Source organism: Nelumbo lutea, chromosome 2, assembly GCF_056320005.1.
Source record: "Nelumbo lutea isolate HS-2025 chromosome 2, American lotus-T2T, whole genome shotgun sequence".
Lineage (NCBI taxonomy): Eukaryota > Viridiplantae > Streptophyta > Magnoliopsida > Proteales > Nelumbonaceae > Nelumbo > Nelumbo lutea.
Genome location: NC_142685.1, coordinates 69,413,957 through 69,474,904, shown reverse-complemented (window position 1 = coordinate 69,474,904; position 60,948 = coordinate 69,413,957). Strand labels below are relative to the sequence as shown.

Genomic DNA, 60,948 nt, shown 5'->3' with positions numbered 1-60,948 from the left:
CCTGAATTTCCTTTCCTTTCTCTACCCTTTCCTTCAAACCAAACATAGCCTTAAAGTACACATGGCGCTGTCCATGAGAGTAACCTCACCAAAAATCCTAAAGTATAGAGTTTATTAACAAGTTGAAAATGGAAATTTTTGAATGGCAAAACAATACGAGGGAATGGTAGTAGTGTGGATTTCATAATAATCTTACTAGATTCATTACTTGACCCGAACATTTACCATATTAACATCAAATGATTTAACTCAGGACAATTCTAACCAAATTGAATAGGCCATTCCTGTATCTAGATTAACATTCCAAAAATATAATAACATTTTATTTTTTCTATTATATTAAAATAATCTAAATTAAACCAGAGTATTCTACAATTTCGCCAAAACAAATTTGGGTCTAAAAGCATGCTTAAAAGTTAAAACTTCATCGGTCTGACTCGCGAGTCATAAGAACATGACTCAGAGAACTCATTAACTCTTGAGACCAAAAAAAAATAAAAAACGACGAACTACCCTCTCGTTGCGAACAAACAAAAATAAAATTCCCCATCGCCCGCTCGCCGCGTGCACGGTGCACCCTTCTGTCCACGAAATTTTCCGTGGGTACTATGCGCACTCGGCGTACGTCAAGATTCCGCCCATAAAACCAAAACCCAAAATCCCTTTTCTACGAACCCGCTAACATTTAAAATGTCTTTCATTACGCGCTCGTTTCTAATGTCCACGTGGTCGATTCGCATTAGTCCACATCATACACTTAAAAAGCTACCGTACAATCAACTGTGTCGTAACTTTTCAGTTCTCAATCTGATCCGTCCATTCTGTAGACATTGACGTTCAGATCAGATACACTGTCGGCGTATAAATCTGGTATTCCTATACGTCACCGATTACCGGAATCCTCTCTCTCTCTCTCTCTCTCCTTCTCTTCTTCTGTGGGAAATGAAAAAGTAAAAACCCTATTATAGGTGGGCGTTGCTTCCATTTCTGTGTCTCGAGTTGAGCTTGGAATTGAGCTTTCATGGCGACGGCGGCAGGAGGGTACGAAGGAGGAGCAGGTGGGAAATTCCGGAAGAAGCCGTTTCGGAGAGTCGCGTCGACGCCTTACGATAGGCCGGCGAGCGCTGTCCGGAACCCCATAGACGCGGGGAGAAGAGGGTGGCTGTCGAAGCTTGTCGATCCAGCTTCGAGGATTATCACGAAAAGTGCGCAGTTGTTCTTCTCGTCTGTGTTCCGCAAGGGTCTTCCTGCTCCGCCGCCCGTTTCTGGTTCGATTCGTCCTGCATTTCTTTGATCACTTGCTTGTTCTTGTTTTTTTCGGATGTTTCTGCACGGCTCAGTGGTTTGGTGCTTGTCGTGTGGGAGTGTTGGGGGTTTTCTAGTTCTAGGGTTTTGGAGTTTTCTCTAGGGTTTGGGCGATTGGGAATGGGAAATTGGGCAAAATTCGTCATTTTGATGTTTTGTTAGTGGCTTAGTGGATATGATAATTAGCCAGTTAGAGAAAGACGCCATTTTTCTATTGTCCCTGAGATTGATTGGAGACTAATGAAATAAAGTTGGAGTCTGAAATTGAACTAGGTGTTTTTTTTCTTCTGTTTTTGTAGTCTGAAACTCTGAACCCGGAGAAATTTTCGAGTAAAAAGCAATGCGGGATTTGATTTGAAAGGGATAAAAGGCTTTAAAGTTCAACCCGATTTAAATTTACTGTCGTATACTTGTATCATTTGTATTTCACAGGGAGAGCTTTAATTTTTGAATTTTTTTTTCTTCCCTAGTTATTTGGTTTTGTTGTTGAGCTTTTGTTCTTTAAATTGAAATAAGACACATTTATATTTGAAGTAATTATTTTGACAATTCAAGCTTGTTTTTAATATACTATAAATTGGATTTCTTCTGGTTTGAATTATTATTGGTTACTATCTTAATTGCATTATGTCTTTCATATGGTTGAGTTAGTTTTCTTCTCAGGGTTAACTTCATTGCTCTTCAATTTTAGTTGGAAGTATGGTTTTACATTGTTCTAATGTTGTTTTATACAAATTATCATGTGAACAGAGGCAAACCAGGAATTGAGGCATGAGACTCCTGAAATTGTAAGCAGAATGTTTCTTCTAATTATGGTTATTTAGCAATCACTATAATTTGGGCCGTTATGAGATCTTTGCTAAATTGGCTATAGTTCTGTCGAGGTTTAACATGTGCTTAATTTCTTTTGTCAAAAGAATTTGTTTTGTATTAGATGTGCTTCTGCTTGTCATAGTACATTCAACATCTTATCTTGTTGTACATTTAGCTATCACTATAATTTGAGCCGTTATGAGATCTTTGCTAAATTGGCTATAGTTCCGTCGAGGTTTAACATGTGCTTAATTTCTTTTGTCAAAAGAATTTGTTTTGTATTAGATGTGCTTCTGCTTGTCATGGTACATTCAACATCTTATCTTGTTGTACCTTTCTCTGTACTGAATCCTAATTTGATTAGTATTGCATGCAGAGTCAGGCTTTATTTTTTATTTGTGATTATTTTAAATAACATCATTTTATATTAACTTTGAGACATTTTAAATGTGGATATTGCAAACTATGTCATCTGGACATGGTCAGCTTTTCTGGCATATGGGTTTGATTCACTGTTTGCGTGACACTTGAGACCATAGTCATGTACTCATGTGATTCTGTCTTACAAGGATTAATTTGATCAAGTACCTTTCTCTCTTATGATTCTTTCTTTTGAGTGGTGAAAATTTTTTAGGTCAGACCCATTTAACATTAAGTCTCTGTACATGGGTGTGTGCAGGGATATAATGTGTTAAGCTATTTTTGGTTAAAATTTTGCTCCAAAGATCACTATTTGAAGACTTAGTTTTGAGCTAAAAATGATTCTGTTTTGAAGCTAAATTTTTATCTCCAAAGAGTCAATTCTTAGAATGAATTTTGAGCCCAAAAGGGAATTCTTTTCAGCAATTTTCCTACATCTAGACTTAAAAGATGATTCTTTGAATCACAAAATTCATCATAATTAATTCTCTGAAGGCATGCCAAATGCAGTCTACTAGCCACTTCTGTTTTGTTTTCCTTTTCTGATTTCCCCCTTAAAGATGAGTGTTGTCCTTGAGGATTTGTACAACAGGGTGAAATGGATCATTAACACAGAATGATAAAAAAAATGGATTGTTGACACAATCCTTTTATCCTCCTAGTGGTATTCAGTAAGGAAATCCGCCTTCTTCATTGTTGTGTGTACTAACAAGTAAGGACTTGAGTTGCAAGATTTCCAAGGAAGTTGAGCTTGGCATGCTAGATGGTTTCAAAGTGGGAGTCGAGGGCCTGATGATTTGTCATCTTTAATATGTAGATGATAGTGACAATTTGGTGCTTCTCAATGCTTTGTGGGCTAGGCTATTAATCTTACAGCAATTCTAAAAAATTTTGAGGTGGTGCGTGTTTTTGAATTTAGTCTCTCTCTAGTTGTAAGGGTTGAAAATGTAATTTGAACTATTACTTTCATGTCATTTAATTCTCTCTCATTTAGTCCTTGTATTCAAGGTATTAACTCTCATTCTCTCTCATTAAACCCTATAATTAAGGTGTTTTTCTCACTAATAAATTTTACAAATCATATATATCCAATAATTTTAACAACATAAAACCCATGTTTTTTAAATCCCACCTAAAAACAAAATCGTTCTTTTGTCTAGGTGGTGGGTAAGCAATTCAACCATTTGAGTCAAATGAGTTAACCCATGATGTCATAGTTAAATAACAAAATTTTTAAAATACAATAAATACAAAAAATAAAAAAAAGAAAAAGTGATATTTTATGATCATATTAAAGAAGAATATAGTGTGATATTTTATATTAATCATATTAAAGAGGAGTAAAAACAAGTGTTGTTTATTTATGATGGAAATGGATATAAAATTTAACTGACTAAAAAATCGTTTTCCCATTTGGTGGCTGGTCAGCATTTCAACTTTTGGGTCAAATACGTCAACCTTTGATGTGATAATTAAATAATATAAATTAAAAAAGATAACATGATAGAAAAATATAAGACACAAATTTTGCAAAAGCATTTGGGCAATCTTTAATATTGTATATTCATCATATTAAACAAAAATAAGAATAAATTATATACACAGAAATAAAATGTTATAGAAAAAATTCAACACTGCAAAGTATGAATGGGTTTAGGAAACTTGTTTTGGACTAAAATACCACTATGTTTCAATTTAGTCCCTCTTTAAACTGTTCTTTTGTCTAGGTGGTGGATAAACAATTTTACCATTTGAGTCAAATGGGACAGCCCATAATGTTATAATTAAATAAAAAAGTTAAAAAATAGACAAAAACAAAAAAAAAAAAACTAAAAAATCCAAAAGTTTTGTAGAAAACATTTGAACATACCTCTAATATTATATATTCATCATATTAAATAACAACAAGTGTAATAAGTAAGAATTATTTTTATACACATAGAAATATGAAAGAAGTTGTAGAAAAAAATTAGACACATATTATTACTACCATCATCTAATGTGCTCTCTTCTTTTGAAGATGGCAGACATGTGGAGATAAACACCAATCTGGTCTCTTCTTTTGAAGTTTCACTTGTGTTAATATTTAAATGGTAAACCTCCTAATAGAAGGCCTTGGTCCACTCTAAATTTCTTTCGTTGGAAAGCTAGGGGATGAGCCATGAACAGTAAGAGATTCAAAGAAAGAGGTACTAGAAAGTTTTCTAGAGGGGGGAGGAGACCAAGCTCTAGCATCACTGCATTAGTTTTTGGAAGGATCCACGATCGCCCCTTCTACTAGTTTCACTAACTTAGTACTTAATGGAATTTCCACCTTCCTCAAGCCCCTTTTGAACCCAAGTTGCAAGATAACCCTTCTGAAGAAAAAGAAATAAAGTGGGAGACAGATTTACTTTTGAAATCTAAAAGAGTCTAAGGCCGGAAATTGTAGTCAAGAGTGAGGCCCCCTCCACTGCAAATCTTCTGAAGACTTTATCTCATTCCTAGAGAAGAGCTCATATATGATGAAATTTAAGCTACAAGGAAGCAAAAGCAAACCTGAGATGGTTTTCCAATGAGAAGCCAGAGTAGCCCTTGCATTTAGCCTAACATAGCCCCACATGCTCCTAATCACCTGCTGCTATAGTCTATTTTCTTCCAAAGGAAATCTCCACAACCATCATAGTTGTCAAGGAGACTCCTTGGCGACAAGGTGCCCTTGGAAGCTCGCCTCGCCTAATTGCCAAGCAATTTTGTATATTGTTTTATAAAATACTTTCATATTCTTATTTTTTGAGATTATGATTACAAAGTAGACATTATTAAACTAAAATATTCATTTTGTGTTTATATACTAATTTATTTTTATTATTTTCTTATTTGTTATTGTTTAATCAACACAAACATTGCTAACTGCTGTATTGAACCCTCAAAGACTTGAAAACATGAACTAATAAGCAAGGAAGAACTTAAAAATTAAAATTTTGTCTATTCAACACATTTTCTTCTTCCACATTTTCTTCTTCTTCTTCTTCTTCCACATTTTCTTCTTCTTCTTCTTCTTCTTCTTCCTCTTCTTCCTCTTCCACCTTTTCTTTTCTTCTTTTCCTAGGGGTGTTCAGCCCCTATATTTTTTTTTGAATTTTGATTTTCTTTTCTTTCTTCTTTTTCTTTTCATGAATATGTTGATTTTCTATACTTTAACATGAAGTTTATACTTTTCTTATGAAAATTATGGATAATTATTAAGGAAATATGGTTATGGAAACTAGGGAACTACCCTAGGATATATGCTTGTTACATAAAAAATCCATTGCCTAGGTGACTAGGCAAGAAGGCGCCCCCCTGTTGCCTAGCCTTGCCTTGGCGCCATGAAAACTATGACAACCATCTAGGCAAAACCTTATTCTTCTTCATCAATTTGCCCATATGCAAATCCCATTACTTCTTTCTTTCTTTCATACGCCTTGGTCCAATTCACCAAGTGATCCTTCTAGTAGTCTCCATGTTCCCATAAAAAGTTCATCTTGATGTTTCTCTAATTCATTTTTCAATTGGCATTGGGATTATGAACACTGAAAGGAAGTAAATTGAAAGGTTGGCTAAGGTAGACCTAATCAAAGTTATTCTCCCTCCAAAGGAAATATAATTTACCTTTCAACAGACTAGTTTTTTCATTGAATCCTTTCACAATCGGATTCTAGAATGCCGTAGATTTGTGGTTTTCTCTGAAAGACAATCCTAAATATTTCATAGACCATTCTACATTCTGACATCCTAATATGCAAGCATAAGCTTCAAACTCATCCCTCCCCATATTGACACTAGCTATGCAGCTTTTATCAAAGTTGAGCCTCAAATTAGAAGTCTTCTCAAAAAGCATTATCAAGTGCTGCATATTTCTTGCCCCTTCCTCTCCAATATCCTCACAAAATTACGTGATGTCGTGATGTCATTGGTAAATTGTAAATGGTTCACTATAATCTCACTTTTCCAACCTTCCATCCCCTAATCAAACTCCTGTTTTTGCCCTAGTAGGGGAAAGAGGATCTCCTTCTTTCTAACCTCTTTTTGTTGTAAAGAAGTCTTCAACCACACCATTGAGTAAAATTGGATAATGCACTGATTTTAAAGACATTTCTATCCAGATTCTCCAACTATTCCTGAAGCCACATCTTCATAAACCTCCTCAAGGAAAGACTGATCTGCAGGATAGTATATATGCCTTCTCTAGTCCAATTTGCATACCATCCTTTTTAGTTCTTTCACACATTGATTTCTTATATCATAGGTTGTACTTACTACTTATAATGCTTATAATTTGAACAATGCCTCTATGGAATTTTTTTAATAAGCAACATTACCCTGAGAATTTATTAATGGGGAAACAGGTTGTGCCATAGCAACAACAATAGCTGCAAAATATACAATCCAGCAGTGCTGACCTGACTCCAAATTCATTAAAAACATTTTGCAATTTGATCTTGCCTAGGGTGACTCTCAACATAGTTGATCTTTTGAAATTCCTTCCTTGGAAGTGAGTCTGTCAGACTTTTAGCAGCTGTGGGTGTCTACCTGAATAAGCAGTTCATAATAGCAGTCAAAACTGTAGTCTCTCTAACCAAGTCTGAAGGTCCAGCATACTTTATATCCAAATTGGGCTGTAAATGGTACCCAATTATCTCGGTCCAAGTTTGCAATTTGATCTGGTTAAACTGGATTTGGATCTCAAAAATCAGATAATTGGATCAAATCTGGATTCAACCCATTCATATCTGATCAAGACCCACATATGATAAAATTAGTATCTATGTGCATATGTTCTTTACAAAAATAACATATGTTTATTAATAAAGTTGATTTAAATATCATATTTTCACTAAATACTAATAAATTCAAGTTTTATGGAATTTATTTTTAATTCGTTTTGTTAATGAATGTAATCTTTTGGCCATTTTTTATTTTTAACTTACTGATAATATATAATACCTGATTATTTGAGTCCAAGCTTAAAATTTTATCCAATTAAACTAGATTTGGATCTCCAAAACCATATCCATTTATAATTGTATTAAATTGGGGTCCACCCAATGAAATCTGATTAAGATCTGAGTCCAATAATATTAATATGTATGTGCATATGTTTATATAGAACTTACATGTATTTATTAAAAAATGGTTTAACTATCATATTTTCACTAAAGTCTCATAAGTTCAAGCTTATGGAAGTTATTTTTAATTTGTTTTATTAATAATATGTTGGTCATTTTCGCTAGCATACTAATAATATATAATATCTGTTTCCAATCTGATTTCTATCAAAATATGATGGAAAATATTCGATTTGAAGTTGAATATTAGTAGGATCAAATTCAAATATATGTAGATCTAGAGGCTTACAACATTTATACTTTCATTTGTGTTGTGGAAGGCTAGAAGCCCTTAGTAGGTTTATAGATCAGGCTGTGCAGGGAGGCTTCATAAGGGGCTTTAGTTTACAGGCGATGCTTTATTCTTCCATGAACCATCCATCAACTAACTCATTTGAAGTACTTGCTCATGAAGTTTGAAACTGCCTTGGGCCTGGAAGTTATATTGCAGAAGATTAAAACTCTAGCTGTTGGAGAGATCAGAAAATATAGAGTTCAAATTCTAGCTGACTCATTGGTATGTAGCATTTGGCAAGTTGTCCTCCAAATACCTACATCTTCCCCTTGGAGCTAGATGAACCTCAAGGGGAACCTGCTACTAGAATGCTTTAAAGACTGGCTTCTTGGAAAACAATGTACTTGTCTTAAGGAAGTAAGTTGATTTTCATTAAGAATGTGCATGTGTCCCTGCCCAAATGCTATCTTTCCATATTTCCCATTCCTGATGCAAGTAGATGTTGGAGAAGAAAATGTAGTATTTCCTTTGGAACTAATTGGAGGAAGGTATGGAGTCCCAAACAGGCTGGTGGAGTGGTGGGCTGTGGGTGAACAATTTTGGAACCTTTAATAAAGCTCTATTAAGAAAATGGTTTTGGAAATATAATGAGCAGAAGAACAGTTTATGGAGGTGGTGGGTGGTTGTGTCTGAATTTGGGACAAGAAACTGCGAATGGGATTTGGGAAGGTAGGGGTGCAAATGGATTGGATTATGATCTGATTTTAATCCGACTTCGATCCTAGTTTTGTCGGATTCGGATAATCTTTGGTCGAATTTTCATATCGGATCTGATTGGATTCGGGTCACACCCTTATCCGATTTGAAAGGATCCCATCCAATTCAACCTATATATGTATATATTTATAAACATATTTAGTTATAAAAAAGACATGTATGTATTAATATATTTATTTACATAAATGTTTATATTGCATTTTTGTAAATTTTTATAAAAAGACATGTATTTATTAATATATATGATGAAAATAGTTGAAAAAATACTTATATTTTTTGTTTTTCTTTATATAAACTTACATGTTTTTTTTCTTTTAATAATTTATTAAATTTTCCATATTTCAAATCGGATCTGATTATATTTGGATATCTGACATCCTTAACTGATTTGGATTCAAATTACTATTTGTAAGATCTGATCGGATCGAATCTCGGATTCTGCTATCAGTTCGAATTCGGATATACCCTGATTTGAATCCGACCCGTTCTGTTTGCATCCCTATGGGAAGGTCAGTATCCACATTTCTGTTTGCATGGAAAATTTTTTCGAGAAGGATTACAAGGATTTCACTAGGGGTATGAAACTATTAAAAACAGGTGGTGCCATGACCTGCCTCTTATGGAGGCCTTTCCTTTAATATATTTGGCAGTGAGTAACAGAGAAGCTTTGGTGTTGAACTTTGAATTAATGAATGGTGCTGTTGTGTGAAACTCTGTAATTAGGGGGAATCTAAATGATTAGGAAGACAAATCAGTCTTGTTAGGAGAGTTATAGTACTAGACAAGGTTTTAAAAACCAACCTGGAAATCGAACCACTTTGCCCACCTGTTTCTGAGTCAGCAGTTTAACTGTCTGGGTCGATGAACGGATTGACCCGTAACTGTCAAATGTTTGGCCATTTGGGAAATAGACCCCTATTAGATGCTTATTCTGTTATGAAATTATAATATTGGGTCCCATGGGATTAGAATTGATGTTTAAAATAGTTAGTCCTAAGGCTTGGCAGATTAAAGTATATTATTAGGTTTGAGGTAGGGGGAGAGAGATGAGAGATGACACGAGACAGAGGGACATTGATAGTTAGGACTAGGGGGAGAGAGAGAGAGGTGGCATGAGACAGAGAGAGATATCAATTGACAATCACAACAAAAGTATCAGCTTTTATAGCTTTTGTATATTTGAAAAAACTCTTGATTTTTCAAAATTTGAATTTTACAAATAGTTAATCTCAACCGCAAATTGCTGCTTGGGTTGAATGGTTTAGCGGTTTGATTGCCTGGGTCAGTGGTTCTTTGACAAATTCAATGTTTTTTTTTCAAAAAATGGCCCAATTTAAAACCGTGCCCTGAGCCATGACCTATTCTGGGTCAAATGGTCCAACTGTCTGGTTCGGTTTTCAAAACAGTGGTGCTAAATTATCCAAAAGTGTCCCTTGCAATTTTGAAGATGAATCAGTCAACCACATCTTCATGCATTGTTCCTTTAGTAGGCTAATTTGGTTATTGGTCCTGGACCCATTGTACTTGAAGAGGTTCTTCCCAGAATTAGTGGTGTAGCTGGTGGCATGGAAGCTAACAGGCCTCAATGACAAAGGTAGAGTGGGTAGAGTGGTGTGGAGAATCTTCTCTCTAATGATCTTTTGGAATATTTAAGCTGAAAGAAATGAAGGTAAATTCAAGAATAGGCACAAATTGGTAGAGGTGCTGTTGAACAATGTAAAAGACACTTTGTGCTCTTGGTTGGGGACCTGGGATATACTATATAATTATTTTCATTGTTTTGAAAACCGGAACTGGACGTTTGGACCATTTAACCAAGAATCGATCATGGCTTAAGGTTCATTTTGAATTGGATTGCTTTTTGAAAAAAATCTTGAATTTGTCAAAGAACCATTGACCTGGGTGGTCAAACCACTAAACTGTTCGACTTAGGCAGCGGTTTGTGGTTGAGATCAATTATTTGTAAAATTCAAAATTTGAAAAATCATGACTTTTTCACATATTAATCAATCTCTCTCTCTCCTCCTAGTCCTAGCCTAGAACCTAATAATATACTTCAGTATGCCAGCCCATAGTCTAGTTAGGACTAATTATTTTAAACATAAATTCTAGTGGGACCACCCAATATTACAAGTTTTTAACAGAACATGCATCTAATATGGGGTCTATTTTCCAAACATTTGATAGTCATGGGGTTGATCCATTTGATCTGGTTGGTTGACCCAGAAACCGGTGGCCAAAGTGGTTTCGTTTTTGGATCGGTTTTTAAACCCTTGGTTCTTTTTCTTTTTCTTTTTCTTTTTGACTCCGATATTTTGTTTTCTTCATAAACACTATACAGATGACATTCAATTCAGACTAAGGGAGAAGTTTGATACATTCTCATTTTAAAGTCTTTTTTGTGTACATAGGAACTTTTGTGATCTTTTACTTCATTTCAAAATAAAAAAAAGAAAAAAACTTCATAGATCTGATCTGAATCCAACCTATTTACAACTCTATATCCAAGCATCATCCAACTGATGACCATTTTACATTTATCTTCAACCTTTAGATCTGTCTGGACTCTGGACTTGGAAACAACTTCTCTCTGTGTAGGTAGGGGTGAGCAAAAAAAAACTGAAAAACTAAACCAACCGAAATCGAACTGAAAAACCGAAAAACCGAACTGGTCAACCGGTTAACCGACTGGCTTCAGTTTGGTTCCGGTTACTGGTTTTCCAAAAAACTGGTAGTACCGGTTCAGTTCCAAAAAATGCCCACAGTTTGGTTAACTGAACCGTGAACACCCCTATGTGCAGGGGTATGGCTGTGCACATCTATCTCTCCTCAGGCCCCACAATAGTGGGAGCCTCATGCACTGGGCTGCCCTTTAGATCTGTCCAGCTTGGGTAACAACAAGCTTTAAATGTTGCAACCAGGCTACAACTCTGGTCCAATAGAATTCCATGACCGGCAGGACCCGAAAAGATGGGAGGGTTATTCTCTTATCATCTCTTACCATCTGTCCAATACCTGTGTTCCCTGAATTACCAAAATAGCTCCCATAGGATTTAAGTTGACATACAAGACTAAACCTTTGTGTTAATAAGACAATTCTTTAGCCAATTGAACTAATAGGTTTTCTGGAACAATTTTTTTTCCTTTTAGAATTTAAATTCCCATGTTGCTTTATGTTAAGATTCTTTAGGTTTTTCCCCTTTCAAAAATGATATGTCACTTCATTCAGGTGTGTTTCTAGTCTTGTCTGTTGCACCTTGGTCTCTTAGGAATCCCTTCTGCTAAGTTTCACTCTTTATTTTCAAAGAACTGCATTGGTATTGTACTCATATAGTTTTCTTTCATATCTGAGGTGAGAAGGCTGCTTTTTCTGGGGTGCAGTATTATAGGATTCTGTTTTAATGATTTTTGTTATATTTTAGTTCCCCTTATACCACCTCCTTTTGTATATTTTGATGTTCATTACACATGCTAATCACTGCCAATAAAAGAAAACTTAATACTGTCTTCTTTTTATGGCTGTGAATTTTTGGGATGCAGCATCCTCCTGGTGCACAAGAAGTTAGCAATGAAGGTGACATCCCAAGTAATGGTTCTGACAATAATGGGATTAATAAACTTGAGAAAATTCTGAAGCAGAAGACATTTACCAGGCAAGTTTTTTGTTTATCATTTGTTACTGATGGCTGTGTAACCAAATATGTAAATTGTATTCCTCGTAGTTGCTGCTCAAGTGCTCATTGTGTTGTATAATCTGCACAATTTCATTGGTGGATGCATTTTATTTTCTTGCTGAGTCCTTGATTGTATAACCTATGTTGCCTAGATATGGAAAGGACAGGGCTGGAAGATATGTTAGATATGGAATTTAGACCGAAATTTGATGCATCCAATATGATAAAATATTGTTTTTTGATAACAAAAGATTTTTTTAGAAGGTCAAAGAGAATGAATACAGAAGTGCAATGGCTTCCGAATGCTTGAGGTGCAAGGCGCAACGTGAGGGATGCACTCAAATGAAATGAGGTGCAACTATTTTTAATTTAAAATTTGATATACAGGAGAATTATTATATATCACATGAAATACACAAGGGAGCTGGGTGCACAAGTTTCTTGGTCTAGGAGGTCAACAAATGCTTTAGCTGGCAACCTAGTAAAGCAAGGGGTGAATCGGGAGGTTTTGTTTTGGGCAGTGTTGTAAGGTGTTTTTGTTCAGGGGTTACCTTTCACTTTAGTAGGTGACAGTTGTACTTCTGGTTTTTTAGCTAATGAAAGTTACTGTTCCCTATCAAAAAAATGAAATACATAGAAACCTATATAAAGGCATAATGTGGTCATCCTAACCATATTTCATAAAAAATGTTGATAGCTTCATGTCAAACACCATAATCCAAATATAATTCTATGAAGGCGTTATGAAGGTCAAAATTAGGGTGATCTTTTCAGCCTGGCCTACACATGGCCGACTTGGAAATTCCGGGCTTGGGCCTGGGTTTTGTGTTCAGGCCTGGCCCAGGCTCGGGCCCACATCCGGCCCACAAATTTTAGGGCCGGGCTTGGGCTTAATACTTCAAGCCCGGCCCGGCCTGCATATATTTAAACTCACATTTTTTGTACAATGTATACATATGTATACATGTTATTTTACATTATATTATATATTATATATATAAATATTATAACATATGTATAATTTATATCATATGTAATATTTTATATTATATAATGTATAAAATAAGTTTATATGCATGTTATGTCATTTAATATATAGATATGTAATGTTTTATATGAGTGACATTGGCCTGGAATCAGGCCCAGCCCGAGCCTGTATAGACATGGGCTAGGGCTTATGTTTCAGGCCCGGAACCCTGGGCCAGGCTGGGCCTGGGCCTAAGCTATAGCCCTTATCATAAGTGCAGTAGAAATCAATGTTTGTAAATCAGGATGGATTCTTTGTGAAGAGAAAGAAGAAGATGAAGAGTTTCAGCAGTAGAGAAGAAAGAGAGGAAAGAGAGGAAAGAAAGAGTGGGATGTTAACCAGAATTGAATTAGTTCTGGCTGCCAACCCCTCATTATATTTTATACTCAACTTAAAAGAATGAAAGATTACAAGAATGCCCTTAGTAGGGCGGCTACTAAAGTAGCTGAACAGTCACAACTTAAAAAACATAAGCTAATGGGCCCAAAGCCCAACAACTTCCTAACTTAATAGCATAAAATAAGAACAAAACAATTGGGCCCAATAACTAGAACTTGGCCCAACTCAACAAGTGCAAAGCCCGACCCAACCCAAGATCATCCCTAGTCAAAATCAAGGGTTCGAGTTTACTAATAATTAAAGAATAAATTATATTGGAGGGATAAGAGGCGGAGCCTTTGTCTTGGGCTTGTAAAGGAGAAAGGAGAGAGAGCGTGTGTGTGTGTGTGTGTCTAGTATTCATAACTCTCAATGTATGTATGTGTTTGCATGTTTAAAAGTGTTGTTTTGTGATTTTGGTCAAAGCTTGTTTTGTTTAGGGTTTTGAGATCTTATCTGTAATAACTAGGGCTTAAGATATTCAAATGAATCAAAAGGTCTTTGTTTTTGTTTCAATTAAAAGTTAATAGATCATTATTGGTGCACAAGCAAGAATAAAATGTTCTTTGAAAGTTAATAGACTAGTGCAAGTGAAGAACACACAAGATTATATGAAGAGACTGAAAAAAGAAAATTTATAATAGGCATTCACCTGGGTTGTCTTGTACCTAAACCTAGGCGTAACCCTTTTGAAAGTTGAGTTGCCTGGGTGAGAGACCCATGCCTTAGAATGAGCCTTGCCTTTGTACCTAGGCATGACTCGGTTATTCCTTTAAAACACTTTATTATCATGAGGACTTTGAAGCTAGATAAAGAAGTGATGCCTTCCTATGCTTGCATATATTCATACAGTTGGATCATTACTCACCATTCCTTGAAGATTCTTCTAGCTTGTTTTCATCATATTGTATAATTGTTTCTACACTGTTTTGACTTCGGCATATGTTGGTCTGTTAGAGGAGAATTTTTAGGTGAGTCCATTTGATGGTTAAACAGTGTGTATTCACTAATTTGCTTGCAAGGGAAATCTTCCTATTTAGTATTTATTGTCCTTGTTTGACTACATGAGTACTCATTGACATTATTCTTAATCAGTTATTTGCATGGCATTCCAAACAATCTATTTTGAAGTATGACATGCTTTAAAGTTCTATATGTAATCTAATTCAATTGCTATGCAGAGATGAGATAAAGCGCCTGATGGAATTGCTGAACTCAAGAATTGTTGATGTAACTGTAAGGGATGAGGAGAAGAGGCCTGTGTCAAAAATCACAAAGCCGGTTCCAGTGCATGACAATCTAGAACCTGTTCCAGGGCAAGCAAACAAAGTAGAGAGCCAGAGATTACTCGGAGGCATTTCAACTCCTGTCATCAACTCAAGTGTAGTGAAACAGGTTAATTTTTCCCCTTCATTTTCCAGTTACTAGCAAGGTTCAAAATTTTGCTATAATATGCCTGTATTTTTTTTTATTGATCAATAACACTTTCATTAAATCATCAGTAGAAAATTTATAGGAGGAAGACAAACACACTTATCTTCCAAGAGCCATAAAGAGCCTCACGAAAGGAAAAAAGAAGAAAAAGAGAAGAAGACACTAAAGTTACAACTTAGCCCAAAACAGTGAATCCCTTTCAGCCCCTTGTTTAGCTAAACCGTTAGCTAGGGAATTAGCCGATCTTTTAACCCAGCATGTCTTAACTTCCATCTCCCGCACCAGCCACAGGAATTTCCTCCTCTCATTGTTGTACTTCCATAAACCATTTTGATATTTAGTCAGGCACCCTAACACCACCTATGAATCCCCTTCAATTATGAGTTTCTTGATGTTCAACTCCTTAGCTTTCCGAACTCCTTCCATAACTGCAAAGATCTTAGCTCTAAGGGAGTCACCCACTCCAATTGGGCCTGAGAACATGGCAGAGATGATCCCATTTTTGTCCCTAAAAACACCTCCAATCCTCGATTGTCTCGGATTTCCCCTACTACATCCATCAAAGTTTAATTTCAAGAATCCACTAGGTGGGGGAGTCCAAGCCACATTCATTATTGACTTGGTCTGTGTGCAATTTGCAATTTCACCCCACTTCCTCAATATGTCATCCACAGTGTAATCTGTGAATAGTTCCAAAGATTTCAGCCACTGTGCCGCCCTAATATGTATGATAGCCCTTAGATCTGCTGCTTCTCTCTAGGTTTCTGAGAATATCTTGGAGTTTCTTTCTTCCCACAGTGTCCAACATACTGCAGCCCTTAAGTCCTCTCCACATTATCCTTCCCCTTTTTATTCGCCACCTAAAAAAGGTAGGGGAGAAAAGGCCCTGCAAGTTTGATTGGGGATTCCAACTGCATCCAAATAAGGAGGAAGCCCAGTCCCAAATTGACCTCGCAAAGTGGCAAGACACCAGTAGGTGAAAACCAGTCTTCCCATTCGCTTTACATAAAACACACCACTGAGGTGACAAGCAAATATTGGGTCTCTTCTTTTGGTGTAGATCACCAGTGTTGATTCTTTCCAGATAGGCTTCCCAACAAAAACTACCAACCCTAGGAGGTATTGCTCTGCACCCAACCTCACCAACAGGGAAAGGGGGAATGTAGGACTGGTGGATTGACTTAAGACTTTGAAGAACGAAGCACAAGAGAAGGTGCCATTGGGGGTAGGTGTCCAAATTATAGAATCCGTCCTAATGGGGTCTAAGACAACGTTATCAAGAAGTGCAATAAGGCTTGAAATACTGTCGAGGTCTGAGTCCCTCAAATCCCTTCTTAGACCCAAGTTCCACCCAATCTCAGAAGTGGACGAGGACATGGTGAAGGACGAGATCAGCTCATTTTTCAAATCAGAAAGAGCATACAAAGAAGGAAACTGATCCTTTAAAGGGGGGCTCTCCCCACCCAGGTTTGTTCCCAAAATTTTATGGAGGTACCAGAATTCAAGTCATACCTGATATTAGGGGAGAAAACTGGTAGCAGGACATGAATGGCTTTCCAAGGAGAATTAATTGCTTGTGGTTTTAGCTCTGATTCTAGCGTCCCATCCTTTGTGCTCTAGTCCATGTATACTTGCCACTATTCTAGCCTATAGCTTCTCCTTCTCCATAGGGAACCTCCATAACCATTTTCCCAACAGTCATATTCCTTCTCCTGATACTCCCAAGCCCCATGCCACCACAAGACTTACTCCTACATACTATCTCCCGGCTAACTCTGTGATCCTTCTCCTCTCTTGGCTCCCACAGGAAATCTCTCATTAGCTTCTCTAATCTGTTAGCAACCTTCACTGGGATTTTAAACACCGATAGGGAAAAGATGGGTAAGTTAGCAAGCGTGGCCTTAATTAGTGTAATTCTCCCTCCGAGAGAGAGGTAGTTCTTTTTCCGGGATACCAGTCATTTTTCAAACCTTTCCACCACCGGGTTCCAAAAGCTCTCTCTCATGGGATTATCACCTAATGGCAACCCGAAGTAGTTCAAAGGCCACCCCGAAACTTCACACCCCAACACTTCAGCACTCTCCTTGATCTCTCCTTCTTCCATGTTTACCCCCACTACACAGCTTTTCCCAAGGTTAACCTTCAAGTTAGACATTTGCTCAAACAGTTGTTTCACCAACTTCAAGTTCCTGATAAAACTCACATTACCGCCTTCACAAAATAGAATCGTGTCATCAACAAGCTGTAAATGAGTGAGGGGGGTTTCCACCCTCCCAACTCTTCAGCCTCTAATGAGCCCCCTAGAATCTGCTTTGTGAATTAGTTTCCCCAAAACCTCTGCAATTAGAATGAACAAGAAAGGAGACAAGGGGCCTTCTTGTCTTATACCCTTATTGGCTGGAAAGAAATCTACCACTGTCCCATTCACTAGCACTGAATAATGACAACTCCTGACACAACCCATGATCCACTTGCACCATCTAGCCTCAAACCCAAATTTATTCAAAACTTTTCTCAAGAAATCCCAGTCTACCAAGTCATAAGCTTTTTCCAAGTCCAACTTATAGACCACTCCCTTCTTCTTATCCCTCTTAAAGTTCTCCACACTCTCATTAGTAATTGAAATCAGATAAGTAATTTGTCTTCCACTCACAAAGGCTCCTTGATAGTGTGCAATGATATCGGGCAGCACCTTCTTCAGTCTCAGAGACAACACTTTTGCAATGATCTTATACAAGCTATTAACCAAGCTAATTGGCTTAAAATTCTTCGGGTGGGATGCATATTTCCTTTTTGGAATTAAGGTTATAAATGTAGAGTTCACACCCGAATCGACAATTCCTCTCCTGAAAAACTCCTCAAACACCCACAAGAGATCATCTTTCAAGATATCCCAACAGTCCTGATAAAAAGCCATTGTGAACCCATTCGGCCTTGGAGCTTTTGTTCTATCCATAGAAAATACAACCTCCTTGATCTCTTCTAGAGTAAAGCTACTTTCCAACCTTCTCCTGTTCTCCACCCCTACATCTGGCTAGTCCAAACCTTCTACCCACACCCTTCTACTCACAGGCCTTCTTAGAATAGATTTGAAGTGCTCCACATTAGGCCCTGTCAATCTCCTCTTGTTGTACTAACTCGACTCCATCTACAATATGCCTGTATTTGCTGTATTATATTGTATCTTTTTGTTTATGATACAGCTTGGTTTAACATATTTTAAGAAAATTGCTTTTTTTTTTTTCTAAGAGTTAAATAACATAAAGATGGCCTACTTTTGAAATTTTGAAAAAAAACTAAAATAAATGAAAAGTGGAAGGTTCAAAGTACCGATATACCCCTTCCGCCATATGGGGGTCTATTGATATTTTGAACCTTGGTTATGAGTAGACCTCTTCATGGGCCGGGCTTTGCCTCTACATTAACAGAATATGTTTAGGCCCGAGCCCGAGCCTGGCCCGACCATCGGGCCTAGGTCTTGAGCCCAAGCCCGGCCCTCATATAAAGCCTGGGCCCAAACCCAAGCCCGGTTAGAAATTTGGAAAAAAGTTTTTTTCCTTTTTAATTAAATTAAAAGCTGTTTTGTGTACTGAGTTCTGTGCACGGTTCTCATCAGGAAACCCACATGATAATTGATTCTTGCTTTTGCATTTGTTGCATGATATTCTTCTGCAGATCCTCGAAGAGGATGTTGCTTCACCAGCAGAACTAGCAAAAGCCTACATGGGCAATACGGCTTCAAAGGTATCAACTTTGGGCTTGTATAGTCAGGCACTTCAGGAGGATGCTGCTTTAATAAGTAATATGCCATTTCCTCAAAGATCACCGGGAATGTCGATTAGACCTAGGTTTGATGTCCGCCTTGCTGGCAGTTCTGGAGTCTCCCAAAATGGCTATCTGACTCCAAGACATCGAGGCAGATCTGCAATATACAGTATGGCTTGTAGTCCATATTCAAGAGTTCATCCTTCTGCATCACTCAAGGTATATGTTATTCATTTCAATTTTCAATGTATGTTTTCTTCAGTTATTTTCTATTTTCCATTTTTCTTTTGTGTTGTTGATGTTGTCTCAGGATATGCAAAATCTGATTCCCTTCATCTTCTAGGGTGTGGAGTCCACAGTTGATGGGTATATTGATCCCTCAACTTCATCTCAACGGATATGGGATAATGGCACCCTTTATAGTGGTAAACAGGTAGAGATGATATTTCTGAGACAATGTGGAAACCTAGTTATCTACTTAGTTCACTTTCCTAATCTTTTGTCTAATTGCAGGTATCTAAGCAAAGAAGTTCAGTTTTAGACAATGATATTGGATCTGTTGGCCCTATTCGTCGGATACGCCAGAAAACTCATCTGATGACACCTTCAAAAAGCATGGGCTTATCAGTTCCTGAAATAGCACTTCCATTGGAAAAGCCTAAACATGGCATCCTAAGCATGGAGCATGCAGAAAATGGGGATAGTATTTCCGGCACAAGTTTGGCCCTTGTCCCATCCCAGTCCAGTGAGATGGCCCAAAAAATTTTTGAGAAGATCGATAAGTTAGTACCTTCTCGTAAAGAGAGATCATCTGAGCTCAAGCTAGCTATTTCCAAGGATAAAGCCCCCACTAAGTTGACACTTGACATGTTACATGGACAAGCTCTGAGAAGCATGGATCATGTAGGTTCATCAAAGTTGCTACCTAGCATAGAAGGAACTGTTACTTCAGATTGTTGGGTTGGTTCCCAACAAACTTTTTGTCAAGATTCTACTTCTCAAAAGCTTAACAAGGTTGAAGAAAATGGACCAAGGGAGACTGCAGACAAATTGGCTCCTAAAGCTAATGGTGCAGTAACATCAGCATTTATTAAAGGTGTACCTAGTTTTAAAGCTATGGATTCAATAAAGCCCAACTTTGTTGTAAATCCTCCACAAATGAGGCAAGCTTTCAAAATGAGTGCTCATGAGGTTAGCAGTGTTTCTTACATTGTTCAGCTAGATAATCATTGAATATGGAATGGTTTTGCTCTAGAAGTTTGTCTTTTATCCACTGTTTCTATTGGTTCCTAATCATTTTTTGTCTCTTCTTACCATTGATTCTCTTCCTGCTTTATATTTGTAATGAATGCATGTTGCATATGAGAATATGGTATGAGAATAGTTCTTGACAAGCATTTATTGTAATCTCCTGTTTTTCCTAGATTAAAGCTTGGCCTAATCAGGATAGAAATATTTTTTTTTTGTTTGGGCTTGTCTGGTGAATCATCTGGTGTTCCAGAGATGGTTTCGATGGGCCTGATCATTAAATAAGCTATTAACAATAGGAAATATCCTGCATCCAAAGTACTTTTTAAACAGTCAGTTCTAAACACCTTGTTTTTTGACTTGTACTCGGTAGTGATTGGAGAGAGTGGATCAAATAGGAGTTGCATAATCTTTCGAAAAGCCTATTTTTCTTTATCTTTGTCTTTTCCATTTTTTTTATCCACAGATGTCCTTTTAGTATTTTTTTCATTATTTCGTTTTTTTAATTCATTAATGTTTTGATTTTCATGATGAAGGATTTCGTGGAGTTGGATGATGATGGCGATGATATGAGGGATTCATCTATATTATTGGCTTCTGAAAAAGAAAAATCAGACACACCCATTAAGGAGATGAAAGCAACATCTGTTGAAACAGAAACTGTAGAGAAGCCTGTAGTTCCTTCTTCTGAAGCCAAGCTCCTTGAGGATTCTGACACCAGAGGTACTGATACTGCGGCTTCTGATGGGCGCACACTTCCTGACAAGACTAACTTTACTGCATCTGTCACATCACCACCCATCACAATTGCTCAGGCAGCAACAATCACTCCTCCGTTGCCACCATTGTTTAATAACACAGCTCCACCAAAGGAACCACCCTCTGCTCCTATCTTCAGCTTTGGCTCTAAAGATGTTGATAAACCATTTTCTTTTACACCTTCTTCAGTTCCCTCTAGCTCTAGTGAATTATCAGGCCTCAAATTTGGAGCCCAGCAAGGTTTGAGGCTGGAGACCTTTAGCAGGTCAGTTTCCAACCTTAATATTTCTTTGTCAATTAAAGGACTGAGCTGTAAATTTCTCTCCCATAAACATTTTACACAATTTCACCTATCATGTAACCTAGTTTGATTGATACCACAAAGTTGAAAGTCTTAACTTCGGGCATTTTTTTGTTATGTAGAAGAAGAATACATGCTTGAGGGTTTTCTGTAACAGTTTTTATGAACTAAAAATCAATTGATAAAAAAAAAGAAAAAACTTAAAAACCAAAAAAATTGTTACTTATTGTTAATGATTAGAATGCATAAGGCTGCATTTGGTAGCAATGTAAATACATATTTGCATGCTGGAAGTGATGACTCTTCCGGTTCATTTGAATGCAATATGGGACTGGGATTTGAAATTGTTTCACTCCTTCGTTTGGCATGGAACGACACAAACACTGGCTCTACATGGTAGTGGCTATGATGAAGATGATTACTAGGAATATGGTGATCCCAAAGCAAGCTCATTTCCAAGTGTTTTTCTGAAGCGTCTTGGCTTCTTGAAGCTGCTCTTTCCCACCCTAACTCCTTCAAATTGTTCTCTATCTCCTTAACTGCATTGTGCCTCTCCTGTATCTTTGATACTATGTCCATCACAGTTGTCCTCCCTTGCTCTTGTATCACCTTCTGAAACAGATTCTCGCTATGTAGGGTTGGGTTGGGTTGGGTCGGTTTACTGGTGTTTTTCCAACTGACCCAATCTGGTTGGGTTACCTAAAGATGAAACCGAAACCGACCCTATACTAAGCAAAACCGACCCCAAGCTTGACTTGCGACCTGCGAGGTTTGATTGTTCCATCCAAAATCATGCATTAAAATTTAAGAATATTAATAGAAAAGTACTAACATGTGAATGACTGAATGTGATGCTTGAGTCTTGAGAAGTTGAGAGTTGAGAGAATGAGAGTTGAGATTTGAGAAGATGGTAGAGCCAAGTTGAGATTCAAGTGATGTTGAACACTGAACTTGAAATTTGAAAATCTTGGATTCTTGAGAGTTGAGAGAATGAGAGTGCTTGCGTTGAGCCTTAGGGAGGTGGACCAAGAAAAGAAGAGTCAAGTCAAAGAGAAAGAAGAATGAAATTTGGAAATTGGAAGAAGACTTCTAATCTAGGAAAGAATTGACACTTATTTGTCATTGCCTATTTGGTTTAAAGGTCCTTAGAGAGCAGTGATCCTTTCTTTAAATCTTTCCAAAAAATGCAAGAAGCTAATATTTCTAAAGGAGTAAAGGTGTAGGGACTATGGATTCTTTGCTTTGCAATGCTTGCCATTAATGCCAATCCTAAAGAGGAAACTAGAAAGAATAGATAAGTATCTAGAAGGAATCAAAGAAGTAAAAAACTAAGTAACTAGGATAGAGACAACTTAGTTAAGTAATATGTAGTTAGATAACTTGGTTTGGTTTAAGTTAGTAAGTAACTAGGATAGAAACAACTTAATTAAGTAATAAGTAGTTAGATAAGTTGGTTTGGTTCGGTTTGGTTTTGATTTTCACACATGAAAAATGAAGTCGAACCGAACTGAACTGTCAGTTTACCCATCTTTGCAACCCAAAACTAACCGGTGGTGAAGAAAAACCGGCCGACTTGGGTTGGGTCGGACCGGGTTGGCGGGTTTGGATTTTTTTATGAACAGCCCTATCGCCATGCCCATTGATATCATGACATCCATTGTTCGCTTGTTGAGTTTCTCCCCTATAACCGTGAATTATCTATGCTCCACGGTCTCCTTGTATTCCTTGGCAATCTTTTCCTTGAGTGTATTGAAGCTCTCCATTTGGTCTTTCAATTTCTTCCTTAGGCCACTAATGACGGACATTCGTGTTTGGTCGGAGGAGCTACTCAAGAGATGCCGATGGGGTGCTTTTACTTCTTTGAGCTTGTCTTTGATCTTGAACACCGTGCCCCAGTAGAGGAGTTGATGGTGGTGATGTACATATGGGAACCGAGGGAGTCAACTTGGATAAGTTCTTCGAAGACGTGGAAAGGGAGTGCCATCGATTTTTGATGGAAAAGAGAGGAGAACTTTACAATGATTTTATCGATGTTAACTTTCCATTGATTTCATCATATTGTACATTTGTACCAAATGTCTAAAACTAGAGTGCAATATAGCATTGAGCTGGGATTTACATCACAATCGAACATAACCTAAATATTTTTTCTTGGCATGGCATAAATAGCTGAAAAGTATAAGCATGCCCCCCCTTCTTGTTATCTTGTTTTTTTTTCAGAAGCCAAAAGATTGATCATTACTTAAGTTCTTGGTGGCTTGTCTTAAGATTTTTGAAACAGAACAATAGAAGATGGTTAGCCAGTTTTACAAGAGAAGGCCACATCAACCTCCTGGTATAACAACCCAACTAATTGACCATCCATTTGCGGTGGTTTGAACATAAAAAGAAATTAAAGAATGTAAGTGAGGGGAGCTTTGTAAAGCAATATAAATAATCAAAGACATCAATATTTCAACATCATTTTCTGTCTCTCCTTTCTCTCTCTCTCTCTCTCTCTTTCTCTCTCCCTCTCTGTCTCTCTGTCTCTCTCTTCATATATATATATATATAATTCAGGAGGTTGGCTCCCTTGAAGAGCCCTGTGTTAGGCAGGTTCCTAACAAGTTGGTATTAGAGCCAACATGACCAACACTAGAGCAATTCAAGTAGATGCACACGCGGATCACATGGAGGTGGAGATCCATTGTATGTCAACAGATCTCAAAGAAATGAAAGAAGGCTTCATTGTTCTCTTCAATTGATTGGATTAGATGCCAACAATGATAGGGAAAGTCAAGGAGCGTAGCAATGGAAATAGCTACAGAGTGGGATTTGGTGCAATGTGAACAGCAAGGATAGATTTCCCTGTTTTCTTGAGCACCAATCCTACTCCCTAGATTCTCAAAGCAGAGTGCTATTTTGGTTGCCACAAGACATCCGAGCAAGGTAGGGTGGCTCTAGCTTTTGCACATTTGGAAGGAGAAGCTATCTTGTGATATTAATGGTACCGATGAGGACACCCTCGCCAATCTTAGGCAGATTTCACTGATGCCTTGACCATTCACTTTGGGTCATATGGGTTCGAGGACCACAATGAAAACATGGCAAAACTGCGATAGATGGGATCGATTAAAGACTACCAAATGGAGTTCGAAAAGCTGGCTGTGAGAGTATAGGGGTGGAAGGAAAAATCTCTAGTGGGAAGCTTTGTTGGTGGCTTGAAGGAAGAACTATGATTGGAAGTAAAGGCGATGTAGCCTACGCCTGTCATAAATGCAACAACATTGGAAAGATTGTATGAAGACAAGTTTGCACGAGCAAATAGAATACATCGATCATGGGGACTAGTACCTAGAGCAGGAGTGCCGAATAAAGAAGGAATATTGGGGTTATGCCCATGCCCAACCATTCCATTTGAACGACTGTCCTGGGCTGAAATGCAAGCCTGCATAGACAAAGGCCTCTGCTACAACTGCAAAGAAAAGTTTGGACCGAGCCATTGGTACAAGACACAACAAGCTTTTCTCTTCTAGATAGAGACCGGGCCATTGGTACAAGACACAACAACCAACAAGGACACCTGAAATATCCCTACAAGCCCTCACTGGACTTGCATCTCCATAGACAATGAGTATCAAGGTTAATCCAAGGACACCATGTGTCAATCCTCATAAATAGTGGTAGTTCACTTCATTTCATAACCCAGATTCTGGTGGATAAACTGGGGCTCATGTTTCAACCCACAACGACCTTTATGATACATGTAGCCAATGGTAATAGCTTATCTTGCAACAACATATGCTTGGGCCTACCACTAAAGATTCAGGGGCACCAGTTCTTCGTGGACCTATATCCCTTAATCTCAGTGGAGCGGATGTGGTGCTAGGTATCCACTGGTTAATGTAATTAGGCCCCATGGTCTATGATTGGGCTTGCCTCACCATGGACTTTACGTCGGTGATTCTAATGTCCATTTACAAGGACAAACTTGCAAAGGCCCAAGGTCAATCAGTCTTGCAACATTAACAAAACAAATGGGGGATCCTGATCAGTCCATATTCATGCACATGCCTCACCATGGACTTTACGTCGGGTGATTCTAATGTCCATTTACAAGGACAAACATGCAAAGGCCCAAGGTCAATCAGTCTTGCAACATTAACAAAACAAATGGGGGATCCTGATCAGTCCATATTCATGCACATGGGTTCGAATTGGGCCAGCCCATCCTTAATTAACAGCAACTCAAGTGGGCCTAGAGACTTTCACAACCGCCTACAACAACTCCTCTAGCAATACGATAGCGTGTTCAAAGAACCCCAAGAGCTTCCACCACCTTGGGAGCATGACCATTGCATTCCTCTCATGCTAGTAGCTGCTCCAACCAATGTAAGACCCTATTGATACCCTTATTTTCAAAAATTTGAAATTGAGAATCAAGTTCAAGATATGCTTGAGGAAAGAATGATACATCCCAGCCGTAGCCCATTCTCTTCATTGGTACTACTAGGCAAAAAGAAGGATGGGACTTGGCAATTTTGCATTGATTATAGGGCCCTTAACAATATTACCATTAAGGACTGTTTCCCAATATTGGTCATTGATAAACTAATGATGAACTCAATCGGGCTGCCATATTTTCAAAGTTAGATTTATGGGTCGGATATCACTGAGTAAGGGTACATATGGAGGATGTTCACAAAACGGCTTTTAGGACACATGATGACCACTACGAATTCTTGGTCATGCCATTTGGATTGGCCAATGCTCTGACAATAGTTCAAGCCTTAATGAATGTCATATTTTGGCCATATTTACGTAAGTTCCTTCTTGTATTCTTTGACGACATATTGGTATATAGCCCCAGCTGGGAGGAACGTCTTAACCATCTACAAGTTACCCTTGCAACACTTGAGGCCCATTAGCTGTTTGCTAAAACGTCCAAGTGCTCCTTTGGACAATTTCAAGTATATTTCCTAAGACATGTTGTAGAAAATGGGATTGTAGTAGCGGATCCAGATAAAATCTCTAGTATGGTGGGCTGGCTGCAACCCAAAAATGTGAAAGAATCGAGGTCCTTGGGATTGAAAGGTTATTATCGCCGCTTTATCAAAAGCTACAACCTAATCGCTGCCCCCCTTGACCCAATTACTATAACGGGATGCTTTCCACTGGTTAGCCTAAGCCCAGCAAGCCTTTGAGCAATTGAAACATACAGTTTCGACACCACCAACATTAGCATTACTCGATTTCACAAAAGATTTCACCATTGAATGTGATGCATCTAGTCAAGGTGTTGGGGCTGTCCTCATGCAAGAAGGCCGACTATTAGCCTTTTTCAGCAAGGCTTTGACATCACAGAAGTGGGCCAAATCAGTTTATGAACGAGAATTAATAGCAGTGGTCCTAGCAGTGCAATGTTGGTGATCCTACTTGCCTGGTAGACAATTCATCATCCAGACCAACCATCAAAGTTTGAAGTTATTGTTAGAACATGCCATCCTATCACCCCCTATCACCTGAACAACAACGGTGGCTGTCCAAACTATTGGGATGCGACTATACAATTGAGTACAAAGTGGGGTCTACTAACCGCGTTCCCCATGCCCTCTCACGACACCCAGTCATTTTAGTTAGTTGTGTCATCCCCAGCCTCTCCACTCATGGATCAGCTTCAAGTGAAGCCACTCCCATGCTGAATTACAGTGATTAAAGACCCAAGTATTGGGAAATCCATCACAGCACCCAGGGTATACCGTCAAAGATGGTCTACTTTTCTTCAAGGGCTGCCTGGAAATCCCAGTAGATTCTGCACATCTCCGGAAGCTCCTTGAACTCTTTCATGCCTCGCCCACTGGTGGTCACTCCGCTGTCCTACACACTCAGAAACACATTGCCACAAAATTCCATTGGAAAGGCATGTGTGCCTTGATTCGATTCAAAATTTCATAGCTGATTGCACGTGTCAACAAAATAAGACAGCTACTACAACACCAGCAGGTCTCTTGCAACCACTTCCAATTTCATCATTGGGTTGCCCGTTTCCACTGGTAAAACTGTTATTCTTGTGGTGATTGGTTGATTGACTAAATACAGTGACTTTCTACCTCTATCACACCCATTTACAGCGGTCACAGTTGCTGAAGTGTTTCTTCGGGAAATCGTATGTCGTCATGGGCTTCCCAGCTTAATTGTGTCCGACAGACCCTATTTTCATGAGCCGTTTCTGGGCTGAACTTTTTCATCTACATGGGGTTAAGGTCTTCAAATCAACTAGCTATCACCCCAATCTGATGGACAGACAGAGGTGGTTAATAGGAGTCTTGAAACATATCTCAGGTGTTTTGCCGGAGCTCGACCAAGACAATGGATGAAGTGGATTCACTTGGCTGAGTGGTGGTACAACACCACTTTCCATAGTGCTGCTGGGATGACTCCCTTCAGAGCTCAATATGGTCGGGACCCTCCCCCTCTACTACCTTATGAAATGGGGACTATGACAGTAGCAGCCCTGGAAGAACAATTAATACAATGAGATGAGGTATTAAAAGAGCTGATAAATCATCTCCCACAAGTACAGCAATGGATGAAGCGCAGTTATGAAAAGCATCACAAAGATGTCCACTCTGCAGTGGGTGATTGGGTGTTTCTTAAATTGCATCCTTTCAGACAGATTTCAGTAGCAAGCTGGAAGTGGAATAAACACAGCCCACACTACTTTGGACCATTTAAAATCCTTGAGAGGATAGGGTCGGTGGCATACAAACTGGTCCTACCAGCAACATCAAGATTACATCCTGTATTTCATATCTCCCTACTCAAGAAAGGGCCTAAGCCAGGAGCCATTACAAGTGCCTACTCTACCCACATTTTCAGATGAAGGACAAGTGCAGACTGAGCCAACCTACATCATCGACTTCAGATGGGTGCGCCATGACGGTAGAATCTTTCCAGAAGCACTAGTTGTATGGTCTAAACTTCCAGAGGATGCCACCTGGGAACCTTACTTGAATCTGTAAATGAACTTTCCCACTTTAGACCTTGAGGGCAAGGTCTCTCTAAAGGAGGGAGGGATTGTTAAGACTGCTGAAACAGAACAACAGAAAATGGTTAGCCAGTTTTACAAGGGAAGGCCATGTCAACCTTCTGGTATAACAGCTCAACTAACTGACCATCCACTTGCTGCGGTTTTTGCAGAAAAAGAAGTTAAAGAATGTAAGTGAGGGGAGCTCTGTAAAACAGTATAAATGATCAAAGATGGGAAATAAAGACATCGATCTTTCAGCAACATTCTCTCTCTTCTCTCTCTATCTCTCCAATTCGGGAGGTTGGCTCCCTCAAAGAGCCCTGTGTTAGGCAGGTTCCTAACAGCTTGCATTAGGCAGAGGAAGGGGGTAATATCAATGGGAAAATGTTGCTTTTGGTTACAACTCATCTCAGCTTTAATGTTAAAATGCTTAAATACACAGAATGGATACCGAATTATGGTTAAATGCTTAATGCATGTATATATGTACGAGTTATGCCTAGATAATTGGACATGTGATTGATATTGATGAAATGAACCGTTTCAGTTAAGTTTCTGTGTTCAATGATTGTTTATATTTTCCAGTCAAGGATAATGAAGACTGATGCTTTACTGAAGTCATGGTATCATTATGAGTTGTTACTGAACTTTGGCTTGCTTTATTACATATTGGTGAAGTCAATATATTGAACAATAATAAGCCTTTTGAAGTTATGTTTTTAACGTTTTCTTTTTATGCTGAGATACAGTCCTGCTACTGTGTCTTCTACAACAACAGAAGTTGTTCCAAAAACCGGAGATTCAGATAAAGCTGGTAATGGTCAGAAGGTTGCTGATTCATTCAGAAAATCTGAACCTTCTATTTCTTCTGGACCTGCAACAGAAAATGTTCCAAAAACTGGAGACTCAGATAAAGCTGGTAATAGTCAGAAGGGTGTAGATATTTCTTCTGGTGCATCAACATCAGCTTTGCCAATTTTCTCTTTTGGTACCTCTAATAACAATTCAGGGCTAAGCAATGGGTCAGTTTCTTCAACCTCTTTCATATTCTCATCTTCTTCTGCTCCTTCACTGCCTGTTCCTAGTAGTTGTATGAGCTTGATGTTCACCACCAGCTCAACATCTGTTACTTCGACCACCAACAGTACAACTTCGTTTGCTGCCACTAGTCCATCTATCTCTGCAGCAACCCCTTCTTTTTCTGTTGCACCTGTATTTCAGTTTGGATCCAGCACATCAGCAGCAGTTGCTCCATCAAATTCAGTTTTACCACCATCAACAACTTCTGGCACTGAGTGCACAAGTTTGGAGCCGAAGACCAAGCAGGCATCACCTTTTGGAAGTCTAACAGGTTCTCCTTTTGGAACATTATCATCATTTACAGGCAGCAGCAGTGGCAACATCTTTGCTTTTGGTGCTTCAGCTACATCTAGTACTACAAATGCTGCTTCATCTTCCAGTACCCAATCTCAGAGCTCTAACATTTTTAATGCTGCTACTGGTACTGGATCTCAGTTTGGTGTTCAGATAGCATCTGGTGAAACTGGGGCTTCACCTTTTACACAGAGTGTTCCAAGTCATTTTGGTTCATCTTCCTCATCTCCGACATTTGGGTTGAGTGGGTCTTCTGCTTTCAGCTCTGGCAGTCCTGTTTTTGTCTCAACTCCTGCTAAATTGTTTGATTCAAGTACTGCCTTTGGACAAAGTGCTTCAACTACTGTATGCTCTAGTAGTGGTGCTTCTAGTATATTTGGTTCCACTTTACAGGGATCAACTTCATCCATATTTGGTTCTTCCTTCAGTTCTACGTCTTCTTCAGCGACGGGATTTTCATTTGGAGTGTCTCCAGGTTCTGCTTCTGCTACTTGCAGTGTTCCAATGGTGTTTGGCTCATCCATTGGTGCCTCATCAAGTTCTATTTTCTCGTTCACATCAGCTGTTACAACCACTTCAGCTTCTCCTACCCCATCATTTCCATTGTTTGGCGCTCCAAGTCGACCACCAGTCACATTTGGTACAGCCTCCCCAGGTAATAACGATCAAATGAACATGGAGGATAGCATGGCTGAGGACACTATACAAGCGTCTCCACCTGCAGTTGCATCAACATTTTCACAACCTTCTACACCACCATCTAATTTCACGTTTGGTTCTCCAGCTCCATCAGCAACGCCTCCCTTCTTCCAGTTTGGTACTCAACAAAATTCCGTAGCTCCACAGACTTCTCCATTTCAAGCAGCTGGTGGCAGTCTTGATTTTGCAGCTGGAGGAAGTTTTTCATTAGGCACTGGGGTTGGTGACAAGTCTAACCGGAGATATATAAAAGCCAGAAGGGACAAGCCACGGAAAAAGTAGTGTTTGTGTTTCCATCTACTTAGCTGGAGATGACTGAAGGGGGGATGACGAGGCAATTTTATTTATTGGGAGGAAGGTGGCATTTGTGCTGGTTCTTTAATCGACCCTTAGATTTCCTGGTACTCTTGATGGTAAATTGGCCTCTTTTGAACCTGGAAATCTGGTAGCCTGTTTACATCCTCATCCTTTTCCCCCTTCTTTTCTTCTGCAGTCTATTCCGCAAGCTGTGCAGGTTTAAATGTTCCAATTTTGGTTTTATCCTTGTCGCAAGATCGAAGAATTTTGTGCATCTGTATCTGAAGTTGTCATTCTGTGTACGTTGGTCTGTGTAACATATAAGAAGTGTGTATCGATTATGACACTTTTCTATGCCAGCTTTTTTGTATCCTGTCTCGTCTGCCTTCTATCACCAGTGGTGAAAGTCTACCATTCAGGATGGAATAGCAAAGCATTTTGCCAATGGCTTACCTGTAGTTTTATCCCGTTTAAGTGGTTAGTTTTTTGATAATTGTTTAAGTGGTTAGTTCCACTATGCTGTGGGGGGTCATATATGATTTGTAGCCTTGTAGGTTTGACTCTCTCTCTCTCTCTCTCTCTCTCTCTCTCTCTCTCTTCCGGAAGGCTAGAAGCCTAGAATAAGCTGATTTCATTTCATCAACTTGACAACTGCATCTTCACTCAGACAACACTGAATAAGCCTTGTATGAATTAATCAAGACACTGTTTAGTTAATGCACGGGGCTTCAGCATTTCTTGAGGTTCCTGCAATCATTGATTGTATCTTGCACAAGCCAAGGTTTGATCCAAGTTATTCTCCAACAGGGTTTTGGTAAGCATAAGGGAATCGCTTTCAATTTTGATGTAACATTGATACACTCCCATAAGGCAGAAGGGTATGGTACTTTGAAACTTTCACTTTTCTTTTAATTATTTTTTTTCAAAATTTCAGAAGTGGGCCATCTTTATATTATTTGACTTGAAGGCTCCGTTTGTTTGCAATACAAATGCCGAACTGGGTATTTATGTACTGTGGTTCGCATTTGTTTGACATCTAAAAAAGCAATGATCATCAGATCAAAAATGTATTTTTTGACATTTTTGTACTCTGAAAAGAGTATTACTGTATCTATTTTTGGATACAATTTTGTATTTTTTTGATAATCAATTTTTAACCAAAGTTAAGGCATTGGAGCATAAGGAAGTTGGAGCATTTAATGATGAGGTTCACACTTAGTACTGATTTCAAACAAACAAGATGAGTGCAAAAACAGTTTAAAATCTGAATTGTGTTTGCAATCATGAATTGAAAAGAGGGTAAATATGTAATGTACATATTTGCATTTGCATTGCAATCAAATACGGCTGAAAAAACAAATTTCTAGAAACGACTATATCGGTAAAAGAGATACAATATGTATAAATATTGAAGGTGAAAGACAATTTGTTTTTTTGAAGCCAGAAAGATAAAATTTTTGAACATTGGTTCAAAGTATTCTGTAATTAGGCAGAATGGTAGATGCATTAGATACAAGGTCTATTGTGACACGTGATGGGTGGAATGGTTCAATTTTAATACCATTATAGGAGTCTTCACAAAGTAAGGGTCTTCACACTTCTCAATTCTCATCACTTCCGATTAAGAGTCTTGACAGAGTAGTCTTGATGGATTAAGAATTCCCATGAACTTCATCGTTTTGCAGTCATTTTGGATGAAGCAGTAACAAAGTAGTTTTAAATGGAACCGCTTTCAGTCTTATTTTTAGTCGGCCTGTGGTGACAACTTAAACCTCCACAACTTTTAAGTTGTTTTTGAAAGCTCAAAACCACACTATTTTAAGTTGTTCCCCACGACTGATTTCTCTATTATTTTAGGTGAAGTTAATTATCATGGTTTTTAAAAACGAACTGGTGACCGAACGGGTCAGGGGTCCGGTTACCGGTCGAATGATCCGACCATTCAACCCAAATGGCCAGCCTGTTCTGACAAAAAAATATAAAAAATAAAAAATTATAAAACGGTCAAAACCGTTCGAACAGTTAACCGGTTGGTTCAGCAGTTCGCTAACCAAAATCGATGGTTTTGAGGAAAAAACGGTTTTGGAGGAAAATGGAACCGGTCATTCCCGGTTTTTCTGCTCCAATTGTCCAGTCCGATCCGAAAACAGTGTTAATTATTGTTATTTTTATATTATAAAAAATTATATATAAAATATAAATAATTATTAATTATTTAAAATTAACTTATAAAATAATTATCTTATGTATTTTATTATTCGTTTCAATAAACTGTCGATTTTTTTTAGGTTAATCGAAAATCGAATCGATCCTTCGGTTTTTCAAACGTCGAACCGAAATCGGTTGATGGGGCCGTAATATAATCGTGGTCCCTGTTTTATTTTATCATTCTCGCATTTAAGAAAGGGGCGCAGAAAGCCCTCCAATCGATAGGGCATGAAGAGGAAGGCTCGAGAACTGCAACAGCCTCCCTCCAACCTCCCAATCTTGAATTAGGTATTTTTATATATCTCTATTTATTTATTTTTCTTTTTTTTTTTCTCATCCTTCTTCCTCTGCTTCTTCTTCTTCTTCGGCTTCTTTTCATTGTTGAAGCTGCAATGTGTTCACTGTGTTTTTGTTTTTTCCTTCTAGCTCTGTTCAGTCGAGCACAGAATACATTTACAGGTATGATTCTCTTCTTCTTCTTCTTCTTATTCTTCTTCCCGAAGCTCCAAGCCTGCAATTTGTTGAATGTCTTTTTTTATTCTAGCTCAGATCAGTATTGAACTTCCAATTGATATGCAGCACAGATATGTTTCTTTTATACCCTTATTTTTCTTCTTGGTAGCTCTTCTCAGTCTCGAGATTGAATACGAGTTCTGAATAGAACTTGCCTTGCTTTATTTTCTTATTCTTCTTCTCGTGTAACCCTTTTTCTTTTTTCTTTTTGGAAGACTAAGGCTGTAACTTTTATGGTTCTATTTTGGAATATCAAAGATACCACGGCATCTTCAGGCCTTCAAGTAAATTATTCTCTGCCCTGTTTATTTTTATGATAATTTCTTTCCTATTGTGTTTCCTTGTTTATGATAAATTCTAGTAACAGTCTATCACATGCTGGGTTAGAAATTAGAATTTAGAACAAATACAAGTTGCTGAATTTAAGCATTTATGACTGAAGTGATGTGCTATTTTTTTTTTTTTATGAATGAATTTACACATTTGGAAATTGCTGAATTTAAACATTTCTGAATGAAGTTGGGATTGAGAACTCAAGTTTGGACTTTGGAGTCTTTTGACAATTTGACCATTGCAATTAAGTTTTACCACGTATTGTTCTGCTTAAAGTATCTGTATTCATTTGAATATGATGTTTTATTAATAAAATTCCAACTATTACTATAAAAATACATGCTTGAAGTTCACGCTTGCTTGTGCTCGGGAAGCTTATGCCTCTTGCACTCTGAAGTCTGAACTATGAATCACACCTCCAAGTAGTGGAACACTTCGTGTTACACCTCTGTTTTAAAACGTTGGGTGTAAGTGGATGAAAAGTTGTTTACAGATGTGCCGTTACTTAGTATTGGTGAATGACATACTGAGAGACTTTTTCCCGGCTTGTAGAGGTCTAAGTGAAGTTTGTCTACTTTCCCCATTCTTGTTTACTTTCATTGCTGATGTTCTCAGTTCTCAGTAGACCATAGTTGTCATGCCAATGCCTTAGGCAACTAAGCGGGTGCCTAGCTGCAAGGCAGACACCTAGATACAATCATTCAAATATAAAAGATACAATTATCTACTAAGCATTTTTATTGGTTGGTTTTAGTTTTAATAATTTAAATGGAGAGGATCAAAGTAATGTCATGGAATATAAGGGGGTTGTGGTCTAGAAGGAAAAGGCCAATAGTAGGTGATTTTTTTAAGGGAAGGGCACCAAGCATACTAATGATTCAGGAAATAAAGCTCCAGAAATTTAGCTTTCGGGTGGTAAGAAATATTTCAGGTTTCCGGGTTTGCAGTTGTTATGGACTAACTGGGACAGCAGCAAATTTAAACTATTGATAAAAAAGGAAGTTAGTTCCTATATTTCTATTTAAGCCCAACATTTGTTTTCTGGTTCACTTTTGTTAGTAACAACTGTTATGGGCCTACTGATAATGCTTTGAAGCAGGACTTTTAGGATGACTAAATGAGGTCAGAGGTAGGTGGGATGGTCTATGGCTAATGGGGGGATTTTAATGCCATTGTCGCCTCAGTAGACAAAGCTGGTGGTCCTTGCCTAAACAGTGGTATGAGACTTTTCTCTGATTTTTTTCAGAGGTGGGAGTTAATCAATCTCCCACTTTCTGGTGCAAAATTGACTTGGTTCAAAAACCAAGAAGTACCCTCTTTAGTTCAGATTGACAAGTTTTTAATTTCTATTGAGTGGGATGAGATGTTTTCCAATTTATCTCAGGAAGCCATCCTAGGAGTCCCTTCAGATCATGTACCTCTTTTATTGGAAACTAGTGGTGTAGTCAGAAAGCCTTCTGTGTTCCAGTTGGAACATTGCTGGCTTGATAAGGAGCATTTTATTTCAAATGTATACAAGTGGTGGGGTGAAGCTTATTTTGAAATTAAATTGTAGTTGGTGAAAAGAAATGCAAATTCCTTTACTGGTGCTTTGGCAAAAACAAGGGGTGGGAAGAAATCAACTTTTCTGGGCCTTGTTGTAATTTGTGTAATCAACTCATTTTGGAGAGTTAATAGAGTATACCTCTCTCTCTCTCTTGTACCTTTTATTTATATCATATTGAAAATTCATTGTAATTGATAAAAAAAAGCTTATTTTGAAGGGTCGGCTAGCTTCAGCTTAAGCAAAAAACTCCAATGGATGAAGAGAAAGATTAAACAGTGGCAATTAGAACAAGCAGTTTTAGTAAAGGCTTTAAGGCAAAGTGCTTGAAAGAAATTGTGGACATTGACAAAGAGGAGGAATCTTGTAGGTTGGATGAAGATAGAAGGAAGAGAACACTGATGAAGAAGGAATATGATTCGTTAGCTTTCCAAGATGGTGTAAAGTAGAGACAGCAAAGGTAATGTGGTTAAAAGCAGGGAATAATATAATACCTCTTTTTTTTTTTCATAAAGTGGCCAACATGAGAAGAAGAGCCAATAAAATTAGAAGTTGGAATTCAATGGAAACATAATGGATAATGAAAGGGAGTTGAAAGGCTATAGTGGATTTTTTTTTTTTTTTTGAACAACACTATAGGGTGTCTTGCAAATTTATACCTAAATTGGATGGGTTGCACCTTGGTGAACAATTAGAGGAACATGTAGCTGACTTGGAGAAACCTTTCCCTGAAGAGGAAGTGAAACTGGTGTTGGGAGAACTAGAAGGTAAAAAATCTCTGGGCCTAGATGGCTTCACTATTGTTTTTCAAAAAGTTTTGGGATCTTGTAAAACTGGATGTAATGGAATTCCTTGAGTTTCACAATATAACAACTTCGGAGTGTAGCCTAAATGTCACCTTCATTTCCTTTCTTCCAAAGGAAGAGGGATCAGTGGAATTGAAAGATTGCAGGTCAATGTTAGAAGAAATATAAGTGGTAGGTTATATGCCAGGTGTAGAATGGAAGTGTGGTATGAGTACCTCATTTTAGAAGAAGTTTGAATGATTGGTAAACGGAGTTACTGGTGGAATTGTTGCATAAACTATATAGCACTCAAGTGGACATTGGAAGAGGATGGAAGAATTTGGAAGTGGGAGAAATCTGGCAAATTCTTTGTCAAATTTTTTTACAACCACATCTCTAAGTTGGAGGAAGAACCATCCCAGTTAACATTGTTTGTGTTGGAATTTATCAAAAAAAAAAAGTGTTAGAGAATATCCTGATTTGACTAAGGAAAGTTACAATAATCAGAAATCCTTGATCAAGCCTTGCAAGGATTCCGAGTCAAACTAATGGAAGCTTCCTAGCTAGTCATGTTTCCTTTGTTATTTCTTTATATAGTCATTCTTTCCATTTTATTCATTATTCTTTTTTTTGGTTTTTCTTCTATAGTTGTAAAGCTTTCTTTTTGTAATGGTTCCTCTCTTAATAGAGGGGGATTGGGAATTGGGAATATACAAAGGAGAAATACTGCTTTGCTAGGTAAGTGGTTTTGGAGAATGCCTCAAGAGTGAGACAAGCTACGAGCAAGAGTCATCACGAGTATTCATGGGCTCTTTGATAATGGATGGGATGCTGAAGCATTGGTGTAAGGGAAAACTGAGCATCTCCTTGGAAGGCCATCAATAAAATCCTCCCACTTTTCCTTCCTCTTATTAGATATGATTCTTGCAGCGGCAATGGTGTTAAATTCTGTGAACACACATGGTTGGGATCTTCTCCCTTAGCAATTCCCTTCTCTTTATGCCCCATCTTGCTCCAAAAATGAACCTATTTCCAAGTTCGTTATCTCTTCAAATTCCAGCGAAGGCGTAAGTTGGGACTTAGGATTTAGGAGGGGTATGAGAGATTCTGAGCTTCAAAATGCGATAAGCTTGCTCCAATTGTTGGAGAAAGTATTCCTTGATCCTTCTAAACTGGATGACCGAATTTCGATTTGTACTCCCTCTGGCACCTCTTGTGCTTCTTTCTTTAGAGCTCTTTCCCAGCCCTAATTGGTTCTTTGCTTGTATCCCAGTTATGGAGATTTGGTGCAAACCTATTCTAAATTGAATTAGGCTTTCTCCTTTCAGGTTTTTCCATCTAGACATCTATTTTCTTCGTTATTTCTCTTCCATTTCCTAATACACTCGTTTATCACCACCACTAGTCTATGGTGTGTTATTAAGCTTTCTCTTGGAATAACTTTGCAATCTTCATACATCATTCACTCTATTCTCCTCATGAGAAAAAAATCATTTGACTTATGTTTGATCCACTTTTAAATGATATTAAGGTTGTGTTTGGTTGCAATGCAATCAAATTTGTACTGATGCAAAACTATGACGGTGCAAATGATTTGAGTCTAAATTCTAACCTAATTTTCTTTTAAATTTTAGCTTATTTTGTTTGATTGCAGTACAGATGAAGTAAATTAGGACATGAAGCATAATAAAGTAAAATCCAAAACAATATTAAAACCAGAATTTGCATTTTTTTCATTTGCACTCCATGCATTTGTACTAGTGCAAATAAGATTGCACTGCAACCAAACACAGCCTAAAGTGTTCATCATTCTTTTGGGAAAATGTGTGTTTAAAATTACCATATCACAAGCTACTGCAAAATCTAATATTGTACCTCTTGATTCATTCTTTTCCCCAAACCCAAATCCTTAATGCACCATATCACATCCTAACATTGGTTGAGAGTATCAAGGAAAAATATGACCATACAAGGTATCATCATATTTCAAGTGTGTAATTTTCAGTGCAAGTATTCTACAATTCTATATATTGTTTCTTTGTGATGCATATAAGTTGGAATTCAATGTTTATAAATAAAATTGATGTTCCTACATACTCCAGATCCTGTGGAATTGCTCCCAAAATGTTTCTTATTTCTTTCTTTATGTTGTTTGCCATTCTTTAGGTACTTCAGGCATGATGGCCTCTGGTTGTGCAATGCTAAAACCCAATTCCTGTAACCCAGTGACACCAAAGTTTACTTTTACATGCTTTTCTCAAGTGCCTATCAAAGGGGCTTGTTCAAGCATCAGGTGTTCATGGGGAAGTTATAAGGAACGAATGTCCTGGACTACAAGAGGTATGCTGACATTCTTAATTGTTTCATGGAATTTGTAACTTATTTTAAATGTAAAATTTATTGATTGAATGCACAAGGCATAAAAGTATAGCGGTTATTTTCTTATCTTTACTGCTGAGAATGTCAAAATGGAAATCAGTAAAACTTGATGCTTTTGTTTTTGTTTTTTGGGAAAAATTGGATGATTTGAGGATCCAAATATCAAACTATACAAATGCTGAATGAAGAGACTTGCTTAAATTCCTGCATTTCTATAAAATTCTAAAATCATGGGCAATAAAGATTTCAGAATATTTCTGTTTTTTCTGGACCAACTAAAATTAGATTTGAACTCTCCTTTTGTAGCAATTTCCAGTATATTATTGTCCACTCGCAATTGAAATGCCAAGAGGCATATGATAAATGCATCTTCTTTGTCATCTTTTCCATGTCAGATTGGCCATCCATGTACCTTTCTGCTGCTTCAACCCCATTATTAAGTGGAAATCTTGGTAGCCTCTCACATACAATTCCACTGCTAGCAAGTCGGAACAGGGCATCTAGAAGATCTTCTATGGCTCCTAAAGCATCCAAGGATGTTCCTTACAGTTTTCGCTATCCTCCAATGACAAAGAAGCCAAAATGGTGGTGGAGGATGCTAGCCTGCCTTCCCCATCTCATGCCTCTTCATGAGACATGGATGTACGCAGAGACGGCTTACCATCTCCATCCTTTCCTTGAAGACTTTGAATTTGTTACGTATCCTTTTCTTGGAGCTATTGGGAGGTTGCCCGGTTGGTTCTTGATGGCATATTTCTTTCTTGCATATCTTGGGATTGTGAGGAAGAAAGAATGGCCTCATTTCTTCCGTTTCCATGTTGTTCTGGGCATGCTCCTTGAAATTACTCTTCAGGTGATCGGGACAGTGAGCCGTTGGATGCCGCTTTCTGTGTACTGGGGGAAAATTGGGATGCATTTTTGGACTGCAGTTGCATTTGCATACCTCTTTACAGTGCTTGAATGCATGCGATGTGCTCTTGGAGGCATGTATGCTGATATCCCATTTATATGTGATGCAGCTTATATCCAAATTCCATATGATTAATATGGGGGACAATGAGAGGTTAGTAACCAGGGTCCGTTGTTTTCTCTGTTCTGTTCTTTTTTTTTCTTTTGTGTTTCTCAAGTATGGATGTACCTTGTTTTTGTGAAACAATGGATGTTTAGTTCCATTAATTAATATTTCTAGGGCTCCAAAGGGGAGATGGGGCTCAAATGATTAAAAAAAAATCTCCTTGCTGTATGCCCTCATCCCTAGTCTTGAATTTAGTAGGTCGGTCTCATTCTTAAACTGGAGTAATGGATGTTTAGTTCCATTAATTAATATTTCTAGGGCTCCAAAGGGGAGATGGGGCTCAAATGATGAAAAAAAATCTCCTTGCTGTATGCCCTCACCCCTAGTCCTGAATTTAGTAGGTCAGTCTCATTCTTGAACTGGAGTAATGTATTTCGAGGAATGCTAGCAAACCAAACAATGGTGCATCGGCAGCTTTGCTATCTTGCTGGGCTATCATAAGCATGGCTGGCAACTAAACCTACCCAACAGGTGATCATATTTTTAATGCGTTATCCTTTTCCAAGCTGAGCAATGCCCCATGGAAGATAAAGTGTATTCGGTATAAATTCAAAATTTTTATTTTATTTAGTTTTGATAAAGAGAATAAAATAATAAATCAAAGTTGTGATCCATAACACAAGATCGTTCTGATGAGATTTTGAAAACTCTGGCAATCTCGTTGTAGGGGTGGCCATGAATCAAGCTTTTCACGAATTATTCAAACTTGATCCAAACCGAGCTGAGTCTAACTCTTTCCAAACTGAGTTTGAGAAAGAAGACAAATACAAATATGTATTTTATATGTATTTGCACTGTATATATTTGTACTCTTTTCAAACTGAACTTAGTCTTAAAGTCTTAAAAAAGGCCCTTGTGCGTTTAGTATGATTGATTCAAAATCCACAACCCGTAATATTACAAAGCAAAATATTATTCAGATCGGTCACTAAAAGATGCAAGAACTACTTCCACTTCATGAAATTGCCTCCACGTTTTCTATGCTTGCCTTAAACGGGCCCCACCATTCGAACAAGTTTTAAGCATAGCATATTTTGCTTCATGTTTCTGTCGGTGACCCAGTGGTATGCAGTTTTCAGGCATGCACTTTAAAGTTGGTTCGTTTCAGATATATTCAGTTTCTTGCAGAAAGCTTTGAATGAAACAAGAAACCCTTATCTCCTATTTTTTATTGGTGTATGTTTCGTCTCAAGCATTCGGTTGTTCAGGCATGCGGTTTTTCTATTGGTTTGTCTCATGCCCATTTGTTGAGAAAAGCATTCAGCAAAAGAAGAGAATTTTAATTAGGAAAAAATATAATGGGAGGACATTTGAAACTAGGGTGTCAATTGGACTGTATTTGGTCCAATCCGATCCAGTACAATGTGAGCCCATTATAATTATAAATGGACCAGATCCAATTTAATCCAATGAATATTTTGGATCAATTCAATGTCTGGACCATCCAATTTGTTCAAATTCATTTTGATTTCAATCCAAATCTGGTCCATTGACACATATATTCTTATCTTATATCAATGGACAGGATATTGGCTTAATCCAACCCAATCCAATATAAATTTGTTACAGATGGATCAAGTCCAATCCAATCTAATAAATATTTTGGATCGGATTGGTCCAATCTAATATATCTTGTTGGTCCATCTAATCCGTCTAAATTGATTTTTAGACTGGATGGGGTCCAATCCAAAACCAGTCCATTGACACCTCTATTTAGAACCGTTATTTCCAATTGCATATACAAGATTTGTCCATGTTTCGGTACTGATGTGGCACCCTCTGATTCCAGATGTACAGAAATCAATGTGCAGGAGATTGATCCGGATTGGATGATGAGCACCATTGACATCTGGTGAGCTTAATAAGCAGCAGCAACTGCAACTCTAGCTAGCATTGCCCCCATGCTAGCTAGGTCCATGCCCTGTAGGTAAGAGTGTCAGGATTTAGTGATAACTACAAAAATGGACAGTAGGTACTCAATTTCAATAACATTGTTTTCATTTCTCTGGCTTGAGATTTGGGCTGTGACTATAAACAGAACCAGAGGCCAAAAGTTTGAGAAACGCCTCTCCCTATAACAAGCTTTTGTATGTTCTGGAGTCAAATGAATTTGGAATGCTTAAGAACACATGTTACGAGGGATAGAACTCATTGGATCCAGAGACTCCAAATTTTTGAACTAGAGGTTAAGTGGGAATAATAAATACTCTTAGGTTGTGTTTAGTTGAAGGAAAAAGTAGGGAAAGGAAGGGAAAGATACTAAGATAGGGAAATCTTTATAAACTTTGTATAGGTTTCCCTACCTTTCCTTCTTTTCTTTACCTTTTCCTTCAAACCAAGCATCGCCTAACCTTAGTTCTCTGGTTTCTTATGTGATGAAGGTGACGGTTCCTGGTTTTTCCTGTCCGACCGTCCGGTCTGGTTTTAAAAACAGTGCTTTGAACCATGGTCATATCATATACTAGTCACACTGTAAAAGCATAGGCCTGCAAAACCCTTTAGACCCAAACTCGATCCATATAGGCTTAATTAGCTGACCGGACGTGAGTCCAGAATGAGTTGGCCTGGTCCAATCAAGTCACTTGATCGGATCCATCTGCATCGAGTTAGCACTAAGAACAGTTAGAAGGGAAGAAATAATATATATAGGGGCCCGTACCTAAATGGGGACCCAAGACCCATTTCTCTCACTCTCACCAACTCATATCTCTACAAATTGCCATTCATCGGGCCTTCGGAGCCCGACCACCCATGCCATATCCACTCTGCTTACACAGTATAATTTCAGTATAGGAGCCAAGAGGAAATGAAGATTTACTTTTTAGTTTTGCCAAATTGCCAAGTCATCAAATATGGATCCGTCAATAGCAGCAGTTGGTGTGTAGAGGAAACTAGAAGCGATTAAAAAATCTGTATGGTATTGGGTAACCACCCCGGTAAAATGCTACCTTTGTCATTCCTTTCTCCTAACAGTTCTTAGCAATGATTTCACCAACCCTCTTTGCCACTTCAACTGTAGGTCCAGGAGAATAATAAAATTCTTCAGATATGGGTTTCTGCATTGTTGAAGCTGAAGCAAGGGTGTGCATCTTAGTGTCATCGATCACCTGGACATAGATATGCTTGTTGGAGTGAAAGACAGACAACCTTGGCCTCTCTGGTGTCCCTTCAACCTTCTTTCTAATACGGGCATGTCGAGCAAGCCTGTCTTCCCTCCTGGTTGTGGCCTTTGCTTCAATAATCAGAGATGGACTTGCACAGCTGCTACAAATTTGGGTCCAAGAGTGAGTTGTTGTGAAGAAGCCAACGCACTGTGAAGGAAGGAAAGAGAACCAGACACGATTTCTCCTCTCTCTCTCTCGCTCAGAGTACACTCTCCGGTCTCGACACTCGCTCACTCGGCTTGCTGTGCCATTTTGGGCGCCTAAGGGCATTTCGGTCAAAAAATTGTTTAATAGGCTGAGTCACCATTCAGCCATTGTTTAGTCATAAAATATTCATTTAGGCTGACGTGAACAACTTGGGTCATTCAGCTTTAACGGTGGTGTAACGGATGGTGAGTTTTAGAAAATAAAATCTCACTTACATAGTGAGTTCTTGATGTTTCAAAAAGTTGTGGGTTTAAGGGAATTTGAAAAAACTGATGGTGGGTTTTGGACAATTTCCCTTAAAAAATCTTGCAGGGTATAAATGTATAATAAATAACTCAACTTCATCTTCAACAATTAATGGTCGAACTCTCATTCATGCTCATTATTTCCAATAATATTCTAGAATGGACAAAATGGGTATAAGTGGACAGAAGGAGAAATGTTGCTACTAATTAAACACTTTTTTCCAAAAAAAAAAAAGTTCTTGTCAATCAATTTTCCATTCACCTCTCTTAGCACTTAAATTTTCAGCCATCAACAGGAAGTAAGGGTGATGTTTTTATTGCCCTAAATAGCTGACCCAAGAGGGGGGGGGGGTGAATTGGGTACGAGATGGATGCAATGATAGTAAGTGTGAAGGCAATGTGTGCTAATGAGTGTGGCAGGAATAAATGCAATCAAATAAATAATAATAAGTAGAAAAAGTAAAGGATACAAAGAATTTTCATAGAGGTTCAACCAACCTCGACCTATGTCTTTTACTCAAAACCCTCATGAGATTTCCATTATACCAAGCTAACTGAACTTCCTATCCTGGCACTATCTTTATGGACACTGGTGTGATGGTAGAGTGGCCATAGGCCCCTCGTTTGATCTTCAACATGTTGGAATATCCAATGGCCATGTGACAAGCCACATGTTGATGGGAGATGATTATTTTGTGGTTATCTCTGTGCAACACTCTCACACACAATGATTCATTTTAAATTATTACCTATTTATTTATTTTCTATACAAAGAAATTTATTTGATTGCTTATTTGAAAATGTTATTATGCATGGAGATACCAATATTGTTGGATTATTTTGGATCCAAGTTCCAGCTCTTATTGGGTCAATGGATTTCCATTTGTCTCAATCTGGAGAGACCCTAGCTTGATCTTCTCCCCAAACGTCCAAGTTGGTTAAGTTCCCTCCTCAAAGAAAGGAAGGGAACGTTGGGCAGAGACCTATATATGTGACTATCATAAAGATAGCAAAGAGTGAAAAGGAAAGTTATCTTGGAGGGTCAAGTAACCTCCAAATTTTCAGCCCCATCCAGATTTAACAGTTCTCTCTTGCATATTGTTTGAGGGATAGATTTCTCGGATCCATATTGTATGGCAGCTACTCTTTTCTCTTTTTTTGTGCAGGTGTGGAGCGCCCAAGTAGCAGCCGCTCATCTCTGCACCCTCATGGTTCAAAATGGTGTTCAGCTCTCCCCAAATACAAATAATATCACAAGCAAGAGGATGCAACACAATAATAAGCTTAGCACATAAAGAGATTCCCAAATCTCTATGAAAAACATATAAGCCACAATAACTACTATGTTTTTTCTCACATAAGCTGATTTAAACTCAAAGAAATCTTCTCTTCTTCAAACCTCTTGCTTTTATGAATATGCTCTCAATATAGCAATTAGCAAATTTATCACTAATCAAAGTTGTTTTTTATTCTTAGCCTTTAAACATTATTTTATAGATGTTGAGACCAAGTGACCATTAGAGAGACATTGGATTGGCTTCAAGCCATTCTTGCTTTTATGAATCGACCAACCCCTCATATTAGTCGACTACCAATTTGTCTCAACTCATGATTATTAAATGTAGTCGACCCACCAAAATCCTATACTTGACTCATGAATAGTGATCATTCATGCCTCGGCTATGAAAGGTAGTCAATTCATTAGAAGCCTGTAGCTGACTTATGAACCGTGACACATACTCCATGCCTCGACTGTTAAAAGTAGTAAATTCCTCACTATTTTAGAACCCTAATTTCATTCAAAAGGTCTAGATACTATTATCTTAGTCTTCCAAAGCAAGATTAGGCAAGTTTATAGTTTAGAAATACGTAAGAACCATATCTAATCTAATCATTAGCCTCTAAGGTTTAGGTTAACTGAGTTTAGTCTTTGGTTGAGCTTATAGTGTGTATCTCAAGCTTATGATTTACATCAAGTCTTAGACATAACATGACACAATATGATCTTTCTTGGACTTGAACAATCTTTTTCTTTTTCTTTTAATTGGTTGCTGGCCAATGCTTCCGTTATGCTTTACTTCATCTAAAATTTGTTTATCATTTTTTAGCTCAATGGAAACAATTATACATTTAGCATAAACCATTAGTACTCTCAATGAATTTGTTATCATGAAAACACATAGGACCAACATTCTCCCCTCTCTTGATGATGATAAACCATTAATGGAAAAATGATAACAAATAAGAACAATTTAAAGAGTACAATGATAACTCCAACTATCAGCATGCTACCCAAAAATATCAATTCACAACATAGTCATTTAAGCACAAATATTCATAGAGATAAAGATATTTCAAATAAGCATAATTACGTAAAACTCATCCTAAGAAAAATAACCATTTGAGCATAATATATGAAGCTCCCCTTAAACGAGCATAATATCGTTAGCTCAAGGATTTTGAAGAACCTTCAACAAGGGAAACACTCATGGAAGAAAGTATCTTAAATGTAGAGTTTTATTTGATTTGAGAAGAAACCTATCATGTCTATGGTAAAGAAGATTGATCACATGATGACCTTTACTTCCTTAGAAAGACAACTATAGCATGCCTAATGTCACTTTCTAAATGATTTGTAAGGCTATATTAGGTCTAGTATAATGACTTGTGATCTTCTAACTTAAACCATGGTTTTCAAAACTGGACTGGGCCAGACGGTTGGATCGAAAAAATAGGGAACCGGTCAGGTGATCAGTTCTGCTTTTCCCAAAAATCGGATTTCCATCCAAAACTGTTGATTTTGGTCAGCGAACCGCTGAACCGGGCGGTTAACCTTTAGAATGGTTTTGACCATTTTTTTATTTTTTTTGAATTTTTTGTCAGAACAGGCCGAACATTTGATTCAAATGGTCAAACCGTTCGACCCAATAACCGAACCCCTAACTGGTTCGGTCACCAGGTCAGTTTTAAAAACCATGACTTAAACTATGTTGATTAGACTTAGGGATCCTTGATTGCACAATATTAATAAAGTAATTGTTCCATTATGTCTATGAAATTAATTCATTTTAAAATTGAACGAAACTTTGGCATGAGTCAAAGTATTCCTTCACTAGAGGCCTCATGCATGATTTGGGCTAGCCTCACATGCAAAATCTACAGGTTGTGCTTTTATTTCCTGATCGCTCATGGCCGGAATGATTACCATTAATCATATTAATGGTTATCTTCATCCCCTATGTTTTTTGATGGGTTATTTTTCTTTGCAAGAAATTATCATATGAAAGGAGGACAATTGGAAAAAAGTTATAAATGGCTCAATCTATTGAAGGCATTCAAAATAGGGGAGGATATCTATTCTCATCTCTTTCAAAAGCATGAAAATGCTTGATTCAGCCAAGACATTAAACTTGTCAAAAATTTTTAGTTGAAACTAATTATGAGTGGATATATTTCCTTCCCAATTGATAAATTGCGAACAATTATCACATGCTCTTAATTGCATATATTTGTGGTTTGATGAGATTATGTTTCTTTTAAACTATAAGATACAGATTTCTTGGTGCAGTTCTAAGCTACTAACTCTACTAACCCTACTAATTGCATTGACACTTAGATTTAGTAGTTTTATAGTTTAAGGTAAATTTCTTAAATTACCCTTATGGTTGAGCTAATTGACTAAGTGTATCCTTACTGTTTGAAAATTGACTAACACTATCCCTATTATTTATGACAATTGATTAATACTTCCCTTACCGTTAGCGCCTTTTAATATTTGTTAATAAAAAGACAAAAAGACCATTTTACCCTTTGTTTTTCTTCAAATTTTTGCCTCTATAGGCATGAGGAATTTTCACCAGTGAAGGTCTTAGATTTTAGCAGCGAACACGATAGATTAGATTTACCCCCATTTTCTATTGTCCCTTCCCATTTCCACTCTTCAGTGAATGGAGACTGATGTAAATCAGGATTAAAATTTTTCCATTTAACAGGATTAGGGAAAGAACTAGAAGGTCCTGAACCTACATCATAACCATAATAAGGGACATTCAAATGGTCATTTCTTTCCACATTGAGTTCATTGAGCAATTAGGGATACATTAAGTTCATTGAGTTTGGCCAAAATGAAACAAAAAAACTCACCTCCTTTTCTCTCTCTCTCTCTCTCTCTCTCTCTCTCCACCACCCCACCGAAATCCCTTTGTTCACTTTTAATCCAATCTTTTCTCAATCTTGCTGTTAATCATTCTTTCCGTTTTTCCAATAACTTTTCAAGAAATTCTCGTTGCTTCTTGCTGTTGGTAAGATTTTTTCCCTCTTGATTATTATTGGCAGTGATTGTTCCTGCTTTCTCCTTTGATCTTAGATTTTTTTATTTTTATTTTTTACCACAAAGCGGAATTTGTGATCCTTTGCATCGGACGCTACAATGATCTACCAATATATTCCAATATTCACAGAAAACAAGGGATCGAAGGTTACATTGATTGTTCCTAGTTTCTCCTTTGATCTTAGTTTAAATTGTTTTTTACCACAAAGTGGAATTGTGATCCTTTGCATCGGATGCTACAACGATCTACCAAATATTCCAATATTCCTAGAAAACAGGGGATCAGAGGTTACAGTGATTTATTCGGTGAGATTAGTGAATGGCTGATTTGAGCAAAATGTGAAAAATAGCATGAGTTTACTTGTGTCAATGCCAAACAGTCTAACGATGAAGTTGATGTTTCTGGCAGATGAGCTTGAGCAGACGACTAGAAATGGGAGAGGTGTTAGATAGTGGATGCCCTTACCTCCAATCAGATTGATGTACTTTTTGACATTTATTGTAAATGAATAAAGTGCATAATTGATTCATGTTATTATGGTGTGTTTTGTGTAATACCCTTAAACTTGACACTTATGAGACTCGTGTTAGTTTAAAATGTTCACAGCCGTTGGATAGACCTGGGGAGGTTTATCATGCCAAGGTTGACACTAATGTTCTTCCAATTTGGTTGGGTTGGCTTGTCTCAGCTGCCAGGGTGAGACCTGAAGCACATGTAGTGTGGGTATGTTTGAAACCTTGAACCAGACCATTTTCCAGTTAAGCCTTGGACCTTGAAGACAAATGGGCAAAACTGAAAAGTTACATATAACCCCTAGACTCGATTATGGTACTGTACTAGGTGTTGGATTGGTCTATCTTTGATATGCCAATTAGTGAGATACTTAGCGGGGGTAAAAACCTGGGTATGTTGAGGTAGTCTGAGAATTCACCTGAGTGGGTGATCATAGTGATAAAATCATCAACTTTGTTGGACAAAGTGAATGATTGGGTATGCACTCTCTCTGATGGAAACCTAAACTGCTAGTAGTTGATTTCAAATTTGTTGATATTTGTTTTTTCAAAATATATTTATATAGAGATATACATATATATTATGGTTTTACAGAATGTTTGCAAAAATGTTTTAATTCCTAGGATCCATGTGAGTAGAGAGTGCAACACTGCACCTTGCAGCCGAGGAGGGGTCATCTCTTATTGGGCAGTGTTTGATCATTATGGGCTGAGAGGTTAGGTGTAAGACCGTTTAGGGCTTTTACCTGATGGGATAATCTAACTTAAGTCCATAATCCCGAGCCTTCATAAGGTGGTTGAACCCATGGACCATTTAGTGTAAATGTTGGGCCTGTTAAGAGTCCATACTGATGGACTCAAGGGTTCACTGTCTTCAGTAGTGAATTCGGCCAGGCCTTATAACAAAGGCTAGGATGAACCCATATGGCTTTTGTGGAGATCAATGTTAGGGTCTCACACCATACAAAGAGAGCCAAATTAGCCAACAATTAAAAAGGAAGTGAGCCTGAAGACCTAATGAGCCTAAAGCCCATTTCGAACTAGGTTTAATTGGATTAATTAAAAAGGGGTGAATTCAGTTTATAATCTAATTAGGATCAACTACAGGATAAGATAAGTCTTATCCACTTAAGAGTCTAGATTCAAATACAGATTTGGATAAAGAAACTCCTTCCTAATTGGATTATGAAGCTGATCCTAAAAGGGTTTTAAATAAGGGGGCGAATTCCACAGTAGGTGAATTCTTCTTTTGCAGCTTTTCTCCCTCTGCTCTTGCCGCCCCTACCATGTTTGACCTCTAGTTCTTGGAGTGATCAAGATTGGATCTTGATATTGTTTCTTGCTGGAAGAAACAATCTTGAAGTTGTGCTCACATCCCTGCGTGATTCTTGCTGAAGAATTGGGGTTCTTACTAAAGAAGCTCTTTGTTGATCCTGTCTCGCCCTAAGCTGTGTCATCTTCAGTGGAGAACGGATTTGGTGAATTCTTTGGGCGTGAACACCTATGTTGGGAACTACTGTTGATTCCGTATCAGGTCAGGTATATCCCTCCCTTAATCTTGGTTTCAGATTTGGTATGGTTTATTTTAAGAACGAACATTGAAAAATGTAGTTTTTTTAAATCAGGGAATAGGATTCTGGGAAGGGAGAAAGAAAAATTTTGAAATTTTGTCCAGTCACCTTGCATGGTTCGACCATCCGTATGATGGATCTCCCTTCCCTTTAAGAGTAGCGCAGTCTAGTGGAGAGGTGTGGTAGAGGGCTAAGTTCGAATAAGGTTGAAATTTATAACATGGGTAAATTGGGTATTTTCGGAAGTTATAACAATCACGTGATGCACGTTTGAATAGTTTATAGCAAAACTTTAATGGTAAGCAAAGTATTAGTCAATTGTCAGAAACAATAGGGGTAGTGTTATTTAATTTTCAAACAGTAAGGGTACATTTAGTCAATTAGCTAAACTGTAAGGGTAGTTTAAGAAATTTACCCTATAATTTATATGGCTTTATTGTTCATTAACTTACATTAATTGCTAATTGCCGATATTTAATTGCTTTGGTTTTTATGTAATTTACAATTGTTTGCATTTATTGCTAATTTTCTTTACTTATCATTCAATTGCACTATTTGCTCTCATTAGTAAATTGTTCTTGAGATTCCAGTAGTAGTTCCTTTATTTTTTTCATCATTCAACTACTTGAATTTGAAGTTTTTTATTTTACAGTAGCTAGTCATTTTCATAACTACCATCTTGTAGCTGGCCCTTTCTCTCCACCTATAATTTCAACACATCTTGCGACATAGCTTCGATTTACTTTTCAGTTCATTTATAGTAGTTACTTTACTTTATTGTTCTATCCACTTTCAGTTGTTATTTACTTTTTAGTATTTATTTATTTATTATTCTTTATTTGACCGCTAAACTCTACAGCTATTGAAATTATAGTGTGCATTTATTCGAAGCTGCAAATAATATGTTAAAGATTAACTGCTAAAGATTCTGACTAAGCTTTTATTGTGACGCATTCAACATTGAAGATTTAAGAAGGCTTAGTTTCAAATTTGGGGGAAGGTTTTAAGCTTGAATTAATATATTTTTAAGCTATACCTAATTCACCCCTTTTGCATAAGGCCTTGAAAATTTTAGGGTTGTCCAACGAATGTAAAAAAGATAAATGTTGACCAATTGAAATTCAGAACTAGCAAGTGGCTGTTTATAGGCTACTGAAAGGATTCCATGGGATTTGAGCACTAGACTATTTTTAAGGACATACTGAAATATCTTTAAAGAACAAAGGACTGTTGCCTTATCTTAGAAGGTTGTTTACTACAATCGATTAGGTATATTGATGCCAATTTCTAGTTAGAATCGAATGGTATAAAGTCTTCATTTAGATTTATCTTTCTTCTAGGGTCAAGAGCTATTCGTTGCAAAAGTAGTAAGTAGGGATCAATAGTGGATTCCATAACAGAGGTTGAGAATACATTGCCGTAACTAAAGCTACTAAGTAAGTTGTTTGGATGAAGAAATTTGGTAAGGAGCTTAGAGTCGTCCCCACCGTAGGATCCCATCCCCTTATTGTGCGATAATACAAGGGCTACTGCTCAAGCTAAGGAGCTAAGAACACACTTGAAGTCATAGAACATTGAGTGTAAGTATCACATTATTCGAAAGATCATGGCATGTGGAGATATAGAGATTTGGATGGTGGCATTAACAGAGAATGTAATAAAACCCATTGACTAAGCTACTAACACAAAAGGTGCTTGAAAAACATGTGGACAATATGGGACTACAACTTATACTAGTTTGGACTGGAGTGCAAGTGAAAGTTGTTAAATAGTGTGTATGCCCTAAGCTTCAACTTATGTATTGTAAATAACTTATTATGAATAAAAAATCATTTATTTCATGTATTATAGGTTTGTTTTACTAAATCACTCCTTAGTTCATATAGTATTATGTATGAAGTCACATAGTTATTGTAATATGGAAGTAAGTGATCACAACTAGTGGATGGACTTGGAGGGTTGTCCTTACAAGGTTATCATTCTCACACTGCCCAAGGTAGTGGAAACATTGAACTGGACTAAGCGTAGTGTATTCTTAAATTTTTTGAGTGGGACAGCTAGGTGTTGCTTCTAATCCTAGACTTAATATTGGTGTTAGGCTATGTATGAAACTTATCTATCTTTGATATGCCAACTAGCGAGATCATTTTAGGATCAAATATATGTTGTATGCTGGGTTATTTAAGGATTGTATGCCAAATATTGATCAATGTGGTAAGATCTTCTATTATGTTAAGACAGAGAATGTTATGTATAACTTCCTATTTTGGATAGTTGAATTTTCTAGTTGTGGTGTTACATGAATCCTCCATAAGGATCCTATTAGGCAGTTTAAGCCTTGAAATCCAATTAGATTGATGTATTATTTCATGTGTGTTTGGTATATTTCTTTGTATTAACCCTTAAACTAAACAATTATAAGACTTATGTTAGCTTAGAATGTTCTCAGCCATTTGATAAACTTAGGGATTTTATCATGCTAAAGCTAACAATGGTGTATTGGTTAATTGATGCCGCAATTTGCCTTAACTATTATGTTTAAACTTAAGGTAAATCAGTGGGTCTTTATTGAAACATTGAACATGAACCATTTTTAATTATGCCCTAGACCTTGGAGATAGATGGGTAAAATTGGAAAATTGTGCTTAACCCCAAACTTTGGAATATCACTTTAGTGGGTAATTATTGTGATAGGATTAGCCACTTTGTTTATATTTATAAATAAGTTATTTTGCAAACAAGGTTTGTAAAAGGCTTTAATCCCGGAATCCATTTGAGAGTGTGACACTGCATGTCATAGTCAGGAAAGTGATCATTCCCTGTGAATAGTGTATAGATATTATGGGTTAAGCGGTTAAAAGCAAAATTCTTTTGGGCTGAAACCTGATGAACATATTTTTCATATTAATTCATTAGATTTGGGATTTATAGGGTGTCTTAAACTGAAACCCACTTATGCTTAAGTGTTAGGCCTAATAAGATTGGGTGAGAATTTTATTATGTGCATCTAGTGAATTTTGTCCATATGGTTCTCTACTTGGGCCAAGAGGAGTTAGTAGATCTTATACCATACGATATTCATGTTTGAGGCTAGCTAAACATCTCATTTTAAATGACTTGAGTGAGTGGTACAATTCACATTAAAGACTATTGTGATTAGTCACATGACTAGTTTGCCTAGACAATATATTGGTTGAATTTGATATGGGCTTGGATATTGGTTGATCTTCATTTTTGCTTTTGGGAGGTTTTAATGCTACTTAGTGAAGAGGAAAAGCTTGGGGGTATCCAGCCAAATTCCCGGTCTATGAGGGAGTATCAGGACTTTGTATTTTTTGTTGGTCTTCTCTGGTAATATATACACCTGGTGCAATGGTTGAGAGGGGAATGTAGGTGTTTGGGTCAGACTTGATAGAGATTTGTTGATGGATGACAACATGGATCACCCAACTGTGTTTTGTTTTCAATAGATGCGGTTAAGCCATAATACTTTTTTATCTATTATTAAAGAACATTAAACTAACCGAAGACAAGGTACTTTGTAAAAAATAGTCGAGTATTCCCAACTGAAACTGAAGATAGCCATGCTGAGCTTCATAATGCCAAGTAGAATTTACATCATTGATTTCTACAGAGGAAAATATATTGGAGACAAAAATCCAGGGTGGAGTGGCTTGTAGAGGGAGACAAGAACACAAAGTCTTTCCATGCTATAAATTAAATGGATGTTATTCCACACTATCAAAAATGACTCTGGATGATGGTTCAATAATCTCTAATACCTCCCAAATTATTCATGAGGGTATCCATTTTTTTGATAGAACTCTCTTGGTTGAACAATTTAGATTGGGCACTAGCTTTCTTGATGTTATTTCAATAGTAATCTCTTCTGTTGATACTAAAAATCTAGTGACTATCCCCTCAACTGAGGAAATTAGGGATGTAGTCTTTGCACTTTCTGAAGATAATGCTTTGGGACTAGACAGGTTCATTGGATATTTCTACAACCATTGTTGGGACATTTGAAGGAGGATGTTGTCGATGTAGTCCAGGATTTTTTCCAAGGTGTGATCTTCCTCTCAATTCAACTTCGGCCTACATCTCTTTGGTTCTGATGGAGGCCCATCACAAGAAAGCCCATCTCACCCCTAGGGGCGGCAACTCTAGGATAAGGATAAGGCAAGAAGTCAAGATAGAGAAGGAGCCAAGAATCCAAGATTATCAAGATTAGTCCAAAAAAGATAAGCAAGAACAACTCAAGACTCCCAAGACTATCAAGGTTAGCAAGACTCCAAGCATCACCAAGATTTCCAAAGACTTCCTAGATTTAAGCATAGAGGACTACCAAGGAGATCGGATGGTGGAAGATCAAGCCCAAGAATTCCAAGAGGGTTCGACCTTATCAAGACAGCTCAAGAGGATCAAGATCAAGATCAAGATTCATGTTCTTTCCTAGTTCTTTTACAATTTCTCAATGTATTATAAATATTGCTATTTTCCTAGAATTATGAATCAATTCATACTTCATAATTTCAGAATTTCTTCAAGTTCTCTTCTTTGAGTTTTCGCCACCTTTTCTCTCTCTTAGAGAATTTGGTGTTCTTCGCTAGCAACTAGCGAACGCCCGGTGCTTGCACAGCCAGCTCCGGTTTCCATTGCTTCCACAGTGCATCAGGTGGTATCAGAGCAGGGAGTTTGCCCAGTCAGATGGCCAACCAAGATGGTAGCAGTCGCAACCCACCTCGTGATGGAGATCACGGGTTCCTAGCTGTTTGGAGAGTGGTTGAAGAACAATGCACAACCACACGTAACATCAAACGACAGTTGGCAGAGGTGACTGAGCAACTGCAAACCTTGTTACGGGAGGTTGTCCCACGGAACTGGAAAAATCCACAGCAGTTCGAAGGAGACAACCATGACAAACCACCCGCCGTTACTGTGTCCCGACGTCCAATTCTTGATGATGACAGTGATGATGATTCCGGATTTGGTGGTGCTCTAGTTCTTCCCGGCAATGACAAAAATGGTAAAAATTGACACAATCAAGGTAATTTCAATCCCCGTAGGAATAATGATGAATTTAAACTCAAGGTAGATATTCCTACTTTTAGTGGAGATCTTGGTATAGAGGGACTTTTAGATTGGATCACAGAAGTCAATCTTCTTTGATTACATGGAGATACTGGAGGAACGAAGGGTAAAACTAGTAGCTTTCCGATTAAAGGGAGGCGCATCTGTTTGGTGGGAATGGATGAGAGAGACCCGGATGAAAGAAGGAAGGGGTCCTGTTCAAACCTAGAGGCGCATGAAACAATTAATCAGAGGTAGATTTTTACCTCCTAACTATGAACAATATATGTTCGAATCTTATTAGAGGTGTGCGTAGGGTTCTCGCATTGTTAATGAATATACATCTGAATTTTTGAGATTAGTTGAGAGAAATCAATTATCTGAAAGTGATGACCAGCAGGCAGCTCGTTATCTAAGCGGTTTGAGACCGTCCATCAGAGATAAAATTGGTGTACAGATGGTTTTCAATGTGCAGGAAGCAAGGAACCTAGCCTTGAAAGCAGAATTAATGTTCTAAGACAAGGCACAGGGTGATAATTACCGCTGGTACAGCGGAAGCGACAAAAGACCGGCAATTGTCGACAGGAACAAATCATTCCCGACAATACAACCTTCGCACCCGACAAGCACAAGTAATGTCGGAAAGACTACTACAGGAGGACATACTCGAGGTAATCCTTCCAACCCTCCTAAACTCAATAATCCTTATGCAAGGCCTGCTCCGATTAAATGTTTTAAATGTAATGAGGTAGGACATAGATCTAGTGACTGTCCCAGGAGGAAGGCAGTTAATATGATAGAAAGGGAGGAGGAATAAGATATTGAGGAGGAAGTATATTGTGGACCTGATGGGGAGGATGAAGAGGGTCCATATGAACTTGAAGCATATACTTGTGTGGTAAGAAAATTAATGTTGTCATAGAAAAATAAGGATACTTCTCAAAGGCACAGATTATTTCGTACCAGATGTAATATCAAGGGAAAATTATTTAATTTAATTATTGATAGTGGCAGTCAGGAAAATATTATTTGCAAGGATGTCATCCAACAATTATAGCTTATTCCTGAAAAATATCCCAACCCCTACACGATTGGGTGGATCAAGGAAGGAGGTGGCGTACGAGTGAAAGAACGTTACAAGGTACCTTTTTCAATTGGTAAGTACCATGATGAAGTATATTGTGATATTGTAGATATGGATGCTTGCCATATTTTGTTAGGGAGGCCTTGGCAGTTTAACATAGATGCAAGGCACATGGGTAGGAAGAATACCTACCAACTTGAAAAAGATGGTACACGTTATACCTTGTTACCCATAGCAGAAAAAAATATTACAAAGGCACATGAGAAGAATTTCCTTACTATCATCCATCATCATGCTGAATTTGTTAAATAATATAAGTATACTCATGAAATACATTTGTTAGTAGTAAAAGGAGAATATGTTAATGATGAAAATAAAGTTTCAGCTGAAATATAGGGACTACTGGATGAATTTAATGATGTAGTTCCAGAGGAGTTATCAACTGAAATACATTTGTTAGTACACGTTATACCTTGTTATCCATAGCAGGAAAAAATATTACAAAAGCACATGAGAAGAATTTCCTTACTATCACCCATCATCATGCTGAATTTGTTAAGGAATGTAAGGATACTCATGAAATACATTTGTTAGTAGTAAAAGGAGAAGATGTTAATGATGAAAATAAAGTTCCAGCTGAAATACAGGGACTACTGGATGAATTTAATGATGTAGTTCTAGAGGAGTTACCAAATGAACTCCCTCCCATGAAAGATATACAACACCATATTGACTTTGTTCCAGGTGCTGGTCTACCTAACCTCCCACATTATAGGATGAGTCCTAAGGAAAATGAAATCTTACAAGAAAAGGTAGAAGAATTATTAAAAAAGGGATACATTCAAATCAGCATAGTCCTTGTGCAGTACCTGCCTTACTTACACCTAAGAAGGATGGCAGTTGGAGAATGTGTGTCGACAGTAGGGCCATTAATAAGATTACCATTGGGTACAAATTTCCCATTCCTAGGCTGGACGACATACTGGACCAACTAAGCAGAGCTGTAGTTTTCTCAAAAATAGATATTAGGAGTGGATATCATCAAATCAGGATCCGCCCCGGAGATGAATAGAAGACAACCTTTAAGACTAGAGTTGGCTTATTCGAGTGGTTAGTCATGCCCTTTGGACTAACCAACACACCCAACACTTTCATGAGGCTGATGAAACAGGTATTGCGCCCCTTCATTGGTAAATTTGTTGTAGTATGTTTTGATGATATTTTGATATACAACAAATCTATCACTAAGCATGTGGGACATATTAGGGAGGTCCTGCAAACATTGAGGGAAAATAAGTTATATGCTAATTTGAAGAAATGTATCTTTATGAATGATAATTTATTATTCCTGGGATTTATTATAAGCAAGGATGGAGTGAAAGTAGATGAGGAAAAAGTGAAAGCCATTAGAGAGTGGCCAACCCCATTTTATATGGGAACTTGTCTAGGAAAGCAGACCATCTGGCATGTAAATCATTTCTTAATTGCTTTTGCCCACTAAGATATTTTAGGGCCTGGTGGTCAGTATAGAGAACAAATTCTTTTGCAATTAAATAGTATTCCCATGTCTTCAGGCGATTTCATGGGTTGGCAACCTTCTATAGGCACTTTATTAAGAATTTTAATAGTATCATGGCTCCCATTACTGAATGCTTGAAAAAGGGTAAATTTCAATGGGGAGAAGAACAAGAGCAAAGTTTTTCTCTCATAAAAGAAAAATTATGTTCTGCTCCTGTTCTTGCCTTACCAGACTTTAATAAATTATTTGAAGTTGAATGTGATACCAGTGGAGTTGGCATATGGCCTGTATTGTTCCAAGAGAAAAGACCCATTGCTTTCTTCAGTGAAAAACTATGTGAAGCCAAGAGAAAGTGGTCTACTTATGACAAGGAGTTCTATGCTGTGGTTAGAGCCTTGAAGACATGGGAATACTATTTAATTGCAAAAGAATTTGTTTTCTATACTGACCACTAGGCCCTAAAATATCTTAGTGGGCAAAAACAATTAAAAAATGATTTACATGCCAGATGGTCTGCTTTCCTAGACAAGTTCCCATATAAAATTGTGTATAAGACAGGACAGTAAAATAAAGTGGCTGATGCACTTAGTAGGCGTGTAGCTCTAATCAAGACCCTCAATGTGGAGATTGTGGGTTTTGAGTGCCTAAAAGACTTATATGCCCAGGATGAAGACTTCCAGCAGGTATGGGAGAAATGTTTGAATAAGCAGCCAGCAGAAGACTTATTTATTTATGATGAGTTCCTTATGAAAGGGGAACAACTGTGCATCCTTGCACTTTCCTCCGCGAAAATACCATCAGGGATTTTCATGGGGTGGATTAGCAGGATACTTGGGAAGGGACAAAACAGTAAAAGCAGCTAAAGGGCGATATTACTGGCTGAAATTAAGAAGGGACGTGTGTACCATTGTAAGCAGGTGCTATGTTTGTCAGACAGCTAAGGGACAAACCCAGAACACACGTCTCTACATGCCCCTACCCATTCCTATTGCTATATGGAAGACCTGTCCATGGACTTTGTGCTAGGCTTGCCAAAGACCTAGAGGAACATGGACTCCGCCTTCGTGGTGGTTGATAGATTCTAAAAAATGGCTCACTTCCTCCCATGCAAGAAAACAATAGATGCATCCGCTACAACCAAACTATTTTTCAGGGAGATTGTCCGCTTGCATGGGGTACCCAAGACCATCACTTCAGATCGTGACACACGATTCCTCTATCACTCTTGGATGACCCTGTGGAGGTTGTTTGATTCATCACTTAATTTCAGCAGTACATCCCATCCACAGACAGATGGATAGACAGAAGTGGTAAACAGGACCTTAGGGAATTTAATTCGTAGCATATGTCGGGAGAGGCCAAAACAGTGGGACTTCACCATAGCCCAGGTTGAGTTCGCCTATAACAATGCAGTGCACAGTTATACAGGCAGATCACCATTTTCCATCATGTACATGAAGGTCCCTAACCATGCACTGGATTTAGTAAAGCTTCCCAAAGTACCCAACGCCAGTATCTCAGCAGAACAGATGGCAGAACAGATCTAGTCCGTCTAAGAGGTCGTGAAGCAAAAGCTAGAGCAATCCAATGCCAAATACAAGATGGCCGCAGACAAGCACCGCCGGTCTCAAGTGTTTGATGTAGATGATGAGGTTATGGTCTTCTTAAGGAAGGAAAGAATTCCCGTGGGTACTTACAACAAGTTGAAGCCCCGGAAGTATGGTCCATACAAGATCGTGAAGAAGATTAATGATAATGCCTATGTAATGGACCTACCAGATCAGATGGGTATATCCAAGGCCTTCAACGTTGCTGACCTTCGTTGGTATTTGCCAGAGATCACCCTTGCATATCCAAATCATGACTCGAGGTCGAGTTCTCTCCAAGTGGGGGAGAATAATGGAGGCCCATCACAAGAAAGCCCATCTCACCCCTAGGGGCGGCAGCTCTAGGATAAGGATAAGGCAAGAAGTCAAGATAGAGAAGGAGCCATGAACCCAAGATTATCAAGATTAATCCAAGAAAGATAAGCAAGAATAACTCAAGACTTCCAAGACTATCAAGATTAGCAAGTCTCCAAGCATCATCAAGATTTCCAAAGACTTCCTAGATTTAAGCATAGAGAACTACCAAGGAGATCGGACGGTGGAAGATCAAGCCCAAGAATTCCAAGAGGGTTCGACCTTATCAAGACAGCTCAAGAGGATCAAGATTAAGATCAAGATTCATGTTCTTTCCTAGTTCTTTTACAATTTCTCAATGTATTATAAATATTGCTATTTTCCCAAAATTATGAATCAATTCATACTTCATAATTTCAGAATTTCTTCAAGTTCTCTTCTTTGAGTTTTCACCACCTTTTCTCTCTCTTAGAGAATTTGGTGTTCTTTGCTAGCAACTAGCGAACACCCGGTGCTTGCATAGCCAGATCCGGTTTCCATTGCTTCCATGCTGCGTCAGGTTCCGAAAGGTTAGACTCCATTGTCATTTTCAGATTACCACCCTATTAGTGTATGCAACTTCTCTTATAAAATTATACTGAGAATTCTTGTTGACAGGCTAGCTAGTGTTCTACATAAAAGTATTTTTGCTTAGCTAGCCGCTTTTTATCAAGGGCCAAAATATTATGGATAATATAGACTTCGTGAAGGAACTAGTACAGGAAATTGCCAGGAATGCGAGGATGTTGTAATTAAGCTTGACATGCTAAAATCATATGACAGATTAGAGTTTATCATCTAGGTTGAGATGATATGGAGGTGTTTGGTTGCAGTTGTAGAGACCTTGTTCTGGTACCACTGTTAAATGGTGTTGTTGAGTTTTTTTGAAGATGGTCAAGCGATGACACAGAGTTCAGATGCAGGTCTGAGAAGAAGAGTGGGAAGTTCAGGGGTTCGAGAGAGAGAGAGAGAGAGAGAGAGAGAGAGAGAGAGTGGTTTACAAAGGTGCCTGGTTGCAAGAAGAAGGTGGAGACACAGAGAGACTTTGCGACTTTCAGGAAGAAGCAACGATGTCGGGTTAAGCTCGCAAGAAAAAGACCGATGAAGGAGGGCTCGGGGGGCAATGAAGTTGAGTTGGAGAAGACATCGGAGATGGTGACGCTCAGGTCTCCGTTTCTATTGCCTCCGCAAGAAGGGAAGGCTCAGGTGGGGCCTAATGTAGACTCAAATGGGCTTGAAATTTTAAATTCAAACTCAATCTTGGCATCCAATGCTTCTGAGAGTGGGCAACAAGCAGTAGAGATTCCCGGGTCAGATTCGGTTGAGGTTTATCTTCGAGTTGGATATGGGCCCCCATCTAGCCTCTAGTTGCTGGGTGAGGGAGAAGATTGGGTGTTCAGGAGCTGAAGGGCATCTAGCCTCCGCTCCTGGAAGAAGGTGAGTTAGAAGCCATTACAGGGACTCTTTTGTAGAGAGGAATTTTCAAGTGGTGAAATCAATGGGGTTGCACTTTTGGGGTGTGAATATTTCGCAAGAGAAACGTTTCAAAGGTTCAAAGAAGAAGCTGAAGAGGCACGAGCCAAAGGAAGGGTTGACAATGACGAGGAAGAGTTCTTAGTATACAATGATTCCTTGGGTGAAGCTGAAAAGGCTTTTAGGTTTGGGGGTGTACCTGGAAGCAGAAAACTGAGGAGGCTTATTGATTTTTATGTGGATGCCTTAGTTAAAGCAGATAGAATAGGGGGAAAGGCGGTTAGGGGTATAGGTAGAGGTGGACGAGGCAGGGTATAGGGGTGAGCATCGGTCGGTTCAGTTTGGCTGCATG

At 38.0% G+C, this 60,948-nt stretch overlaps 2 protein-coding genes and 1 long non-coding RNA gene across 6 annotated transcripts; all 3 read left to right on the top strand.

The window, feature by feature from the left end:
* Positions 1–892: 892 nt before the first annotated feature.
* Positions 893–31,102, top strand: LOC148871405 (uncharacterized). The gene is made up of 9 exons (XM_088973062.1): positions 893–1,268; positions 2,056–2,093; positions 12,220–12,332; positions 14,940–15,153; positions 18,868–19,176; positions 19,301–19,390; positions 19,471–20,148; positions 20,742–21,229; positions 29,024–31,102. Exons 1-9 carry the CDS (start codon positions 1,022–1,024, stop codon positions 30,627–30,629), a joined length of 3,783 nt encoding a protein of 1,260 aa, XP_088829188.1. The 5' UTR covers positions 893–1,021; the 3' UTR covers positions 30,630–31,102.
* A 1,802-nt stretch (positions 31,103–32,904) lies between these two features.
* On the top strand, positions 32,905–39,526 carry LOC148871404 (protein TIC 20-I, chloroplastic-like). Of its 3 annotated transcripts, XM_088968515.1 has the most exons (6): positions 33,024–33,140; positions 33,279–33,311; positions 33,402–33,470; positions 33,581–33,649; positions 38,193–38,366; positions 38,801–39,526. In XM_088968515.1, the coding sequence occupies exons 5-6, from the start codon at positions 38,204–38,206 to the stop codon at positions 39,448–39,450; spliced, it is 813 nt and encodes a 270-aa protein (XP_088824641.1). In that variant the 5' UTR covers positions 33,024–33,140; positions 33,279–33,311; positions 33,402–33,470; positions 33,581–33,649; positions 38,193–38,203; the 3' UTR covers positions 39,451–39,526. The 3 variants fall into 3 exon arrangements, with proteins under 3 accessions (XP_088824642.1, XP_088824643.1, XP_088824641.1); XM_088968516.1 differs by lacking the exon at positions 33,402–33,470 and having other exon boundaries at positions 32,905–33,140; XM_088968517.1 differs by lacking the exons at positions 33,402–33,470; positions 33,581–33,649 and having other exon boundaries at positions 32,905–33,140.
* Positions 39,527–41,269: 1,743 nt separating this feature from the next.
* On the top strand, positions 41,270–43,092 carry LOC148871403 (uncharacterized). Of its 2 annotated transcripts, XR_016106934.1 has the most exons (3): positions 41,270–41,407; positions 42,269–42,416; positions 42,500–43,092. It is a non-coding gene; the product is annotated as an uncharacterized LOC148871403 (long non-coding RNA). The 2 variants fall into 2 exon arrangements; XR_016106933.1 differs by lacking the exon at positions 42,269–42,416.
* Positions 43,093–60,948: the final 17,856 nt, after the last annotated feature.

Excerpts from the sequence above, each read along its gene's own strand:
- LOC148871404 (XM_088968517.1), top strand. The coding sequence starts at position 38,204 with ATGATGGCCTCTGGTTGTGCAATGCTAAAACCCAATTCCTGTAACCCA. Across the intron at positions 38,367-38,800 it reads AATGTCCTGGACTACAAGAG|ATTGGCCATCCATGTACCTT; the intron begins GTATGCTGACAT and ends TTTCCATGTCAG.
- LOC148871405 (XM_088973062.1), top strand. The coding sequence starts at position 1,022 with ATGGCGACGGCGGCAGGAGGGTACGAAGGAGGAGCAGGTGGGAAATTC. Across the intron at positions 15,154-18,867 it reads ACTCAAGTGTAGTGAAACAG|ATCCTCGAAGAGGATGTTGC; the intron begins GTTAATTTTTCC and ends ATTCTTCTGCAG. Across the intron at positions 20,149-20,741 it reads TCAAAATGAGTGCTCATGAG|GATTTCGTGGAGTTGGATGA; the intron begins GTTAGCAGTGTT and ends TTCATGATGAAG.